The sequence below is a fragment of the Vanellus vanellus genome, assembly GCF_965231255.1.
Source record: "Vanellus vanellus genome assembly, chromosome: 3".
In the NCBI taxonomy this organism is placed as follows: Eukaryota; Metazoa; Chordata; class Aves; order Charadriiformes; family Charadriidae; genus Vanellus; species Vanellus vanellus.
The window spans coordinates 47,823,246-47,894,289 of record NC_138907.1 but is presented as its reverse complement, the minus strand read 5'-3'; the positions used below and the strand labels follow the sequence as shown (position 1 = coordinate 47,894,289).

Below are 71,044 nucleotides of genomic sequence, written 5' to 3'. Positions count from 1 at the left end.
CCTTTATAAGGCCAAAGGGAGTTTTGGCTTCTGACTCGGCAGCACTGCTGGTCTGAAATACAGGGGAAAAAATGTGGAATCTCTCTCTTTGGAGTGAGATCACAAGTGGTGCCACCTGGTCCCTTCTAAGCATCATGTGGGAGGTCAGTGGCTAACAAGTACTATTGACTTTCTGCTTGATGCAACAGTGAGGGTGCAATGGTGCCCTTTGAGGAAAAGAAAGGATTTAATTTTTTTTTTAGCATTGTTCACTCAGAGGGAAAATAAGGTGATTCCAGGCTGAAATAACTTCCCTACCCCCGTGATTTTGTATCAAAATCATTTACATTTCTAGGATCTCAATCTAAACTCCCATTCAAATGTAGTTTGTATCAGTTTAAGGAATGGGAAAAGGTGCCCTCAGACTGAGATCAGATGTTAATATGGTCTCATTTCTTGTAAAAAGACGTTGATGGAGCAGTGATGGCAGTGAAGTGTCCCATCAGCCAGCTGAGTATCACACTCTCTCTCTAGTTTAATAAATAATTAATCTTTGCAAGCAGCAAAGACTCTCTCTCTTTATCAGGAGGGAAAGGGAAACTCAAATCAGAAAAAAATGAACCCCAAAGTTGAGGGCACAGTCTTGAATTAAAGAGAGAGCTTGTGGGAAAGCCCTGCTTTCAGTCAGTCAGGCAATGGGTTTGAGACAACAGGTCTCCCTCAGCCTGGCCAAATGTTCAACAATGAAGCTCTTGGGCAGAGGAAAAATGAAAGCCTCCCTCCTTCTACCCCAACCTTTTTCTCCAGCTGCTCATTCTGGTGGAGAAGCCTGGCACACATTTGTTCCTGAACCACCTTTCCTGCTGAGCACAGCGAGCAAGGAACAGAACGGGGCTTTCACTCTTGCTGTTGAGCAGCTCAGGCACTATTCACCAGAAAGTCAAGGACACATGGGCGACTCCTTTTACCCTGGGTCAGACACACTGGCAGAGCAGTGTAAGTAACCTACTACTACACAGTAACTAAACTACACAGGTGTCACCCACCAGCCACCTTTTATCTGTGAAAGCTGGAGGTTTCAGTGTCTGGAGAGATAAACCTGACATACCCTAAACTCCAGGCCCTGTTTACAAAAAAAACACACTGATCCTGAAAATTGTCGTGAGTCCCCCAACTCCCCACAGGTGTTGTTACAGAATTCAGGGCTGAAGAAAACCCAATTTTGTAATCTCTAGAACCAGTAAGTCCTCAAAAAGCTATGGCCAATTTTAATGTTGAGTGACAAAATATGTCAGCAAATAAGGTTCACTCTCACTAAGTGCTCCTACTTGTGTCATTATTGCCTTAATTACAGTGGCCATCACCTGTTGAAAAGTGATGAATCTTTTCTTTTAAACAACTGCACTAAGGACTATGATAATATTACATATCTATCAGCTCACAGCTGTTATTTGCAGAGTTAATTGCATATCTGTCTACTTGTCATTGATTCAATCGTCTTTAAAAAGTAGGTTTTTTTAACCACAAAATTAAACTGAGAAATTCAGACCCCATTTCCTACTTACATCGATAGAGCAGCCCACCATTGAACATCTTCTCAGAGCTTTCTCTAGGATTTCATAGAAATTGTCAGGAGCCTTTTTAACCTCATACATTTCTCCTACACCCCCAGTGAAATCCTCCATGGCTTCTATTGTACTGCCTCCTTTCAGAGCCTCGTAGCTGCCGTTCAGCCTGGAAAACACATGCTGACTGTGAGACACGCTTTCAAAATTTTGAAGACAGATAGCCATGTTTAAGAGCTTTCTCACATGCATATAAAATTACATCTATGGCACTGAAGCCAAAAGAATTACCCCAGAATGTACCCAGGTTATATGGGAGGAGTATTGGGATCATTCTGCTTTCCTTCTTAATTGCATCAAGTCATTAGTTTCTCCATATCCTTAAAGCCTGGGGCTTTTCTTTCTTTAGTGCCAGTTGTCAGGTCGGCAAGGACTGAATATCCCTGTGAGTCAGTGGCCTACCACCTGCCAAGTCATTTAAAAATACAGGCTTAGCCAGAACTATCAACGTAAGTCTCGGCAGAGACACAAATGGCAGTGGGCAGTGGTGTCCAGTGACAGGAAAAGAGGTTAACGGGCACAAACTTGAGCATAGGAAGTTCCATCTAAACATGAGGAGGAACTTCTTTCCTTTGAGGGTGGCAGAGCATTGGAACAGGCTGCCCAGAGAGGTTGTGGAGTCTCCAACTCTGGAGACATTCAAAACCCGCCTGGATGCCGTCCTGTGCAACCTGCTGTAGGTGACCCTGCTCAGGCAGGGGGGTTGGACTACATGATCTCCAGAGGTCACTTCCAACCCCTATCATTCTGTGATTCTGGGATTCTGGGATTCAGGCTTCCATCCAACTCTACTAGTATCAGCTGGGGTTCTATCTAGTGATGTGCTGGAAGCTGGACCAGCTCACAAGAGATAGTCTTCAGATCAGGACAGCAGCAAATGCAAAAAACTACACCACTGCCAACAAAAAATACTGGCTAGAAGCTGTTCACTTGAGTTGTGAATAATGTATGTGCAAATTGTGAATAATGTATGTACAAATAGCAAGTCATGTATGCGCAGTGTGACTTACTTGGCATAGGCTTTCTCTAGTAAGGCACTCCAAAATTCATTGTGTTCAGCTGAGTGCAGGAAAACCAACCGGTCTTTGAAGGTGGGTAATCGGTCATCAATCACTACGTCCAGCCACTCGTTGTGCTGCCAAAACTATTTAGAAAGGATGGGGCGTGAGTTTACTGACAGCATGTCATTTCCTCAGTTTAGGACTCTGTTGTCCCAGTGCTTCTAATTGTAAGTTAGTGACAATCATAGGCTTGATTAGAAGTCATAGGTATATCGTTCGTTCCTACTATACCATGTTAGGCTGCTCTGCAAGAAGGGTAATCTATCTTAAGAAAAGACTAAAACTAGAAGTGTAGAGCTGTACTGTAGCTCCTTGTCTGGGTAATGTCACCCATGTAGCTACACAAGTGGTCACCACATGATCCAAGGAACCTTTAAGGCACACACGTATTACAGATCCCAGTCCAACTCCTTTAAGGCTTTATATCCTAAGTGGGGTTTGTGTGGTCAGGAAAATGTGAAATCATTTTTAAAGCCATACATCTCTTCAAAGAGCAGAAGTGGCTCTGCATGTGCCTGTGGGAGGCTGACATAGCCCTCTAGGTTGTTCTTCAAAACATGAACAACAATGTAAACTCAGCAATCCCTGTTTTTTCAATGTCTCCTCTGCGATAACTGGCAACTCCACTGCAAAATAGACCATGTCATGTAATGACCAACTGCTCAGAAATCTGTTCATGCTATGCCAGGTGTTCATCTTACCTGGAAGTGAAATATTCCAGCATAGTCCGGCCCAAAATTTTGATCCAAAGGCACCACTCTTGCAAGCGTTTTTCATTCAGTGTGAGAGAAGCTATGGCTGCTAATAGCCAGCAGTCACCTGTGAATTGAGAAGGGGGGGAAAAACCCTAATTTTCTCCCCTTCAGGAAGAGAAGAAGGTGCTGCAGGGGCCAGAGGAGGTGTTATGGCAGTTAGCTGCCACCCCTCCTGAAATCCAAAGGACTGCTCGTGTGCCCCCAGGAAGTGTGTCCCTGCCCAGCTAGGGCAGAGACAGTGCTGCAGTTTGGAGGTGCTGGTGGACAAATGGCTCCCTTGGGCTCACAGTACCCTTCCGTGAGGATCCTGCCCTGACTTTGAATCCCACTGCAACGAGATGGTCCCCAGCATGGATGGGAGAGTGCTACCAAATAGGTGGCTGCACACAAGGTGAGCATGGGCAGTACCTCCAGCTTCACTGCTCCTGACAATTCAAGAGGGACAACATCCCCTCATGTGTGAGGCTTTTCCTGCCTCTCACGGGGTGTAAGCTGCGACCACCCAGGGGGAATCACTCACCAAGATCCCCTTGGCAAATGTCAGTTCTTGTGGCTCCTCCAAGGATAAACTTGGGTTCTTTGACAATGTCCTGAGAAAGTGGGAGAGACAAACAGAAATTACTTAGAACATGGCAGGAAAATATCACCACCACTTTGAGCCCAGATGTGCAGCACAGTCTGTGCCACATCAGCTGTATTATCCTGCAGCAGTGTAGCCACCACAAAAAACTAGGTGGGGAATCTTTGCTAATTAATTGTAATGTAGAGCAATTAAAGAATCAAATATCCTATTATATTTTTTGTAATTAGTTGGCTGCTAAAAGAACCTGGCATTCATTATTCATCTGTAGGCAGTTGTTAAAGTATCATAGCACATCCTGGTCCAGAATCTCAATGTTAGGATACAACCCTGGCTAAAGGTTTGTTGGTTTGTTTGTTTGTTTTCCCACAACGGCTGGAAAAATTGGAAACTTACCTTTAAATGCACTATTAAGCCCTTCATTTATCTGCAGGTAATACCTGGAACACACAGTGTCTGACAACCGTGAGACCATTTCCTCCTCAAATAAGCAAACAACAAAGGTAGATTCCAGCCTTGTTTGTTTTACCAAGTTAACTTTCAGGAGGAGCTAACAGTACCCACCCTTGTGTGCTCAGAGGGACTGGTGCTCATGGTGGTATTCTCAAGCATTCATTTGATTGTTTTAGTTCAATTACTAGTACCACAGCTGGATAGAAAAAGTACAGTGGTAAACCAATAAATGTTGCAGGAATTCCCATCTTTTCTCCCCTTTCCCATGAACTGTAAATTGAATTTAAATGATCGAGCTGAATAGAAAAGGGAGGAGGAGGGTATCTAATATATTACTAGAGGAATACATCTGTAATCAGTCTGCTCTGGTATGTTACGGCAGACCCTATGGCATGAAGCAGATTCTTCTGCCTAAGTGGCAGAAACTTGCAAAAAGAAAAAAAAAAAATAAAGAGGGGGGGGAAACAGAAGAACACATTCAGTCATTTAACCCTTGCATTTGCCTACAAGGAAAATGAGTTGTTTCTGGTTCATAGCACCGCATTTTGTGAGGCCGCCGGGGCAGGGTATCAGTAGTTTTGTTCAGATTTCTGCACTTATTGCTGAAGCATCTGGTGCTGGCCACCGCTGGGGCCAGGACATGGTCCCCAGTGAACCAGCACCGATCCTGCGAAGCTCACCCTGCAGAGGTGATATTCAGGGGGAAACTGGTTTACATATTTTTGGTTTGCGGGAGGAGGTGACAGCCAGGTTGTGCCTCAGCCACGGGTGCTCTGTAGTACATCGTGTCCCCAGTGTGTCGAACAAAGGGAAATCAAAGAGCAGCTCCTCCTTACCTGGCCCACCTGCTTGTTAAATACAATCAGTCTTGTGGGGATTGGACATGAACAATAAAAAATGCAGATCATTGTCTTTAGAACTAAATATAACAACAGCTGATAAGGTAGCTGAATTAAAAACATGCCTTGTTTTAGCACTATTGCTCCTGGGAAACATGATTCTCGTGGCAAGAACTGTATTTTGCTATTACCAAGAAACTCTGTGCGCTATCAAGGGACGAGATAAAAAACCTTTCCACTGACATGGGTCTGAACATCAGATTCATGGCTCATTGCTTATTACACAGCTCTACAACTGACATACAGAAAAATATTTTCAATATTTATGTGTAAAGCAAACAAAAAAAAATAATTTAAAAAATCAATAGAAAGAAATTGAAAGGATTTTGACTGGACCTGTGCCACATTCTCTGCTAGGCAAAAGAAAACCACAGTCTTCAGTTTTTGAGTGGGTATTGCAAAAATAATGTTAATTTTAAAGGGATTTTCAGACTGAATGGTATAATAATGTGTGTCAGGGCTTTCAGCATGTTAACGAACAAAACCCAGAGGTGGATCTTGCATTCACACACAGCATACAGTAATTCAAGGATTCGCCTGCACAAGGATATTGCCTAGAAGTAGGGACATGCAATCCTCAGACAGATGAAACAAGGCGACCCATGACTCTCCTGATGCTACCTCAAATCTGTGTTTCTTTAGACTCAAAGGAAAATGAAGTGCATCCCCATGGCCTCTGACTCGCATTGGTAGGTGGAGTACTCGCATATGTACATGGAGCCCTAAGAAAGGCTGAGGGTGAGGCTGTTTAGGTGTTTCTGTGATTACATTTCTGTGCCTGGTTCCAGTATACAGTACCTGTCCTACTGGTTGCCAGTGGCCATTCATATTAGGAGAATTTCCTTCTTACTTCCTCCTGTGGACCACAGACTCATTTGGTATTGGTAAAACACATTTGTCTTTCATTTTTGCCTTTTTTTTTTTTTTTCATTTTTCAATCTATATGTCTAACTTCCCTAGATGCTGAGCTGTTGAATTTATCCCAGCATTTGAATGTAGATATACATCAAGAAGAAAACAGGGAGGGGAGGGGAGGGGAGGGGAGGGGAGGGGAGGGGAGGGGAAGGGAAGGGAAGGGAAGGGAAGGGAAGGGAAGGGAAGGGAAGGGAAGGGAAGGGAAGGGAAGGGAAGGGAAGGGAAGGGAAGGGAAGGGAAGGGAAGGGAAGGGAAGGGAAGGGAAGGGAAGGGAAGGGAAGGGAAGGGAAGGGAAGGGAAGGGAAGGGAAGGGAAGGGAAGGGAAGGGAAGGGAAGGGAAGGGAAGGGAAGGGAAGGGAAGGGAAGGGAAGGGAAGGGAAGGGAAGGGAAGGGAAGGGAAGGGAAGGGAAGGGAAGGGAAGGGAAGGGAAGGGAAGGGAAGGGAAGGGAAGGGAAGGGAAGGGAAGGGAAGGGAAGGGAAGGGAAGGGAAGGGAAGGGAGAAGGGAAAAGGGAAAATACAATGAGAAGACGGTCTTCAGATTATTCTAAAATTTTGATAAGGTATGGTTTCAAAGGTTTAATTTGTCATGAAAAGGGATTGCTACACAAAATCACAAAATATCTTTCTGAATCTTAGAGAACTTAAGATTTATGTAGAAAGTGAGATATTCAGCTGGTGGAGATCCTTGTAGCTCACTGATTGCAGTGGGAGGTTTACAAATTAGAGCTAGCCGAGGGTCTTGTTCACACTGTGTACAAATGTATATACATGCATGTCAAAATAATGAAAAAGCCTTCTCTGCTCTCATTACTAAAGATTAAACTCTAACAGGGTGTAAATCTAAAGACAAACTTTATCAGACATGCAATCAGCTGCATGTATTTTGCTACACTTCATCCACGCTACTGTAAAATACTGATAGGAGAGGCCGTAAAAACCAGTCACCGTGAAAAGCAGTTTGAACACAGATACCCTACAGAGAGGCTGTGCTCTTGTGCTTACTCTCTCCAGCACCACAGCTTCACTAGCTGCGCTGTGGCAACTGACCTGGCACATGCTCCAGGCCTATGTCCCACTTGCAAAGTAAAACATGTTAACTTCAAATGGTGTTACGGTGCCTCTATTTTGCTGCAGTTCCTGAGGGATAATAGAGATGAAACTGGTTTAGCTCAAATTCTGAGGAGCCAGAGAACATAACTAAAACCTTGCCCTTACATATCCTCTCAGCCTCCCCTGAGCTTTATTTCTCTCTGTGCAGCTCACAAAAATTCACCTTTTTGCATGATGGGAATTGGAGCATAAAGGCAGATCCTGTTTCAGGTAACTTACTCATTCTGGAAATGTTTCCAGTTCAGTGTACAAAGATCCTGAAGAAGAGAGTGACAACTACAACAGGCAGTGGGTACCACACACAAGGACACACAAGCTCTCTCCTGGTCACATTTTATAGCAGAGTTTAACTCTTGTGAAACCCCAAATGGAAAAAAAATGCCAAACTAGCACCTAATGGCTGGCCAAAGGAAAACTGTTCTTTCTGATTTAGTGTCACAGGCACTTGCATTTTTGATGCCGCACAGCACTCCAGAGCCACTACACCAAAAAGCACCTCAGCCCCACATCCCTGTCCTGTGCTGGGGGGCAGCCCCACAGCCCACCTGGCTTTTGGGGCACAGGTAGGCAAGCCAGGTAGCAGTGCCTGCAGGGCTGCACTTACCGTGTGTAGGAAACTCCATTTTTTTCATAGCTGAAACTTATCCAGGAGTAATAGCTTTAATTCTGCTCTGTAGTGGCACTATGTGTTAACTATCAGATACTGAGGCATTTGAATGCCTATCTGTGGATTAAGTTAAGCCAAAATTTAAACCCTTCTTTAAGCTTATTTTGTTCTTTTTCTCCCATGGTATCAGTGTCACCAAAGGAAAGTTTTCTACTAAGGGAGAAGCTTTCAGACTATTAAGAAAAAGAGAATAAACGTCAGTCATTAGCAAAGAAATGAAATGTAGCCACAAATTTTCTGTGGCTATTAGTTACAGTTAAATGGGGAGAAGAAACCCGGAGTGATGTTTGGTTTGTGATCTGAGAGCATGTGACTAGTGAAGCTTCAGGCTCTCGCTGTGTTATTAATGATTGCTCTTCAAGATGCATTAAGAGATACTCATCAAGCCCTTGGCTACTGCTGAATGGCTCAGTAACCATGGCAAGTATTTGTAATCTCTCAGTGTTTCATGATGCAAGTGAGCAAGCATAAAAGTCTCATACTCTAAAAGTTAAAAAGTCTGAATTTTTTAAGTTTAACCTTAATTAAGAATTTCCTACATTAATAACTCTTGATTTTTACATAGTTAAAACATCACCATAATGTATTTTACCCTTAATTACTTGCATGTCCTCTTATTTTGGTCTTAATATTGCTTTTATTTGGCAATAATGTGAGAGAAGTCTGATTACAAGTTGTTTATGCATGTACACAAATATACACACATAAAGTGTGGCTATACAAAGAGCTACACCTAAAAAATGGGGTGAAGCCTTCAAAGCCCTCTTGTCCCACAGCTTGAGCTCTTTGTGGGTGACATCCTGACCCCACACCACTGCTCCTGAGGTGGCAAAGGTTTCCCCCTGTGCTTCACCTCCACATCTCCCTGAACATGCCACACATTAGGTGCGGTCCCAAAGTACAACAATGTCGGACTCTTGGCAGAATGAAGGGAGAGGAAGTCTTACCCTCCTCTGCCCAACAGCATACTCACCCCAGGCCTCTTCCAGATGAAGGGAATAGGTGGCTTTTCACTGAAGAAGAGAGAGGAGTTGCAGGCGGGGAAGTCGGGGTCCTCGAAGAGGACGCCCCTGCGCAGGCAGTCCTGCTTCAGCTCCTCATAGGTCTTCCCCGAGCCGACGGTGGCACGCGCGGCCCCGGGCAGCCCAGGTAGCCTTGGCTTTGAGTCCTGGTGCAGGTAGGGCATGGCTCCTTCCCGCCTGCCTGAGGGAAATCCCAGGGAGCTGAGGCTTAGCAGGTGGTGGGAGGCAGAAGCAGGGGGGAAGGGAGCAGCAGGAAGAAGAAGAGGGAGCAAAAATAACCTCTAGTGCCTTGTGAAGGAAAAGAGGGAGGAGAGCAGTGTGCTGTGGGGAAGCCAGTGACGTCCTCCAGCCCTCCTCCGTTGCACCTCCTTGAACTGCAGGGCGAGACTGACCTCCTGGCGGCTCCGAACAGCAGCAGAGACAAACACCCTGAAAACAAACAGGGAAGGAAAGCGGCCGGCCCTGGCCACGACAGGACTGGGAACGCCCAGGTGGTGCCCCATCCTCCCCCAGGGCAGAGCTGCCGTGCCAGCCAGGTGCGAAGGACGTGCGCAGAGCCTGGTGTCACTGCCCAGCAGGCACAGGCCGGGCAGGAGGTTAGCGTTGGGCTGGGGATGACTTCAAGGTGTGCGGCAGCCAGCCAGAGCCCTTCATCATGCAGCGGCGGCAAGGCCCCCAGGGAGAAACCAGAACCACACAATGGGGTGCGAATGCTGTTCCTCACAGGTGGGAGGGCAGCCCTTCATCATGTGGCGGCAGGGACGTCTCAGCAGGCAGGTCTTGCCCACGTCAGATGACATGTAGGAGGGACACCAGGGCACCCAGGTGGGCATGGCCAGGGCTGCCCTGCCAGTGGGGATCCGGACATGTGCCAAAGGCTGAGTGTGTGCAGGAGGGCTGTCCCTGGTTGTGGGGTGGTGGTAGCTGGTGGGGAGGGCTCAGAGCAGGATGTGCACTGGTGAGGCCCCACCTCAAATACTGTGTTCAGTTTTGGACCCCTCACTACAAGAAAGACACTGAGATGTTGGAGCGTGTCCAGAGAAGGGCAACGAAGCTGGTGAGGGATCTGGAGCACAAGTCTTATGAGGAGTGGTTGAGGGAACTGGGGTTGTTTAGCCTGGAGAAAAGGAAGCTGAGGTGAGACCTTATTGCTCTCTACAGCTACCTGAAAGGAGGTTGTGGCGAGGTGGGGGTTGGTCTCTTCTCCCAAGTCAAAGTGATAGAACAAGAGGAAATGGCTTCAAATTGTGCCAGAGGAGGTTTAGATTGGATATTAAGAAAACTTTTCCTCAAAAGGGTTATCAAACATTGGAACAGGCTGCTCAGGGAAGTGGTGGAATTACCACCCCTGGAGGTATTTAAAAGATGTGTAAACGTGGCACTTAGGGACATGGTTTAGTGGTGGTTTTGGCGGTGTTAGGTTGATGGTTGGACTTGATGATCTTAAAGGTTCCTTCCAACCTAGATGATTCTATGATTCTATGCGTACCCAGCAGCAGGGAAAACCCAGGGAAAGTGTCAGAAAATGTTACCCTGAGGAGAAAGTTTAATAGACTATGCATTGAAGGAGTTATGTTTGCACTCTAACATGGGATTTTAAAATCAAATATGTACATACTTGCTGCTGATTTCCAGGTTTCATGGCTATGTTCAGCTGTCTCTGCGCTTCTTCTGCTGCCCAGCTTTTACGTACAACATCCTATCTTACATTGGACAGTAAAAGACTGTGCTGGAGGGGACGCCAGTCAATGCACTGTGGATGCTCTGAAAGAGTAAGGGCAAGGCTGAGAGCCAAAAAGGCATGGATATTCCTCTCTGCTTGGAAAGGCAAGAGATGCCACCCTCTTGGAACAAATTGCAGTTCCTGTAATACAAAACACAGCCCTGAGTCCAAACAGCGCTGATCCTCCCTTTGCTTTAATTGGCCCTTTGGCGGACCAGTTGAGCTTGCTGCCAAGAGATGATTTATGGAGAGCAATTATGTGAAACAGAATTAGTTCCTTTCTGTTCTGCTGTTTTTCACAGTGGTGCTGTAAGGAAAGCTTTCTTTTTCAGAGCATATATTCCCATATTTATTCCCCATAATTTCATCCATTGTTGATGTCTGCTGGCTCCCTGCTGAGAGCAAGTTCTCATTGTCCAAATGTATGGATGCTGTCCAAATGTGTGAGAAGAGGCAGGCCTGGTGCTCCGAACATGGCCATCATTTGACTGAAATTTAGGTCTGCAGAAAAGAGTCCAAGCTACTCACCTCAGCTTTTTCCACAGTCAGTGCAGGAGATCGGTAACTCCAGAAAGTGATTCATCGTGTCCTCATCCATAAGACTGCTCTGGAGATGACCGTGCCTTTCATTTGCCTGTAGACAGACCCTCGTGGACTAACTTAGGGTTGATGCCCAGCTATTAAATGTGTACAGTCAAGAGAGATGGACCCCAGCCAGGGAGCTAAGGCATACAAAGGGCATTTAAGTGCCAACACAAGCCCATGGACGTGAAGTACCTAATGTCCCACATTCACCCAGTGGCAAAACCAGGAATGCACTCTATCCACAACACATCTGTGTGGGCCAAGGAATGTTCTCATGCACCAGACTAACGTGCTGACTGGGGAAGGAGACGTTTGGCATCCTGGACATGTGGCCTCCACACCTGGTACAGCCCAAAGAGAGTGACTTCAGGGAGTTTCTGCTTTTCAGAGTTCAGTTGCATACTGTGGGCTAAGTTCTACAGGTGTAGGGGAATTCATGCGGTTCCTCTCCTTTGTGAACACTCTGGTGTATAATAAGGGATGTTTTCACGCTGCAGCCCTTTTCCCAGAGGGCAAGGACAGTATTTCCCTCTCCTCAACCTGCTGCTTCATGTCGTGGCACTTCACATCTCTGAGATCTCAGCCTTGATGTCAAACGTGGCTGAAAGTGCCTAGCAGAGGTGATGCCTGGGGAGGGCAGGTGGAAAAAAGAGGAAAAAGCAGAAAATGGCAATAAAATGTCTCAGTTCTCGTTAAAATACAACACTTTGCCAGTCACATGTTAAGAATCATGGGGTCATCCCCAAGGCTTTCTGGTCTGGAAGGGCAGAAACATACAGACATGTTTATCACTTATGTACCTCCCCCACTCAAGCGTTTTACAAGGAAAGGGGCTTCAAGCACTTTTGCTCTTTTACCATGAAATCCCCTTTTAAAAAAGCGAGAATTGCATTTCTCCCCTAAGACAACTTGTTAGTACTGGTACTTGGTGCTGCCAGTGGACACTCAGAGACTGTTGTAGGTGAGAAGAAAGTGAAACAGAGCTCTTGTGATACTCCGTTATGGACAGACACCGACAACACGTTGCTGCTGGCTCAGGAGAGTGGTGGGTAGGATTTGAACCACTGACCTAGAATCCTTTGCTCCTTAGTCATGCTCCCAAGATTTTAACACTCCCTGAATGGTAGGTGAACACAGACGATAAGAGGCTGACACCAGGCTGCGTATATTTTCAATTGGCACACTGATGCAACAACTGTATTGTGACATTAAAGCAATACAGGACAGTCCTGAGTAATAAAGTCCCCCTTCCACAATTACACTGTCTCAGGAACAGTAGGTTTTCCAGCTCACTGGCCCTCTCCCAGCAGGGGCGATAGGGCAGGTCTGTTCTTGGTCTGCAAAGTGAGTGCCTGCCAGGGTGTGAAGGCCCTGCCAGCTGACAGATAGATGTCAGGTCAAATGCAATTAATTCCCAACAGACCACCCCTGGAAACCATTAGGCTCCTGCAGTCTGCAGAGATCTCTTTACGAGTCACATCACCAGGCAAGATTTCAAGGTGACAGCGTAGCGGCAGGAGTGACGCACAGGCTGGCAACTTATTATAAAGCTGAACAGTTTTCTTCCAGGTACCATCATTAAATGCCTGCTCCTGAAACACCAGGAGTTTTATCTGTTACCTTCAGCCATGGCTCCCAAGCACACAGAAAGTGTGAACACCAGTGTAATTGCAGCTGCCCGCAGGCATCGCCCTCCTGCCTAGCCACACTACTCATCCCATGACATCCACAGAGGGGTCCAGGTGGGTGTTGCACTGAAGAAGTGCTCTGGTGGAGGGTGAGCATCCTCTGCCGAGAGCAGAGCCTCAGGCACACTTATTGCTGATAGGAACAGAGGCAGAGTAATTTCTGCCATTTCTTTTTCTATCATCAATGCTATTGGGTCAGACTTCCTTGGATCTTCTCATTTTAATCAAGAAGGCAGAAAGTCTGATTTGGTTTTCTCTGGTTTAAACAGTGTTTCATCTAAGGGAGACTCTTACTCTCTCTCTCTCTAGCTGTAACTCACGGAGTAGAAGGTGACATAAAGGGAACCTAAAACGCCTGATGTAGGAAACGATGTTTTCCACTTCTCCTTGGCCTCCTGCTTAGTATCATGCTACAGCTCTGACTTTCAGCCCCCACTGTTCAGCATGTGGCGTGTGCTTTTCTGAGTCTCACTTATGCAATTCCTTCCCCATCAACATCAGGTGGGCCCTGGTCATTCAGGATTTAGAGGTGGTTATTCAAATGACAGCAAACTGATTAAGTCTTTCATAACCCTGTTGTCATGAAACCTAATGCTCTGACATCAGTTTAACATTGGAGGGTTTATCCATAGCCTTTGACCTGACTGATCCCACGTTCACCAGCGCCTGTTGCCTGCTGGCTAAGCCCCTTCAGTGTCATCTGACCTTCTCTAAGGGACTGTTTTAGGCTAGATATTTTCATTTTGTGCTCTTTTTCCAGGGGTTTGAGAGACATGACTGGTTTTGTCTTGATTCGTTTATGGCTCCTTTATATTTGCAAAGATTTAAGGGTGGATGTCATTGTGTGGACTGAGGTACTATCTGTGAAGCTCAACAGCTCCCTGTCCTTCCTTCCTCCTCTGAATTTGCATGAAGTTATATAAAACTTCTTTGTTCTCTCTCTGAGATTAGTCTCATTTCATACTGCTTGGTGCCCTCTGAACCTTGCATTGATTTGAATCCAAATGCCACAGTCTCGGTCACACGAAACCACGCTGTTTCTTATACTTTCCATTACTTTGGCTCAATGCAGAGCATGGACTTTTGCCCAGTAGCTTGCAGCCTGGCAGGGTTTGCACATGCTCCTGCACACGTCTTTGCTAACAGGGGATGTGTTATATTGCTCTAACAACAGCTGAGACCAGATGAAATTGAGCCCAGCTTGGGGCTTTTTTTTAAGGACTTTTCCTTCAGCTTCCAGCAATAAGGTAATACACACTTTTTCTGGCGTTTCCAGGGTTCGCTACAGAGGGAGTGGAGCATCCTTCTCTCCCTCATTTCCAGAGGCAGAAGTAAGGCGGAGGGAGGGGAGGTGAGAAAGGTCATGCAGATCTTTAGGGGTTGTGCAGGGACTGCAAGCCAGGCCTGAGGACTGGACTGCCCTCCAGAATGTCGTGGACAGCCTAGTGAAAAGTGCTGGAGAGCAAGGGCTGAGAAAAAGGGTACCAAAAATCAAGGGGAGGGGTTTTAAAAAGTGCCCTTTGAAAATTCTGCCCTGAGATTATTAAAGAAAAAAAAACAGTATCTTCGAGGAATTGCAGGATATCAAAATCTCATTCAAAGGAGGATCCTAAATTTACAGTGAATGTTCATTACCACTTTGCACAGTGGTGAAATGCCAGAAGCCACAGCCTGGCTGCTTTCACTGTGCCGTGTAATAGCAAAAGGTCCTTCTCCTAAAGAAGTGTCAATCCCAAATGTGGTTTTAGGACTAATCTGTGCTCACAACACCTGCAGCTTTGCCATCACTGCCGTGCCTGGCTATGAAACACTGACATGGGCTAGACATGCTGCAGGACCAAGGGGAGGTGGGTGTCGAGCTGTCACCCCAAGTCGGGGTGAACCCCTGGGGCAGCTCCCCCACCGTAGCCCACCTTGCCCAGGTTACCCCGATGCTTACAGCACCCCAGGGCCAGAAGGCAGCTCTGCTCTGCCTGTCCCCTTTCTTCACAGCATCACCTGATGGGCTACTCCCCTTTTTGTATACCCAGAAAGAAATATGAAACATGTCTTCTTGTGTGCTTTGGTAAGTAATGACAACATTATCTGTGCTGGCAGCTGAAATATTATCGTTAGACAGCCATCTAAGTGCTTTACTCAGACAAATAGGCACAGCTTTCCGAGCTGTTGTTCCAGGCTTTTGTCAGATCTAAGCATGCACCGCTGCATTAATTCATTACTTTGGAGGAGGGGCCGTTTTACAAACAAAAGAGGGCTTTTAAGATTATTTTTCTTTCTTTTCCTTAGACTGTGAAACACCAAGTGGCAGTGTGGGAGAGGAGCCAAGTTGTAGCATGTCTTCAGCCCTCTGAGTCAGGGGCAATCCCTACAGGAGCTCAGCTTCTCCTGGGAGAATATCTGTAAGAGCACCCACTGATCTTTTTTGGGGGAGCTTATGGTTTTCAAAGGCTTTCATCAGGGTGTGTTTCAGCATCCTGACCAGGAGGCAATCTTAATTCTTTTCTCACTAGGAATATCCTGGGCTGAATTTACTGCTCCTCAGCTTTATCCCTTAAGCATTAAGCTAAAATGTTATTTCATGTTTTTACACTTAACATTGAAAAGGTGGAAAAATAAAGCAGAGTAAAACCAAAATGAACCCAAAACCGCAGCAAACACTTAAGCCTTTGCTTAAAAATCATCCAGTAAAAACAAAAGAGCAGGAAATTCTGATCTGCAAGGAGACTGATTTTTGCCACTTATTGAAACCTCAGAAACTTCAGTTACAAGCTCTTTCATTATTTCCTGTAAAAAACCACCACTGAGTATAAATTTAACTTTTCCCTCCTCTTGCTTTCAGAATTATTGGTTTAACAAAGTGCAGTAAGGTAATAACATTTCCAAATGTTACTGGCACTGCAGCCATGACGCCGAGCGTTCAGCACAGCCTCTGCCAAGCTGGGAGCGGCGATGCGGAGGCACTCCGCACGGAGGCAGCTTTGGCTAAGGAGAGGGATCTGCCGCAATCCCTGCTGTTCTACAACTGCCTGGATTACCGCCTGTCTTCACCGCGTTCAGCTTCTTTTCCAGACTTTAGACTAGCTGAATAGTTCCACAATGGCACTGGCATGGGAAGTCGGTTCTCACTTCTGCGTGGGTTGGCTGGAGCTGGTCCTGGAGGAGGTGATGGGTCTGCACCGCGGTCCCGGGGAGAGAGACCCTGTGAGGCTGTAGAAACCTGGGCAGCCTTAATATAATGCTGTCTGGCTCAGTCTCTCTCTCTGCTTTCTACCTTTCCATCTTTATATCAGGATCTGAAGGTGGGAGGGAGTCCAGTGTGGCCAACAATTTTGCTGTCATCAGTTGGGCACCCCTCAAATTAAAGAGAATCTGAAAGCCACACCCCTATCTTGGGTCACAAATGGGTCTGTGCTTTTTTATATTATATATTACATTTGGAGCAGTGAAAATTGCTGCTGGTGGCCCAAGAGGGTTGCAGTTTTGCCTCTGTAGCTGGCTGGCTGTGTGGGAGCTGCCTTTCAGTGGCTATGACTGGAAAATTGAAGAGTCCCTTAACCCCACAGTGGGGAAGGAGCCAGTCTGTTTCTCACTAATGAACTGCATAAACTGTGTGTGATTAAAACTACTCCTTGACTGAGGCAGGAGACCACCACAGAGAGTTTTATCAGAGGAATAGCAGCCAAAATAGCAGAGTCCTGCTGCTTGCAACTATTTGCCCACCCGGGGCAAGAAGCTGTGGGCAGAGGAGTGGAAGGAGGGGTGGAGGTGGCTTGAAGGAGGCTGGGGAGAAGATGAAGGGGAACCTGAGTTTGCACAGGGAATCGGGGTATCCCAGCTTCCAAAGGTCTTTCTATAGCTTTGCTTTGATTTTCCGTGCTAGGAGACATCAACTATTGTGCATGGTGGCCTGGGGACAATTTGGCTTGGGACCAAATAGTGCAATGAGAGTTTCAAAAGTAGTGCCAGCAAGAGCTAGCCTCCCAAGGTCTCACTTAGAAAATCCCCAGGGAGTAAATCTTCAGTGAGCTTTATGCAGCAACCTTGCAATACTGAGGGGAGCATACTGTTTGGTGGTGGAGACTTTTGGAGCTGAACATTGCGGCATCTCCCAGACAGTAGTCACCTGACTGCTTCCTTCGCTCATCTTGGGGAACAGCCTGAAGTGGCTGACCCAGCTGGGAAATGTTGGGACAGTGCAAAATCCCTCCCTGATACAAAGGCATTCAGCAGGAGAGGATCATAAAAAGCACATCAACCAACTGTGATAACAAAGCTAGCTCCAGCTTTCTGAGGCAGGCACCTCACTGTGCAGGCACTGCCCTCCATGCTCCTCTGCCCTCCATGCTCCTCTGCCTTCCAGCTCTCACCAGAGGGGTGCAGATACAGTGTGATCAAACAGGTAACACATTGGGCTGGGCATCAAGAAACCTGGATGCTTGTCCTTGAGATGTTACCAACCTGCTGCGTGACTGAAGGTGAATCACATCACCTCTTCGTGTTCGCTTCACCTCTTTGGACAGGCTTGCTCTGTCCTGGCTGCTTCCATCCGGGATTGCCTCTCACTCCTCACAGGCACAGCACCTGCCACAGGGAAGGACCCAAAATCAATTATCAATCACCAAAGTAACTGTTACATTGCAAAGTATTTTGAGGTCCTCAGGGTAGGAGGTTCCCCTTGGCCCCACACACAGTGTGCACACGGTCGTGCCCGTGTGTGCATGTGCAGGCTGCGCATGGACTGTTCTTAACACTATTAAAAACTGCATCTTCCTCTGGGAGAGGAAAAAAACAGGTTACAAAAATTCAAAGTAATCTATATTCAAGTCCTGCAACCAGAAGCCATAACAAACCAAATGTAATTATAAGCTGGAACAACATGTGCTAGTGTTAATATAAGCTCATTAGGGTATTAGATCACTAGAAAAGCTCCACAGATAGGGGATCTTCAGCGCACAGACCTCTCTAAAGAGGATCGTTCCTTGAGGAGCGGAAAGAGATACTGAGATGGCGATGCTCCCTTTTCCATCATGGAGGGTTTGCAGCACTGCCAGGGTGGTGGCCGATGGGGCAGCCAGCACAGCCAGGGCACCTTTTCTCCTGCGAGGAGGGAGTGTTGTGCCACACGTGTGCTTTTGGGGAAGCCCCAGCTACCTGAGTCAGCTCTCTGGCCACATGCTCACCATGTGCATTTTGGCATCATCCAGGCTAGCACACCGCGTCCCTCTGTCCCAGCACAGGGGTGGCACACGTGGTCTTTGGGGTTTGTAGCAGCCACATTACCAATTTTTCCATTGCTCCTCACTGTGAGAATCTACAGCAGAAGTGGGATAATCTCTGTCTTTCATCATCTGTACTTTGAATGCTATTATTGAAAAGCATTTTTGCAATCCTCTTTACACAAAAAATTGGGCAAGCTGAGCACATCACCTGTGCTCACCAGCTGCTTTCACAGAAAAGTGATTCCAGCCAACAAGGGCAGAGGTCATGTGTACAGAGAAAACATGGGAAAAATCACATGCAAACCTATTCATAGAATCACAGAATCATAGAATTTTTTAGGTTGGAAAAGACCTTCAAGACCATTGAGTACAACCATTAACCTAACACTGCCAAAACCACCACAAAACCATGTCCCTAAGTGCCACGTTTACACATCTTTTAAATACCGCCAGGGATAGCCATTCTACCACTTCCTTGGGCAGCCTGTTCCAATGTTTCATAACACTTTGGTGAATAAATTTTTCCTAATAACGAATCTAAACCTCCCCTGGCGCAACTTGAGGCCATTTCCTCTCATCCTATTGCCTGTTAATTGGGAGAAGAGACTGACCCCCACCTCACTACAACCTCCTTGAAGGTAGTTATAGAGTGATAAGGTCTCCCCTCAGCCTCCTTTTCTCCAGGTTAAACATCCCCAGTTCCCTCAGCCACTCCTCATAAGACTTGTGTTCCAGACCCCTCACCAGCTTCATTGCCCTTCTCTGGACATGCTCCAGCACCTCAATGTCTTTCTTGTAGTGAGAGGCCCAAAACTGAACACAGTACTTGAGGTGTGGCCTCACCAGTGCTGAGTACAGGGGGTGATCACTTCTCTAGTCCGGTTGGGCACACTGCTTCTGATACAAGCCAGGATACTGTTGGCTGCCTTGGCCACCTGGGCACACTGCCAGCTCGTATTCACCTGGTTGCTGACCAACACTCCCAGGTCCTTTTTTGATGGGCAGCTTTCCAGCCACTCTTCCCCAAGCCTGTAGCGCCGCATGGGGTTGTTGTGACCCAAGTGCAGGACCTGGTACTTGGCCTTGTTGAACCTCATACCATTGGCCTTGGCCCATCGATCCAGCCTGTCCAGATCCCTCTGTAGAGCCTTCCTACCCTCAAGCAGGTCAACACTCCCTCACAACTAAGCGTTGTCTGCAGACTTATTGAGAGGCCACTCGATCACCTCGTACAGATCATTGATAAAGTTATTAAAGAGATCTGGCCCCAATACTGAGCCCTGGGGTTCATATAAGATACTCCTTATCAATGTTTTATTAAAACAGTTAAAAAAAGATTACTTTGCACATCCTTTCCCCACCAGATATAGTAAAAATAATCAAAGAAAATCAGGACTATGGCAGCTTGCCACAATTTTCACAGAATGGGGGGAAAATTAGTTTACTGCCTGACGCGTTGCCAGAGCTTTACCCCTTCTTCCCTATTTATTGACTTTGGAAAAAGGCACTGACTACTTTGTGTGTAGCTGAAGTGAGAACAGATCCCAGCCTAGTAACTCTGCCACTGGTTAGTACACGTACCCGGGTTAAGAGAGAAAAAAACCTGAAAAGTAACTAACTAATATTAAGAGCCTACCCACAATTTTTGAAAATTGTTCATATTCTTCAGGGCTTTGAAGAGACTTTAAAGACATAGCAGTAGGTTCCCAAATGCTGCGTGCACAGGAGCACAGCCCAGCGATGCCGGGGCTGAAGGTCAGGCTTGCTGGGTGTGACGTTTCACTGGCATAGCTCTACTGACAGAGCATTTCCAATCTGTGCTGCAAGATGAGCCAGCATAAGCTGGCCTCAGCTCAGACATCTCTATTTCTATTGCAAGTTGAAGACAAGCCCTTAGAGAGGAGTGTGAGAGCTGTTCGTGGACCAAACTAAAATTCAGACAGCCGTCTGTCTGGGGATTTCCTGAGTTAGCAATTGCACCTGGGCCATCATGTTCTGCAGCCTCCAGTGGTCGTGCCCTCTGTGATTTCATTTAATCTCTTTTTGTACCAGCTCAGACTTTTGGTCTCTGCAGCATCCTATGGCAGTACTTCCTGCAGCTTATATACGTGAAAGGGCCCTTCCTTTCATTTACATTTGCTGCCTGATAATTTCACTGGGAAGCTGCTGATTCTGGCATCGTTACAAAACAGTGACTTAGGACTTTCTGTTTGCCTTCATCATTTTATGTTTCTACTCCCCATACCAGTGGTCGTTCTTCCAAACTGAAGCGTCTTGATCTCTGCACGCACTTGGCAGCTCTACAAAGTTTTTGCTGGATGTCTCACAAACAGCGGTCCTTCCACCATCACAACTGCCTGCCGCACCTGGGGCAGCCACTGCATCAGCCGATGAAACAATATTCCCTGTGTTCCTTTTGTCAGATCCTCCCACATGGGCATCCTCTTTTTCCTTTCCTTCCTGTGTTTTTCCTAGTGTCTTTTTGCCCTGTCCTTTGGGTGCCTTGTCCAGACCCCACGCTCTCTTCCTTTACCAAATCAGAAGAGAGAGAGAACATTATGAATACCGATGGGGCGTAGAGATTTACGATTACTGACAGCAACACACAGGTTGTATAAACAAGCTCTTTGCGGCCTACTTCTCACTCAAGGTACTTTTAGTCTTAAAAAAGGAAACCCTCAAATTTAGTAATGAATATATGACTATGCACACGTTAGTATGGCTGAGTTAGCTGCATATTAATTCATAATCTTTGTAGGTTAGGCATGCCAACTCAACCTAGGAAGGGCCCGTGTGAAGGTCTGTGGTCCAAGGCTGTGAACAGAGTAATTTATTATCACTCCTCCATGACTCCCACCATAACCTCGCAGGAGACAAGAACATTGTCACAGAGGTACATCTGGCCCCTTTGAATTCAGCTCTCTGAGCAAAATTTGGGAAGGCTGGAAAACAAACTGAACAAACCAGAATAAAATATTTACCATTGTCTCTTCACAAAGTGCTGAATTTTATACTGCCTTTCCCAGAATGATCTGGATCAATGAAAACACTTTTCAGCAGCATGGAGACACAATGTTCTTCAGCAAAAGAATAGCCGCCTGGCCGATCAATTGAAATTCTCACTTGGAAAGAATCATTTTCCCACTCAAGACCGAATTACTTGCTTCCAGCTGTAGGGTTAATGTTCCTCTGCCAGGGTTAAAATTTCCGAAGCCTATTTGATGGTATTTACACAAAGTAGCACTAGCGGCACCATCACTGACAAATTTTCACGGGGCAGGGGAGCGCTTTCATGTTAGCACTTCTCAGGAGAGACCTCAATAGAGGAGACGAGGAGCAGGGCTGCGAGGGAACCCGTAACCACAGCACCAGTGTTTTTCCACCCCTCTTCGCTCCCTCTCAGCAGCGACCATGAATAACAAGCAGGAAAAACAGAGGCAGGTTTTGAAGAGAAATGAGGGCAGTGGGGGGGAGGAGGGAGGGTTCCTCTTATGCAAGAGTGGGTATAAAAGGGGGAGTCGAGTGCCCCTCCAAAATTGGGAAGAGCGGGGCAAAAAGGGAGCGTGAACCTCTTCGCTGAAGGGCAGGTTTGAGAGATCTGTGTTTCTTTGTACCTTTACTGGGGCTCTTGCAGGGCAAGATTTGTTAGGAAACCAGCGCGGGCGCTGGGCTTGTTTTGCACAGGGGATGCCTTTAGGAACAGCCTTGCTTTGACCTTTGGTTCCTAGTTACTAAAAAGCTTTTTGCCCAAGTTTGGCCTGACACAGGTTTTCTGGCACACCTCTCTTTGGGGAGGCAAATCCTCGGACGCTGGAGCCGAAGGGCAGGATAGAGACTCTCTTCTTTCCGAAGTCAAAGCTCTATCTTTAAGTACATGCTTGTTCCTAAAACCATGGCAACCCAACAAAAAAAGCAGCCCAACAAAAGGGTCCGCATATAGTAATTGGAATAATCATTGTGCACTCTTGCTAAAAATGGCTCAGTAGTATAACAAAAACTAACTGTAATTAAGTCCAACAAGGATAAAATAATGTTCCAGGTGCAGCAGCCTGTGTTCTTCATAGTCTGAAAGCTTCTCCTTTGGTAGGAACTCGAGAAGATAAAAGACAAAATCTAAGAAGTGTGCTAGTGCATGATGCATCTTAATAGGGGTATATTAATTGAGTGAGCCTAAGTGACCGGCAAATTAGGGGGGTTTTGTGTCTGAGCTTTGTAGTAGAGTATGAAAATAAGATGAATCAAAGGTTCTCCCTCATTACTGAGGCCAGCCAAATTCCCAGTGGTCCAAAGCAGGACTATCACTGTGGTAAAAGTGGGTCATTGAACACTTTCTGTTGAAACTTTTTTTTTGGAGAAAGCTGGATATTTTAATTAATTGACTTTATTGATTGAGTTGGGAGGAAAAAAAAAAAAAAAGACAGGGTCCTGTGGTCCCCAAAGATACTGACAATTTTTTGTCAACAGAAAAAAGTAGAACTGCGTGCATGAACAGTAGAAGAGCCCTAAAGTTTGACCTGGCTGAAAACCCTGAGAACTTTCAACTGAACACTGAACTTATGTGACAGAGCCAGCAGCGAACCACATGAGAGTATCATTCAGCTGCCTCCTGCCCCCACTTTTCTGCAGGGCAGCATCCCTTGGGGTTGGTGGCCATAGCAAAAGGAAACCACCAGGAGCTGCAGCATGACTTGGTCATGAACTGCAGGGGAGATGGAAGCAGGAGATATCTAAACAACAACGCTTCAGGTGCTAGAGCAGTGTTTCTGAATCATACATATGGGCATAATGATTTAAGGAAAAAAAAATACAGTGGCTATGGGTTATGTGAATTCCCCTTCCAGTGTTTGTTGTCCACAGTAAACACCTAAGTCTGGCAGCTGTTGTATATGGTATTAACATCACTTGTAGCTTATTAGCCGAAGTCAATAATTTTCAATAGGGGTATTTTTCAGAGTTTTACAGAACACAAGGTGTCCTTCACTGAAATAGTCTTAGTGGTGACGTGGTGACTTTGATACCGAGAGTATCAGTCTGGGTTTGGTTTTTCCCTGTGTTCAGTCTTTGCATAGGAGGATGTAGCAGCCCAGCTATAGCTCACAGGCATGGTGTGGTGTGGCCACCCATACGCATTGCTGGTGCCTAATGCCTCACACAGACCCGCATGGGTGGAGGTGCGTGAGACACAGATTTGGGCTGTGCTGTCACAGGTCCCACCCACACCCCCACCGGCCTCTAAGGGACCAGCTTTCTTCCCCAGCCTACCTGCGGGAAGGACTCTCCAGGGGAGAGGGGAAAGAAGGGGGATTGCAACCTGAAACCTAGCTCATTCTCTTAGCATTTAGTTGAACAAGATGCATTTTTAATGGAGGAACTACTTTTCCCGTTGCCTGGCTCTGTGGCTGGGCTGCATGCATTTTATAGCCTCCTGAAGATGGTACAAATGCTCGGGGACTGTTCTGTTGCTAGATGCTTCCTTGAGCGAGACGCTCAGGCAGCAAGAGGACAAAACACCTGAAATATTTCAAGCTGTTTGTTCAAGCCTTGTGCACATGCTAGCATTTTATGCGGGCCTGTGCTCAAAATCGCTTTCTAACCTCATTACAGCTGAGGTAATCAGATTGTTTAAATGAAAAGCAGGGCTGCAGAGACAGAAATTTCCCATCCCTTCGCTGTTAGGCACCCGGCACACAGCGCTCGGGTTGGCAGGGCTCGGCTGTCCCTGCCTCCACCTTCCACTCCACCAGCTCTGACTTCCCCCATGCACTGAAAACATCCCGCGCTCTCTGCTCTCTCCTTGGAGCCAACATGTAACTGGGCACCGCAGTACAAACCATGCCTGACTGGCCCTCTGAAATCAGGGCATGGATGTTAAATCAGCCTTGCTTCCATTAAAGCCGTGGGATTTTCATTACTAACTATAACAGGGGCGCTGAACGAGACCCAGTCTAACTCAAATGCATTGTCCCCAGTTTGATTCACTGTTTATTTGCTTAAAGAAAAAGAAGGGACATGACAAACTGGAGGACCATTTCAGTAGAAGTAGAAAAGTAGCAGAAAGATGTCCAAATAGTACTTGGAAAGCTGAGACTGAGAGGAATGACATCTCAGTGATCTGGCTCTGGCAACCTAATCCATCTTGCTTTCATCCTCTCCTTTTCACACACATTTTGTTTTGAAGAGGAAAAGCAACAAACTTTTGATCTTCTGGATAGGTCAAGAGGGAAAGAAAGGCTAAAAACTGAGAGTTTAATCATTTTACTCTGCAGTTGCGTACATATCCCACTCGCTGGTGGGTACCCAAGCTGCTAGGTAGAGATTAAAGGCAATTTATCCGAGAAGAAAAAAATCTGGTCCGCTTGTACAACAAATACAGGAACAAAGAAATCTCCATTTCTTTGAGTCTGGCACAAAATGAGCTGAGTTATTTTCAGCTCCTGTAATCAGTTCTTCTGCATAGTAAAACGTCTGTGTCTGCCTTAGTAAATGTGTAACTGCAGGCTACGCTGATGTGCGGGGCCCGGTTAAAGGTTGTGTATCCATCCCTAGAACTTTCTATGCCGCTGGTGTTAAGCCGTGCTCAGGTTTCATCGAGTCCTATCTGGCCTGAGCTAAATTTTTTCAGTCCTGTCCCCCCCCAGGGCCAGCCTGTGATGTAAAGTAGCTTTGCGCAATGCCACTGCAGACATGTAGAAAGGGCCCTCCTCTGGAAAGGGCATAAATCCACCCACGCCGCACTGCTCCAGGGGGAAGAGGTGTCGGAGGAGCCTGCCCAAGGGGGGACAGCATCCGAGAGGCGGCACACACCAGGACAAGTAAGCACACTTACAGGATTTGCTTTGAATGCCGGTTTTTCAACTCGAGTTTTCATGTTGTTCTGAAAGGCTCCAGGCTGACTTCTTTAGGGAAATAAACCACGTTTGCTTTCCACAGATCAGGCTTATTCTAAGTGCTGCTCCTCTTGCTTCTGCTCATGAGAAAAGAGATGACATGATGGCTCCGGCAGCTGTAGAAAAGTAACCACCTAGCACCAGGGGTGCCTAATGGCACAGCCTGACCGGGTGGCAGAGAGTCATCCTCCCTGCTGCTACAGGAAGGATTAAGAAATGCTTCAAAAGAACTGTATGATGGGGAGAACTGGGTGGGAAGGCAGTGCCTCTAGTTTGTGGCTTTCTGGTTTGTTTTCCTGAGCTGTCCCAATGTGGGAAATGCAGAGACTAGACTAGAAATGCACTAGCATGGTGGCTGGGCTAACTGAAGATGAAGTTGGGAAGGCACCTGCCGTAAGGAATGAAGAAGCCCTGCAGTGTTGCACGTTGCTGCTGCCAGCAGGGCTGGGGAGCTGAAGACATGTCAGGGAGCAGAGGGGACAGCAGCACCGGCTGCCGCTGCCTACACACTTATTTAGAGGATGGGGTGGGAGTTACTGGGGAAGAGCAATCCTTGGATGAAGGCACAGGGCTGGACATCCTCCCCTGCATGCTCCTAGGGAGCAAATAGTTTCAGGCCTGATACGCAGGCATCTGCTGGGAAGATGCTCAGACATCCTGAGGGGCCATCATAACAGCAGAAACTCCATTTGCAAACCAAGCTGTTAGATAGGAGCCTACAGCCTAGGAAAGTAGATGTGCACCTTAACAGGCATGTGTACTTAGCAAGATACAGATAATTACCAAGCATCTGTGCATCTCGGGTTTTGTATTTGCAAGAGAGTGGTAATGTGCAAACTGGAGTATTATTAGGCATGAAACACTTGGGGTCCCTCAGTGAAGTGAATAAGGTCATACATTGTAAATCAGGCTGGGAAGGTGACAGGTCTTGAATGGTTGGATTTAAACCCAGACACTTCCACCCTGTGTAAATTAAAGTTTGGGTGAGATGGACATTGCACTGTGTCCTCTTCAAAAAGCTCAGGCTACCAGACATAATACCTGAAAGACTCAAAAAATCTTGGAGAAAGAAGGTAGAGAGCAGAACTCTGTTACTGGCAAGGCTGTTAGCATTTTGCCCGTTCAATGAGCTCTGCAGAGCTTGGAAAGTGCAAAAGAGGGTGAACAGAGCTACAATAAGCAAAAAAACGACTAGTGGAATGAAAATACAGCTCTGAATAACAGGGTTTTGGCCAATTATAAGCGTTACAGATGCATAATTTCCAATGCATTAGAATTTCAAATACACAAATACAAAGTCATATATTAGAGCCCCAGGGAAGGTACAGCAGAGCTGTATCCTATTCCTATCAGATATAGGAGAAGTAGTAATTATAAAAATGCAAAATTTGTCAGTGTGTTTGCACACATGCATGTATGTATGCGTGTGTATGTGTGCCCATGACTGTCTCTGCCAATATGCACCAGATCCTTTGTGCCCAAACACCAGTGACATCCACATCCAGTAAAATTCTCTACTTCTTGTCAAGAAAAACAAGAGCATTGTGTGGTCTTTTCCTGCAGCAGACTGCCTGTACCGTAGAGTAAAGCTCAGCTTACTCCTTCTAACTCTGTATTCAGATAAAGAAGGTGCTATGAAAATGGTTTCAGTGTTAGCACATTTGTATGACGAAGACTTGAACGTGTTTACCTAGAAGCTAGAATGAATGTTTGCACTGGGCTATGAAAACACGAAATGCTCTGCTAGTGCCAAGTATTGTGCTGACTAGACATACAAAGCGGGATAGCTCAGTGGTCAGACCTTAAGAGTCCTGGTTTCCAAACCCACTTCCCGCATAACAGCAGGCAAATTGCTTAGCCCGTCTACGTGTCAGCAAGATTTAGTGCAGCAGTCTGCATAGAGAGCTCTGACCAGGTCCCAGGAGCAATATCCTTGCATCATTATAATGTTTTGCCAGAACTAGAGCACTCTCGTTTGCAAGCCTCACTAGTCGGCATGCACAGCCATGTTTCTTCCCGTGCTAAATCGTTAGGGTACTGCAGCAAGTAACGGAGTCAAATCTGTGCTCAGAATTTCCCCACCTGCCACCATTGAAACTGGTGGCCATCTCACCCTGGGCTTTTCAGCGGGCAGTCAGACCAGCCGGCACCACGCACTGAAATTCCTGCCTTTGTAACTCCAACACAGCACTAGCACCGCACCATGCGAGTAAGACAAACTGTATTTACAACAGGCTGATCAGTCTCCTTTCCTCCCCTCTTTTTCTTTCAGCAGACACTGTGGAAGCAACTTTTCAACATGAACCTGGGAGCAGATCTTCTCTGTTTGTTGGCATGCCTCACCGCAGTGACTTGCGACCGGGTCTACGTCCACCCTTTCAATTTGTTTTCTCTCAACAAGAGCACCTGTGAGGAGCTGGAAAGCCTGGTCCAGGAGGGAAAGAAAACTTTTGTCCCTGTCTCCATCGAGTCCCAAACTACACCCGCCTACGAAGATGACCTGAATGACAGGGACAAGCTGGAAGCCCCGAGCCTGAGTGGCCGGGAGAGGCAGAAACTGAGCCATGTGAAGGCCTTTGTGTACATCCTGGGCATGCGGTTTTACAGCAAGCTGCAGGAAGCACGGCGGGGCCAAAATGTGCTCCTGTCCCCAACCAGTCTTTATGGCTCCTTGGTGTCTTTCTACCTGGGCGCCTCAAACCAGACAGCAGCTGATCTGCAGGGTTTGCTGGGATTTGTTCCCCCGTCTGGAGACCCTGACTGCACCTCTAGGGTGGATGGGCACAAAGTCCTTTCCAGCCTGAGGATGATTGAAAACCTCGTCAAGAGCAGGGATGAGGAGCTGCTCTTTTCCAAGACGCTTTGCCTGTTCTCTGCCCGCGACGTACCCCTATCCCAACTGTTCGTGCAGGACTTGCTCCCCTCCGCTGATGCTCTCTACGTTCGAGCGGTTGACTTTACAAACCCAAGTGAGGCAGCAAAGCAAATAAACACCTTTGTGGAGGCCAAAAGCGAGGGCCAAACCAAGTGCTTACTGACAGGCATCGATCCATCCGCCGACCTGCTGTTTGCTGTGGACATCCACTTGGCAGGTACGAGGCAGAACTGCTCGTTTCAGGGGCAGGTTGGGTGAAGGACACGCAGTGGGCCTGCTCTTGGGAAGGAAGCAAGGTCTCCCGCGGCAAGAGAGAAGGGGTCAGATGAAAGGCTGGACTGCTGCTCCCTGTACAGTGCCCTGCTCCCCAGTGCTGTGCCGGGGGTCCTGCCTGCATTCTGCCACGAGCCAACAAGGGCAACGGGTAGGAGGTGGAGGGAGATGGCATCCAAGAAAATTTCCTTGTCCAGGAAGCTAAGGATTAGGAAAGGTGTGGGAAGGGGAATAAGAGAGGATTGTGCAGCATTTCTGACTGCAAAGGAACTAAAAGTCATGAGGGGCCTCCACCAAAAATGATCAGGAAGTAGATTTAAAGCAAGGCAGAGAAATACCTTTCCTCAGAACCTGCATTTCCCCAGGGGAGCTGGGGCTCACAGGTCAGAGGTGCAGATGCAAGAAAAGCTAAAAAAATATGGACATAACTCCTTTAGTGGCTATTAAACAAAGAAGTCTGGAGGCAACTTCTGGCTCAGGAAGCAACCAAACAAGATACAAGTTATGGAAGCAGGGAGCATATACAAAACTAGAAGAATTAAGGCAATGCCTTATTTACCTAGGGTTGTTCCATGCTGCTGCCCCAGAAATCCCCCTGTATCACAATTAAGCCTCCTCTTCTGACTGTAGCTGCTTTTCAACTTTCTTGCCACAGAATGCTGGAGATCACACGCTTTAAGACAGCTTGCCTACCAGTCACTGTATTTCAGAAAACTTGCAGCAAGCTCTAAGTTTCTAAGCAGGCCTCTGCTGATAAAAGTGGAGCTCTGGTGCCCATGAAATGCTTTTGTGCCTTTAACTTCCCACCTGTAAACTGGGTATTTTTCTTTTGCCTTCCATGGGTGCTGTCATTACCTGATCTCTGCTCCTCAGGGTGCTGTGAGCATCACCTTTCTCTTCGGTGTAAGGTCTAGCATAGAGATGATACTGCAAAAATAATTCTCACATTACAGACTTGGGCATGTCACAAGAGCAGAGTTTTCCTTTAGCAGAAGAATTTTTTCCTCTTCTTACGTATTGGAAACTTATGATTTTATTATCTTCTCAATTCTTATGATTTTATTATCTTCTCAATTCTTTTTTTTTTCCATTTATTTAACTCTGTTACCATCTTGACTTTTGCTATTCTGTGAGAATAAATTCTGCAGGTTATACAGATCCTGTGAAAATGGTTCCTTTCTGCTTTCTGCTTGCACCCCTTGTTCTTATAAAATAAGAAAAAAAAAAAAAAAGGACAGATCTACTTCCTTATTCTTTGTTTTGCTTACACCTTTCACATCTCCTACCTGCTGCTTCTTTTTGGTGAAGTTACAGTAGATGAAAGTGGCTAAATGCTCTTTATATGCAAAGTCATTTAAGAGGCACGCGTTCCTATGCAAAACCACTTACTATATATTAAATATGTTGGGCCCCAGCATTTATCTGGATTTATTGGAGAATAGACTAGTTAACGGTACAGCTAGACCAGCTCCTATTTATACCAATACCTATTACTTTAATGCAGGGAGGTCTGTTCTTTGCCACAACATATACATCTGTTATTCCCCAAGTCCACCCAATGGCAATTTCGAGATTTCTGATCTTTGCCCTTCTCACTGATGGCAGTAGTTTCTTTAATGCCAACAGGACTATGTACCTAACTGGGCAGCAGGACTTATCTCTGGGGCAGTGAGCAGAGAACATGCTGAAATGCAAAGCTGCACAGAAGCAGCGGGAGGTGAGAGCAAGGCTTTCCAAACTTGTGAACTGGGTAAGAAATTTATATTAAGGCTTAGCAAGCATTCAGGTATGTCCTTTTCAACCTCCTTGGCTCAGTCAACACTTTGGTGTTATGCTTACTGCCTTCCCCGTTGCTTTGGTTCATAAGGTGGCCAGGGGTGAGCCCTCAGCCCCAGCTTGTGGTAGCCTCCCTCTCCCGAGCCCACCCGGTTGCCTGAGAGCGCTCCTGTGGCCAGAGCTGGCCCTGATGGACGTGCTCCCAAACGTGCCATCGCAGCTGCTCAGGAGACGGAGAGGAAACCCAAGCACAGCCTCCACACAGGCCTACGAGCCAGCCGGGAGCCACGCGGCAGCCTGTGAAGAAACAGGCAACCAGGCAAGCAGGAATACTGTGGCCAGGAAAGGCCACAAAGCCAGCAGCACTACAGCAGATTTGGCCACAGTCTTGGTGGTCGCGGTCCCTGTGCCCTGAGTCAGCACCAGCCTCTGACTGACGCTACCGGCAGGCACATTAAAGGCAGGATACAAATATTTACAGTAGCTAAACATGATCTTATATACAGAGCCCTTGCCTAATGCACAGTGCACTGTTTCTAAACAAACATATATACCCACTGAGGGGCAGAGGGGAGGAGTGAAGGAAGAGAAGAATCCATTCCTCCCTTCTCAATCTGTTTTTCAGTGAACGTTAAGCAAGCCTCCCGCCTCAAAGAGCCTCAGGAGTTCCAGGTGGATTCAAACACGAAGGTCTTGGTCCCTATGCTGTCACTCACAGGGACATTCAAGTACAAAACTGACGCCAGCGGGACTTTTTCTGTGGTGGAAGTCCCCATCAGCCAGACGGCGCTGCTGGTGCTGCTGCAGCCCATCAACGGCAGCGACCTGCAGCACGTGGAGTCCGAGCTGCCGTTGCAGTCCTCGGCCTGGTTTCAGCAGCTGTCCCCAAGGTAGGGCTGGGGCACACGCAACACCCCCACAGGGACAAAGGAGACGGGGTGCACCACGCATGCCCGCCTGCTCGCTGGCCGGGGTCGGATCCTGCCAGGGCGGGTTTAACACCGAGCACAAACACCTGCAAATCCGGGGAGCCTCACTCCGAGGGAGCTCGACCTCAGCGGGATCGGCTCTTGATCTGGGGGAATTTCAAGGGAACAAGCAAGTGCCTTCCCATAGCTGACAAGACAGGACAAATGAATTGGGATGATCTGGGGATCAATAGTGTACACAGGGCAGATTCAGGGTGACTTCCCACTTGGAAACAGTAACATGATGCCTATCGGCCCTGTCCCCACATACTGAGCAATTCTTGTGGCTGTTTTCACGTGCCCCTTCCCCAGGACCGCCCAACCACCATGCTTTCATAGGGGAGAGCACGCACACACTCACCTCTCTCTCTCTCTCTCTCTTTTCTGCAGAGAAATTAAATTAACACTGCCGGAGTTAACAATAGAAGGCAGCTCCGATCTACAGCAGCTTCTTGCAGATATGGAACTGCCTGCGCTGCTGGGGAAGGGGGCAGATCTCAGTAAAATAAGCGACGCCAATCTAACAGTTGGAAAGGTACAGTACACATCACTGGCATCTAAAAAAAGTGCCTCCTGCTCGGTTTCAGCCTCTTTAACTGTATGAATTTACCTAGAACGAATCAGTCGGAGCCACGGGGGCCACATGCTAGTAGGAGACTTTCCAGATGACTGAATGATAGTGAATACTTTTTAGATTAACCCAGCAGCAGGAACAGGTTTGCTTTAACCTATTCAAACGTCATCACTGCAGCAAACATAACGTGCAACAGAGATGAAGTTTGAGGTCTGAGCGTGCTAGGTACTTTAGGTACAAATTAGACTGCATTCGTTACCACCTCCAGCTCAAACGCCTCCAGGTACCGCAGCTGGAGCAAGTGGTAGAGACTGCAGGCACTGGGCTGTTGAGGATAATCCTCCATCACTTTGGGACTACTCCCAGAAATCGCAAATGCAGGTGCGTGCAGCACACGCCCTTACCTGAAGGCAGGCTCCAGCATTCAAGTCCCAAGGGGAAGATGGAAGAGCTTGAAGGAGAGGGCTGTCTTTCATAAAAAGGCAGCAAACTCTGTTCCAGAAGTATAATTCAGGTGTCTTTAATTTTATTTTTAGAAGGCGTCCTGCCTTGAAAGTTCTGTCAGGGGCTGCAAGGGTACCAGGATTTCATCCAGCCCAAGTGTCCAAGAAGCTGTAGAGTTTTTTCACATTATGGTACAAGTACTCCAAGGTCTTTTTAAACATCCATGGAGTCCATCCTGTTCTGCTTACAGCTGATATAAGTTACTGATTACTTCATATGCATTTAAACCCTCATTTGTCTCTTCACTATCATGCTCTGATGACACTGGATTTACTCATGTGTTTCGCCTTACAGGTAATAAATACAGCCTTTTTCAAACTGACCAGTGATGGAACAGATCAGCCAGAGTACCCCGCAGCACAAAAGGAAGATTTGGTGTTCCTGGAAGTAACACTGAACAAGCCGTTCCTTTTAGCTGTTTTTGAAGAGAAGTCAAGGGCGATGCTTCTCCTTGGCAGAGTGACAAACCCACTGCACGGGGCTTAAATGCAAGCGTGGGGGATGGGGAGGGAGGGGAATGACACACATTTCCCATCACCTTTTTCTTATTCATCAGCTCTTTTTATGATCTTGTTGAGTGCTCTACTCAACTTTGAGATGAAGCAGGTAGTGTTTGAAATACAGCTTTTTGAAAGCTAAAACATTGCAGTATTTCATCCTTGTTCAGATGTTTCACAGGAGGCGACTCAAACTCTTCCTCCAGCTTCTTTTCTTTCCTTAGTCCCGCTTGGTCTCCCCCCTTCTGCCCCCAGCTCCCTTTTTTGATGCAGTGGGGACAAAGTAGTAGCCAGCACGGCACTGACTTAAAAAAAAATAGTTTTAGAAGCACAAGCAGCATTTACCATGGAAAGGTGTAGAAAAGGACCTCTTCATTCCTTAAGAGGTCACTTTTGAATTTTTAGTTTGGTCAGTTTTGCAAGAGAGACCCCCTTTTTTACAGTTTTACAGTTATCCACAGTGATTTCTAGCTTCATCAGCAACATTTTCCTTTAAAATGCTGCCAACAGCATGGGCAGGCTTCACTTGTCCCACTGAGACAAGATTTTTTGCCTTGGAAGCAAAAACACATTTAGAGGAAGTTTCTTCTTTCTGCAGCCCAGATGGATACATTCATTTCTTAACTCTAAGGAAAAGCTAAAAATAGGGTTTGGTAGCATTAATGAACTGTGATGGATAAATTCTTGTAGCCTGACAGAATTATATCCTATTTCTTTTAGGGGTGGAAAAAAAGGCCTATTATTCCAATACAATTCCATTCCTTGGATTACTTTCGAACCTGAGCGGCATTTATTACGGCCTTATAGTGAAAGAGACCATTGCTGGTTAGAGCCCAGATCCATAAACTTTAACATATCCAAACCATATGTTCTTAAAAAAAGAGTATTAATGGCAATAATCTATACTAGTATAAATGGTGTATGTGCTGCTACACATGAATAAAAAGGTTTCAATCCAACTCTTAACAGAGCCACGTAAAGGTTTGAATCTGTTGTTCCAGTTTAATGTTTATGAGGCGACACTTGAATTAGGAAGTGAGGAACTGGGAGTGAAATCTTGGTACTAAGGAAAGCCTCTCAGTGGAACAAGGATACTCCACCTCTCATCTCTAGATTTGTCTTTAGCACTGATGGCGTTTAGGAAATAACTGCAAACCTCTGGTACATGATGCCAGATGTATCCTAGACAGCATGGTAGCTCAGTGGCCCAAATGTCGACCTATTCCAAACCCACTAATGCCAGTGGCTTGCTATCGGTGATGTAGATACGCGACAGATCCTTCTAGCTTAATGGAAAAGACTAATAAATAACACAACTCACTCTCGAGAATACTAGGGTTTCCAGTGCTATGATATAGCATGCACGTATTTATCTGATTACACTGTATGTATTCCAGATGCTCTAACATCTAAATACTGTACTTTTATTATATACAGATGCAATTAAGTATAAATGTGTAGAGATGGAAAGATGCAAATAAAACCACTTCCAAGTTGCTTTGCCACAGTTCAGCTGGGTTTATGTCCATAACTACTTCCCTTGTTCTGAAATTTGCTCGAAGTCAGATTTATGTTTTTTAAGACAGTAAGTTGCAAATTATCATGCAATACAGCCAATGATACAGCTGTAAGCATGAAAGAGGCAGCTTCCAAGTGTTCATACTAATTTAAAAGTTATCCCATTTACTCATTAAAGTCAGAAGGCAGAATTGGCCACAAATAAAATTTCAGACCACAAAATCTTCCATTTCTATGTTGAAGATGGAGCATAACAAAAGGGAGCCCCTGGCCACGCTGTCAGGAAGTTCTGGGACAAAATGCCATTATTCACAGGTGGGGGCTGCACGCTGTTGGAGGGCTCCATACCCTCTTCAGCGATTACAGGCAGAAAAACAAACAAACAAAACCCACCACCCATGAAACCAAACACTTCTCAGAAGAGAAACTTTGTGGTGAAGAGCACCTCTCCACTGACTGTCTGGAGAAGAAAAGGAAGGAAGAAAGGGCCGAGACAGGGAAGCAAAAGTATACTGACCAGAGCAAGGAACTGGAAGAGAGAAGTGCTGGACCAAGTGCTGCAGTACCAAAAAGATAAGCTATGTGCACATGTACCCAATCTCCTAGATATTAAAATGGTAAAAAAAAAAAAAAAAAAAACACCAAACAGAACCACAAAAAACCCCACCCCAAACTCCCCCAACTAAATATACTCTCCTGAGACTTGCTTCTGACATTAATTTTACATCTAAAATTTTTACAGTATGTTATACTCTTCACTCTCCTCCAGTGGTCTCCTCCAGTTCCACCAAATTCCTCCACCAGGCACACAATGATGCACACTCCAAGCATCCAAAGCATCATTCACACCCTGAGCTCTCAGCTGCAGTCTACAGCTCGAGTCTAGAGAGTGAAGCACCTAAAATCATGCTCTAACAGACAGAAGATTTGGAGAAAGAAAACAAAGAGAAGGACGGGTTTTTTAAGGTTCATCAAAACAACACAGTTTATCCCTGAGTATAGCCTACAATTATGCTGATAAGCTTAAAAAAAAAAAAAAAAAAAAAACCTAGGCAGTTTGCTTCCTCATCCCTCCAGTTCAAGCACAAAAATACAACTGCTAATAGAAAAAGGAGAGTAAATATTCCTCACTATTGAGTGGTCTAGCCAAATACACATATTGCTAGTTATCTTTAGGTGATGATCCACTTCTGGTATAACCCACAAACTTGAGAATCCAATTACCATTTTAGAGAAAAACATGCCACCAACTCTTTCCCTCCTCAGTGCTATTATACAAAACCTCTTCCAGCTAAATTCCTTCCAGACTTAGAAAGGCATAGCATGTTTTCTAGAAATCCTAGAAGGGAAGAAGAAAAAGGCACAAAATTTGCATTACTGTCATGAAGTGAAGTGCACTTAAAAAAATCTGAGGAAGAGAAGAGGATTAGTAGCAGAAGACATCTCTATCAGAACACACTTACTTACATGGTAGATCCTCTCCTCCTGACTGATCCACAGTATTTGAAAATGCTAAAATTCATTTTACAAAAGACAAAGCCAATTCACACCTCTCATTTCTTTCAACAGGGGTCTCACAGAAATTTTTAACTAATGTGTATTCCACTGAAAGAAAATTAAATGCTATTCAAGTGAATAAAAGATGGGGAACTGACATAAAACCAGTGATGTAGACATTTACAGCAATCATAGGGTCATTCAATAATTTTGATTTGCTATACAATGTTATTTCCTGCCCTGAAATTAAAGCTGGTCTTCAATGGAAAAGAACAGAATTCAGCCCTTACACTCAGCAAGCTGATGACAAGTAGGAAGTGTTGTTATTGCAGGAAGGTGTGGGAAATCACGTGCAACAAAAGGGCAAGTAAGCTTTTCGTGTCTTTTTGGTTTGGTACACAGATTGCATCTTTCTCCCTGATTTTAGAGGATACAAAGCAAGCTGTTCCATCTTCAATCACTAGTATGTAGAGATCTCAGAATCCGCTACTTTTATGAAAGCTATTATAGAAATTTAGATTTATAGAGCTACACACCTTCCAAAATAAGAAGTTGCACAATGCACTTACAATACTACAAACACAGTCTCAGATTACAACTTACACATCCATTTTATAATAAGAAAACGTCGAAACCAACAGCAGCTAGTGGTAGCAAGACGTCTGTACTTCTGACACTTAATAAAAGCAAACAAAGAGGTGCAAGGAGATCAAGCTTTCTAGGTTCATCAATTAGAAGCCCAGAAGAATATAATATAGAATCATAGAACAGTTTAGGTTGGAAGGGACCTTAAAGATCATCCAGTTCCAACCCCCCTGCCATGGGCAGGGACACCTCCCACTAAACCAGGTTGCTCAAAGCCCCATCCAGCCTGGCCTTGAACACTTCCAGGGATGGGGTACCCACAACTTCCCTGGGCAATTTGTTCCAGTTTCTCACCACCCTCCTTATAGACACAAGGCTTCTTGCTTATAAGCAGCAAGAGTTATGTTCATTCAGTAGTGTGTCCCTAAGCCCTTGGCTGGCTGAGGATCTCCTGTCACTGAACAAAACCAATAATCTGACACCCAGCAAGTTGGTTCACTTCGCCGTTTTTCTTCAGCAATAAATTTGAATGCTCTCTCAATGTGTATGTTGCCATGAACAGAGAGATGCTAAGCAAGTTAGAAGAGCCAAATCCTGCTCTTCATTATTCAGACTGAATCCAAGAACAACCAACATAATTTTAAGCAGTAGTACTTTCCCCACCGCCCCGTTCATAAAATTAATTTTAGAAAAGTCATAATAATCACCTATGCTAATCACTTCAGAAGCACAGTGAGAACATAGTTGTCTCTTCTCAACTAAAATATGGTCAATTCTCCAACAGTGAGGAATAAAAACCTTGCTGCTGTGAAAGGTTTGCTCATGACAACTTCAATGCTACATAATAGCCATGTGCTACGAACTCTGTATCTCTAAGAATCTGGAAGACTTGCATCATCTTTGGCTCCCCATTAAGACCCAAGCTCTCTAAATACTTTAGGGGAGAAATAGGCATTTTTAATTAATAAATATGAACTAGAATTCCAGTGTTAAATTTTCACAGGGTAAAAAAACCCAAACAAACCACAAAACCACAAACAAAACCTTCTTTCACTCACACAGGGCATTCTCCCATCTGACTGTGTCATCTGTCCCTCACATATAAAAGAGAAGTGTCAATAGGCAAATCAATCTAGGTTCAAGAGGCGTCTTTGTTAATCTTTCTACCATTTAAAACCCTAATAACACTTTCAAACTTCCTGCTATATAAAGATGCACCTTGTCTGAAGTTACAAGAATTCTACATGTATTCAGTTACAATATTCCCCGAATTCTAATAAACAATATAATACAAATCAGGAATATGCCAACTCTGAATAAGTTCTAGCTCAGCGAATCAAGTTTTAGTTTGAAGGCAAACGGGTAGCCTGAATGTAACAGACAGTAAGTTAGATACTGATACTAGAAATTATTTTTGAAATTTTAAGTACTTTAAGAGCTTTCTTTATGCACCACTTCTCACCGACAAGGTCCATGAAAAAAACAAATCAATAAAATGAAAACATTCAAAACCCAAACAAGAGCTAACCATATCCCATGATGAGGAAAGCAGGGAAGTACAAAACAGTAACAAGAAATATCAGGTTCCTATTCCTGCAAGCACTTTCTTTATTCCAGAAGAGCTGGAATAAAGGCACTTTGAAAGCTTTTGACAGCCATCAATGAATACATTTGATTCAAAAACATACGGGACATCAAAAGTTTGGAAGACAATTTATTACATATTATTTTCATCATATAAGTTCATTCTTCTACATTTTAAGATGTACAACAAAAATAAAAAAAAATTTCTTCCACTTTTATTCTATAGTAGAAATTTTAGAACTTTTGATTGCTTTCCATATAATGGAAACCTATGGTAAATTCTCAGTCTTTCGGTGAAACAAGCCTGTCTTGACAGAAGATGCACTGATTTGTTGCTCACGACGCATTAGGAAGCACTTAATTGCTACTCATTTGGTAAAATAAAGAAGAGTTAAATTCTCTCTCTTTCTTCTGAGGGCATTGTTTATCTTCAGTCACATGCTTTCAAAAATATCTAGCATTGCTCTGCTGTAGCCTGATCCTTGGCAGTTAGAACCAGCTCTGTAAGGGCTGTAAAGCTTTTTATGCTGCTTGTTTCCAGTCCCATCTTTCGTATCTAAAAAGACACAGAAGAAACATTCATTTTCTTTAAAACATCAAAAGCTTATTAATTATTCTACTGAAAACATTTAGGAAAAGCATATGTTTTGTCCTGCATCGACATGCAGCATAAAACCACAACTGCATATACAGCACACTACAAAAAATAAAAAAGTGTATCCAGCTTTGCTCAGTTAAGTTTTTCCAGTTAATGCAGTGTCTTGCATGAAAATATTTGACCATCTTCTAGGCAACTTGTAACAAAAGCCAGTTGGAAGTTTTCCAAAGAAACAGTCAGAAAGAGAAACTTGGCTGGAAGTTTATTTTTAATGCATTGATTTCATTTGAAATTTTTTCAAACCCCAAATGAGGTTTCTGGGCAAAACTTGCAAGATAAACATGAATACATCCAAGAGCAGCCAACAGCATGATGATGAAGGCATTTCAATAGGCTGCAAGAGCCTATGGTCCTAGTCTCAAACTTCCTGCGGGATGAAAACAACTCTACAAATAGAGAGGTTGCTACGAGTCTTTTCTTACCCAGGAAATCTACTGCTCTGACAATTAGAAAAATATGGCCGTGAGAAAACTAACAGTGCACTGAAAAAGCGAAATCTGGATATAAATAAAACCATAATGAAATGATTCGGAAAAGGTGTTTGATGCTGGAACTCTCCGTAATGTTCACATGTACCAAAAGAGCTCCTAAATGATTATGAATAATCTATCCCAGTTCAGCTTAAATTCACACTGCAGTGATGTTAGTGCACATAATAAAAGAACAAAAGCCCAACCCAGCCAAAACCTGCAAAAATAGTTTTTGTTAGTAAGATTTCCATACTTCCACCCAAATCATCTTCCTTTGTGATAATTCTCAGATAGGAGAAAAGCATCTGCTCACACACAGACAGATTTTATCTACCTGTTATAAAGCAACAGCATATGCTTATAAACAAGACTGATGACAACTGCTAGGCAACTAATGATACGGACTTGCACTTGGAAGTTTGTTTATTTCTATGTATAATTTTTAGAAATAAATGAGTACAAATCAGTATGCTTATACAATTTGATGTAGCTACTGCACACATTTCCTGGAATATTTTCTTCTTTTATTTGTTTTGTTATTTAAGATTCACATCTGGCACTGAAAGAAACTTACAGAGCACAACAAATAAGGCTAACATCTTCAAAGGTCTTGGGAACAGACCCCTGAATATGCAGTAAGCCAAGGCTGGAACTACCCAGAGAGAAGGCAAACAAAAGCAGGGCCATAAATATGTTTCCATCAGAGCTAAGGAAGGTCCCTGCCCTCTGATCTGTCCACACAGTTTCTGCTTTGTGCTTCTAAGTGCTAAGCAGCACTTGAATTTTGAATAGTAAGAAATAAAAGTTTTGCATTTTTATTAGAAAGGACAGGAAAGCTCGCATTGCTGCAGTCGTATCTACAACCACCAAGGTCTCAAGTCACTTCCATTATGCAGATAGGAAAAAAATAAAGCAAAACCCCAAAAAACCAAAACCACACCAACAAAGCTTTCAAAATGAAAAAAATAAGCCAAACTTCCCTTTCCTCCTCTATATTACTCCTTTCCAAAACCAGTACACAAACTTATTTCTCATAACTTACTTGTTCTCCAAAATACTCAACATCTAGGGCCAGCTGCAGTCGGATTTTGTTATCATCACTCATGCCCCCATTTGTACCAACAGGGTTTGAAGCTACATTTCTTCTGGCTTGCTTCAATCTTTTAAGGCTCTCTTCCATTTTCTTAACAGAACTTAGCACATCAGATACAGTTTCATAATACCTAAATTAAAGAAGATTAATGAGAAAGAAAAAAATTACACTTTTACAGAAAAGCCTACTTTGTATATCAGTACATCACTAGCCCTGAGAAAAATGCTGAGCAACACTGGGAGGAATAGTTTTCCTTGCAAGGAAGCTATTTATGTTTCCATCATTATCAGTTAGAAGCCTCCTTCTCATCACAACATTTTGGACCTGTTCAAGATGTTTAAACTCAATACAGACCAAGGAATGCAATCGCTCAATTTCAAACAGTCTGAATTAGCCTCTATTTAGAACCAGTAGAGCGCTAAGTAGAACTCCTTTTATAAACAGTACAAGAATAACTGCCTGACAGATGAAAAAATACATCATTTTAGACAAGTTCTAGAAGTGTCCATGTCTACAAGAGCATGCAAGTGCACACCAAAAGTCTACTTCTAAAATGAAGAAACTGATCTCAACAGGACTCTCAGAAAGTTGGCACGAAAAGCCAGAAGAACATTAATGCCAATTTAGAAATGGTATAGATGGAATAAAACATCGCTTCATAGATGGAATAAAACATTGCTTCCCACATGCTGGGATCCATATTAAAGAAAGGATAGAATCAAACAAGGTAACAAATCAACTAATCAAGAAAATTTTAAAAAGCCTTATGGACTGAAATCCCATGCCAAAATGGGAAGGGCGTAATACCATGTAAATTAACTAACAGATGCCCGGGACTGTGAGTTGTTAAGAATAGCTAAGAGGAGAAAATAGAGCAACAACAGGAAATTAAAGGATCCATATAGAGAAGTGACCAGACTGAGCTATGTTCTATGATTTGCAAAATACGTAACTTTCAAAGAGCCTCTCCATGACAGTGGTCAAACTATTACTGTAAGTATAAAGAAAGCTGAAAGAATCTTCCCAATGCTTACTTTTAAAGAGGGAGGCAACAGAAAGCAGTCAAGCTTTCTTAAGAGATAATTAGATAGGAACGGCTGGAGAAAAAGTGCTTGCCAGTGCCATGGAAACTGTTTCAAGATACCATTCTGCAAAAAGTAAAAGTATACCAATAAAATTCAACAATGCACTCTTTTCACATCTTGGTATTTCCCAGTCACTTGTGAAGGCTTCCTACTGCTGTACTTAGAAATTCATCTGCCATTAAGGAAGTTTAGTTCTCAGTGATTTTTAACAAGAGTTTATGCTCTTTTCTGTTGTTCTCATTTGGGTGCAAGAAAATATTGTCCCAGCAGGAAATTAAATTAGTTGTTTGCCTCTACATTGTCAGTGAAGAAACTACAAGACTACCCCATTTAATAAATTCAGTTTCTTTGTCTCTTCTCCTGTTCAGGGAGGATTAGACATTTTAAAACAAACTGATAAAAACAGAAACAATAAATTATGAAAAGAGGGTTGGGACAATCCCAAGCACAAATACAGGCTTGGCAGGCAATGGATTGAGAACAGCCCTGAGGAGAAGGAGCTGGATGTGCTGATTGATAAGAAGCTCAACATGAGCCAGCAGTGTGCAATCGCAGCCCAGAAGACCAACCTTATCCTGGGCTGCACCAGAGGAAGTGTGGCCAGCAGGTCGAGGGAGGTGATTCTGCCCCTCTACTCCACTCTCATGAGACCCCACCTGGAGTACTGCATCCAGCTCTGGAGCCTCCAACATAAGAAGGACATGGACCTGTTGGACCGAGTCCAGAGGAGGGCCACGAAGATGATCAGAGGGCTGGAGCACCTCTCCTATAAGGACAGGCTGAGAGTGTTGGCATTGTTCAGCCTGGAGAGGAGAAGGCTCCGGGGAGACCTTACTACAGCCTTTCAGTACCTAAAGAGGGCCTAGAGGAGAGCTAGGGAAGGACTTTTTACTTGGGCATGTAGTGATAAGAGGAGGGGGAATGGCTTTAAACTGGAAGAGGGTAGGTTTAGATTAAACATCAGGAAGAAGTTTTTCACTTTGAGGGTGGTAAGGCACTGGAACAATTTGCCCAGGGAAGTTGTGGGTGCCCCATCCCTGGAAGTGTTCAAGGCCAGGCTGGATGGGGCTTTGAGCAACCTGGTTTAGTGGGAGGTGTCCCTGCCCATGGCAGGGGCGTTGGAACTGGATGATCTTTAAGGTCCCTTCCAACCTAAAGCATTCTATGATTTAAGGAATTAAAAAACGAACCTGCCAAACTTACCCCTGTGTTTAACCACTACCACTGTGTGTCAGTTTGGTAATGCCTACATGGAAAGAGAGAAACTGCTTTTTGGGGAAAAAAGGCTCTGGATGGATCCAAGGAACTACAGAACAGCTATTTGCTTTGTGTGGTGTCACCAGATTTACTGAAGTTTTAAAAGCAAGTCTTAGTAGACACAGAGAGGTAAACAGACAGATCACTCTAAGATATTTTAGCTCTACAAGCATGTAACTTGACATTCCCAAAATCTTTGGAGTCCTTCAATGATGTTACTTAAAAAACATCTGCTATGGGTTAAGCGTAAGCTTCTTTTCATGGACTAATAACTGGTTGAAAGAAGAGACATCAAGCTTGAATAAGTAGTTTTTGTGCAAAATGGAAGTAACTAGTGGAACCCAGACCAATCTATGCTTGCCCTGTCCAAAACACTTAAGAATAATTTTAAGGACAGTTAATGAATATTTGAGTGTCAAACTGTCTTATAGTTTTAAGTTTATTCTGAATAAGCGAAAAAAAGTGACTGCGAAGTGCTGCTGATGCATTGGGCATTAATAAGTACCTGAGACATGCCAGTAGTGGAGCAGCAGGGAGGGATAAGGAGGCAAAGGGCAGGAAAGAACTCATGTTCTGACCACAGTTTAAATCTTCGGCATGATGTGGCTAATTCTGAGAAAACATCAATCCAATGCTCAGCAGCAGTCAACAGACAAGACAACTTGCTAAGAATTATTAGGAAAATCATGTAAGGACAGACAAAAATCACCAGCATCACACTTTAAGCTGTAGGGACTCTTCTGATCGTACCACCTATGACCAGAAAGGACAAAGGAAAACAGCAAGCAACAGCTATAAAGATGGGAAGAGGAAACATCAAAATAGGCTAAGGGAACTCTCTAGTCTGAAGCAAGATTACAGAGATACATAAAATTACAGCTGACACATGGAATAAATTGTCCGTAATGCAAGAAGTAGCGAGTATTCAGTGAAATTATTTGACAGAACTTCCAAACAAAAGCAAGTATTGCTTTCTCATGTTACATAGTTTAACTGGTTGAAGTCACAGAACACAATCCCATGGCAGTATGAATTTAAAATACAGCTAGACAAATGGATAGAAACAAAATCCATTAAGGAACTTAATACAGATGGATATTCATGCTCAAGAAGTCCTCAAGATGCTAACTAGGAAACAGAAGATCTATTAAAGAAAGCATTGCTTTATGACTGCCTTATTAAACTGTGAACAGTTAGCTCTTCAAGAGCTAAATGAATCCAAAGGTGTTTTTTTTAAACCCCTAAAGTTGGATAATCATTACTCCCATTAAAAGTCAAAGGAAAATAGAACTTTTCTTGAAAATTCAACCATTGTTCACTGAAAATAAGATGAGGCTGAGGTTTATGTCAATTCTGAGCCAAAATGCAAGTTTTTAGTTCACTGTTGCATTACTAGAGCTAAACAATTTTTCAAATGCCTATCCACAATGACACAGTTTGCACAGATCTGAGCAAAAGTCAAGTCTCTGGACTCCCTGCCCTGCTTTTCATCAGCTGAATACACAACACCAGAGTAAATCTGAAGAAATATACCCTGCCAAAAGAGGGGTATATTCTTGTTTTCTTTACAGTTGTGTTCATTCATAGTGTTCTGTTTTTTTCCTGTGCCCATTCAATGGACACTGGAATTTTTATTTAATCAAAAGAACGTTCTGTATAGCTCTCTTACTTCTTTGTGCTTTCAGAGAGGGCACCTTCCAACCATTGATGAATCACAGGCTGTTTCAGTATATCTTTGTATTCGTTCTGCAGTCGGTAGAAGGGCTTAAGAGCACTATCAACATAAGGTGAAGCTTTAGCTGGCACCTCCTGGTAGACAACAGAGAAACAAGGTGGGGAAAAAGAACCAGTAATTTACTTAGTGAAAACATCAACACTGAATTATAGCACATATATAAAATGCTAAGCCTGTACCTAAACAGATACATACTCCATTCAGAACATATCAATGAAGAGATCACCATACACTGGAAAGACATCATCACAAAATCATTCAGTAATGTTATAAATGTGATATAATATAGAACAAGGTTCAAAATGACCAAAGCTTTTTGAGAGATGCCACTCCTATTACAATGGCATGGTCCTGAATGCACTTTCTGCTCACACTGATTTCAGAGAAAGCTGAGGAGACTCAGCGTCCACAACAGCCTATTACATCTTTGTTAAAATACCTACTATTTTGTACTATACTTCACTAAACTGAAGACATTGTTCCTTCTGTTCTTATACCATCCTGATCCCTCAGTATATTTTCCAGAATAATACTTTTGGGACAACTAATATCCCCTCACTATCTTCTTCTCAGCTAGCTTTGATTGCAGAATGCTTCATCTCTCCAGGGACAATCCACACATAGCTTGGGTGAACCTCATGCATTGCAAAGCAACAGAACATATCCAGGGTACACACAATCCCTGACACCTGAAGTACCTCATTAACCTCTTAGAGTTCCAAATCTTAGAACTTGGTCAATCAAAAGAGCCTTTGCACAACTCTGAATCCTGCAAAGACTATCTTCAAGCCAAATTCTGAATTCTGCTGAAAAAAATCTAAGTATTAGAACACAGCAAAAACAAAGTTGCCAAAACTTAACATGACTGTAATAATGTACCTTCTCTACCCAAGTTGTTTTGCTCCTGTTTATCAGTTCAGGCTTTGCACCACTTAAAGCCAGTTAGACTGAGGGCCAAGACAGCGGTGCAGTGACACTCATATAGACCTCAAGCTAGTAACTCAACTGAACTGAAGGTGGCCAGGTCTTATGTCTCTGTTTTGGCACAGTTAGCACACCATCTGCTTTAACATCCCATGGACAACTGAGAGATGATGGCAGTCCACTAAATCACTATGCAGTGTTTGCTTTCAGACAACTGAGCTAAGCAGTGTAGGGTTGTTGGATTTTTCACCCTCCTTGGACTTACTTTGTTCTACTCTTTCCTGAACTTTAAGTAAAAATATTCTGTGTTAAAGACAGAACAATCTAGTCACTACATTGATGAATTTATTAGCCTTGAGGTTGTTTCCTCTTTTTAAATACAAGTTCTGATTAAGCATGTCCTTAAACCTAAGATAGTGAGAAAACCTAATAATAAAATGAAGTAAGAAACTACTCCCTTAGGAACAATTCTCTTCCAGCTTACCCTAAATGTTTACTACCCAAAGAAAATTTAATATCCTTGAAAGAAGTAGATTTAATAGCTCTAAATTTTTCCATTTAGCCACTGAAAAAGCACAGCACTGCTGGTGGCAATGTAGTTTCTTCATGATACCCAGGAAAGCCCCACTGCCAACCAAAACAACCCCAAAAACAGTGCCCATTTGAGCCTGCCTTCTGTGTTCAAATTAGGCAAGGATGTAGTAGTCTGTGGTCCCCGTTACTCAAATTTTTTTCAATTGCCTGAATGATACCAAGCTAACTACTAACACAACTGTGCAGACTGGCAAAGGCAAGTCACAGTAGTAGAGCAAGCGAAGATCAGACAATCATTTTTGGTATCATATTTCACCATTACTTTTTATTATCAACAAATTACTCTTTTTGGCCGTTCTCATCGTGCTCCTTCTCTGTAAGATACTTCTTTAATCAAATCCCAGCAGCTAGCTCACTGAGAGGTAGCTTCTTGACATAGCAGGCAAAAGTGTCATCCCCCCAGAAGAAGCCTGCCACTCATCAGCACTGCATCTTATGGTATACACTATGACACGAGGGAAACAAATCTATTCTCATTAATCCTTTTTCTTTTGTACATCAACAGTTCTTCTCCTTACCCTTGCTTCTATCTCAGGGCTGTGCCCTCATCACTACCTAAAATTTTGAAATGTTTTTTTTTAACTTTTCAATGAAGTAAACAGTAAGTCACTTATGTCAAGAGCTCTTGACTGTCAAGTAGATATGGACAGGCCTGAAAATCTCATAAATGTACTGCCTGGTTAACTTTTGTAGCATAGGCTTTTCTGAGATTTATTTTTTCATCTGCAACCAGCACTGACCTTATTAGTTCTCCTATATAATCTTGGAACTTCCAGTGCACTCTTCAGGTAAGCAAAGGAGGACTCACTGAGATCCTGGATAATCCTGTTATTCAAGGTAGGCATGCAGGCTGATAAAGATGTCTTTGAGTCTTCCAAGGCCCCTATTGAAGTAAAAATGCTAAAGTTTAAACTGAGCTACCCTGCCCAATCACTATATAAATTATGTGAACCCCCCCATCATCCCAGTCTCACTCACTACCCAAGATGGATGCTGGTATCAAATACAGGATGTTTACTAAATAAAAACACATCAGCAATTTAGAAAACACATCCAGTAACATCAACCATTCCTCAGCCAGAAAAACAGATAGAGGGAAGGAAAGAAAAAGGGGCAAAGTAACATTCTCCAGGTTCCCAGTTTTTTCAGTATTACCAATGTAGCAAGAGACTTGAATCAAAAGGCTCTGAGCTATCAAGGAAACCATAGTTGTGAAATTTTTTCTCATAGTACCTCAATTCCCTATGGAGTGACTGGAACATGCTCAACTCAAAGCTGTGGCTGACAACAGACCATCTACTGAGTGGGGGATGTGCACAATCTCCTACCTCTCTTATGGACAATAATCTTAATTTAGAGATTTAAACGGAATTCACAGCAGAACTTCTGGCTATACTTGAAGACAGGGACCAGTTTACTCACCCAGCTACTACAAATCTGGCATTAACTACTAAATTAAAATCAGGCACCATGTTTTATACAAAGAATGATAAAAAAACCCAACAAAACACCACAACCAGAAAAAAAGAGGTTAATATACTTAACTGCTTCTGTCTTCTGAAATTAAGGTATTTAACTATGAAACTTTGATAACTATCCTCCTTACGTGATTTAGCAGGCCAAACAGAAAAATCTTTTAAGAAAAATATTTTAGTTTGAATTGGATAATGGAAAGTGTCTTCTTACTTCTTCCCCATTTCCTTTACAAGTAGATGTTTAAAGATATGATACGAATCTCCTAGTCTAAGGTCCCCCACCTACTGGAAAGGCACCCTAATTACTGGACAATGACAAGTTACTCAAAAAAAAAAAAAAAAAAAAAAAAAAGAGAGAGGAGAAAAATAAAAAGAGCCCACCCCCAAAAAAACCCAAAGCACTTCAGACTCACTCAATTTTAATCAACCTTTTCCAGACTCAATGTGTCTGTTCAAGATAGTTTCTATTTAACAATCTACACCTAAAGCAGCTTCATTAAGTAAAAAAACATTGGTATTTTCTAATTTTTCATTGTAAATAATGAAACTGTGTGGAAAAGCTGATTTTGTTTGGTTGGCAGAGGGGATCTGGGAGAAAGGGGAAAGGAAGTGAATTCAGTGTTTCAGCTTTACCTGCAATACAAGATACATTCTTGAAGCCAATCATTTCAAGTTTTGGTTTAATCATTTCTAAGATGTCAGGAATCTGAACAAAAAACCCAAGAGATACAGTCATGTTATAAACATATTTTAATTACTCTTCCTACATTCTGTATGTTCCAGTGCATCAAAAGACACCTTCAATCTTTTCTACTTTTTTACTGCATTTATGGGAAACTGGTACTAGAAAAATACAATATTCACAGGAATTAAGGCCTACACAGTAAATCCCCTACCTTACTATTGTCCCCAGAGGAAATAATTTAGCATTAACAAAATATTATCAACCCAGATGCAACTTACAACTTCACAAATTACAGACATTTCAGCCTTATTGACCAAAAATATGCAGAAGTCATCCCCACTGAATGAAAATTAATACCATACAACTCTTTTCAAGATTCTGGATCATTAGTAAAGTATAATCATGATCATAAAATCTTTTCTCTACCTCAAAGACTAAAACTGGAAAGCATTTAAAAGAGAACATAATATTAAATCTGAATATTGCACCACACTCCAAGTGGCAACAGGGATTTTACCAGCAAAGGTAAGACTCTGGGACGGCAATGCTTTGCACCAAAAATGAGCAGAAATTATTATTTTAGGGTTTAAGTCCAGCAGCTACTGATAAAAAGAGTTTAAATACCTGAAGATGTTTCTCTGTAATCTGCCATTCTAAATAAGCATAGAGTAGACCATTTATTTCAGGTAATATTTTCTATATCAGACTACTCCACTTTTAGCATTTAAGATAAAAAAACAGCTTTACAGTACATTATTTTAAATAATTTATTGCCCTTAACAAGATGCCAAGCAATATTGGCACATAGATCAAGGAAGACTCTTTGTAAGTAAAGTCATAAGCACAAACCTGATCCTGGAGTTTGTCCAGATCTGCAGCAACATATACCAACTGAGTACTAGATATAGAAGGTAATGGCTGACTTTCTGGAGAAGACCCATTCCCTTGGTCCTCACCAGGGTTGAGGCTTACAGAAGACTCCTTTCTACCAACTGGCACAGATTTTTTGCTTTCCTTCGTGTTCTCACAGGAAATGGGCCTTAGAGAAACCTGAAACATCAAATTGAGATGCGAACCCTAGCAATAGTGAAGGCAGTTAAAGTTAGACAAACAGAAACAGTATATAAAGGATTTGTTTTCAGCAGCAGAACGGCACACCTAAAAGGCATATTAGCATTCCCACATTATGTTTAAAAAGATATCTTTAAAACAGTTTTTGGTGCACTAAGGAGTTGGATGATTTGGAGCAAATTCGTCACTATAGTAGAGGGCCGCCCAGTCCTACAGCAATTTTCACCTGTGTGGTGTTCAAATGAACTACTGCATTGGAGGAATGTGCAAGAGCAAAAATTTGATCATTACCTGCTTCACAGAAATACAGTTAACTTTCATATGCTGGAATACAAAAATCATAACCAAAGACTGCTGTCAAACAACCCCTTTCTCTCACCTCCTCAAGCCCTCTGCTATCAGGCATGTGCTTCACTCAAGTACTCTATTTTAACCCTGGTACTTATCAGTACTTTTCATGAGCCAATTTAGCTGAGAGAACAGAGTCATTCAGTCTTAAGAGAAGGATAAAGCTGTCTTCAACTGCCTAAGGGGCATGTACAGGGAAGATGGAACGAAACTTTTCCTTAAGGTACAGTGACAGAGTAAGAGGCAATGGACATGGACTGTAGCATAGGAAATTCTGATCAAATAAGAGGAAAAAGTGGTCAGTCGTTGGACTAAGGTTCCCAGAGAGGCGTGAAATTGCCAGCTCTGGATATACTCAAAATTCAATTCGAAAAGGCTCTGCATGCCCTTATCTTAGCTGGCCCTGTTCTGAGCAGGAATTTGGACCAGATGACCTCCAGAAGTCTCTTTAAATCCCAATTATTCCATCATGCTCTCTTTCTATGACACAAGAAACAGGGGGAAACTTGTATGGCTGGGAGCAGAAGAGCAAAGCGCAACCTCTCCTGCTCAGAAGCAGGGAATCATTGGTGTTGAGTCAGCTGCCCATGAAACTTGCAGTTCTACAGTCTCAACGTTGAACAACTGATCCAGATTAACTACCCCCCCCCCCCTTTTTTTTTTTTTTTTTTTTTTTTTTTTTTTTTACAGGGGTTATTTTTCACCTGGCTCAGTTTCACAATTTTGTTCACTGTATCAACGAGTGAACACACAAACAGAACAAAACCAATTACTTTTCAGTGACAGAGGCAGCCTTAAGCATACATTGAAGTACAGCCTTGGCAACCATCAGATAGTAACACCGCAGAAGTGGTATTTGTGGTTAATAACATATTTTGCAGTGATACTTTTTATAAAACAAACTCATGAACTGGTTGAAAGTGTTCTTGTTAAAGAATGTTAAGTTCAGAAAAAAGCGCTTAAAGAGGTCACATACTTTATTTTAAAACATCTCTTAGTGATGGACATACCCAAGCACCAAAACTGTAAGCACGCTGTTCTCTTACCTCACCAATGAACACAGAGTAGCGTGCCAAAATCTGCAGACTAAGTTTCCACAGACGGTGTGCTAATAACGGTAAAAACATTTGATCTGACCAGCACTTCAGAAGACTCATCCAGACCATGTGAGTGGCCAAAAGACAATATGAGCTGCCCGCTAGAAACAATCAGACAACAAAGGTCAACTTGAATCACATTTTTAAAAGATGTAACATCAGTGTAATTGCATTACCTGAGGGTTTTAAAAAAAAAAAAAAAAAAAAGTAAAAAAAAGTCTTCCAAAGAGACAGAGTCACAAACATAGCAAAGAGGATTTATTAAGCATTGTATGAAACAAACTCCTAAAATATTAGCTCCTCATTGCTTTAGATCTCAAATTCCACTAAGTCTTGCTGTAGCTGTGCATGCAAAAGCAACAAATGAGAATTTGCCTGCAACAAAGGCAGGAACAGCTTCGTGAAATAATCCACTTCAGGAGACAACACTTTCAGGATAATTTTTGGCTGTCTTACGAAGAAGTTATATTAGACATGCTTGCCAGCCTTAACTGTAATGTTCCCTTCGCACTAAACTACTGCTCCTGCCACAGTTATATCTGAGATACTTGCTAGAAATATTTATTTAAAACACAGTAGGAATATCCATACTGAAACAAAATACTTTTAAAGCAGTTCATGCACGAACATTTTCTAGCATACAACTCGAGAGCTAAAGGACGTGCTGTTCCAGGCAAACACCTTGAAGTGGCAGGATTTATGCATTTCGTCTCCCTTAGGACTTTTTTCTCCTTGCTCTCTTCAGAGAGCATTTGTGTATATATATACACACACACAGACACACATATTTATGTTGCTCTTAGCTGCCTTCTTCAAATGTATTTAGTCTGTTAACTGAAGTAAGCTTTTCTGGCTACAATCTACTTCTTAAGAATATACCAAGTTTTGCCTTCCACTCTAATCCTTCCTGCGCACACCTTCTCATCTGCCACTAAATTAATGCATGTTTTTGGAGCAGACACCAACACTATAAACCATAGCAACCCTAACTGCTGCCAACAGCCATTTTTTGCCTTTATGTAATACTAAAAAAATATGCCCCAATAACACAGCATAGCTTTTTGGTTGTCACTTAGAGGATGCCAAATCCCAATTTAGTTCCTTCTTGCGCCGAGGGAATAGTTCCACAAATATATTAATGGTTGCTGCCAAAAAGGCTGTTTTTAGTAACTAAAGTGATCACTGAACAGTACTCTCATATTGCCTTCTCTATAAAAATGTATTCTACTGTTTAATCAGTCCATCAGAAAACAGAAAGCTCATGTGAACCTGTAGGATGCATGTTACTAAATACTAAATAGACAAACGGTAATCACTGCAACTTACACCACTGATTCCTTCACAATAAAAAAAATCATTTTTTGCCATAAAAAGTTTACCTGGTGCTTCCTCTAGTGTATCTGAAAGTGCTTCTTCTAAGGCCCCTGCTATTTCTCTGAATCTAAGAGACAGAAAAGTTTTGAATATTACAATCCAACAATTGCTTAAATTGATGTCTAAACATTTTTTCAATGTTTATTTCAATATTATTCCAATGTGTTATCAATGCACATACACAGATTTTAAACGTGGGGTTATTTTTGCCCAGCGTACACTGGGATATAAACCAGACCAACATTCAAGAAAGAGAACCTTTGACATTTCACAGGCAGATACGAAGCTTATACTTTGGGGAAATGACTAAAGTCACAGTTATAAACACTATCAAAATGATAGCTCACAGTGTCAACTCCTCAGCTGTTTTGAGGAGTGAAGTTTTTTGTTTTGTTACTGTTTTTAAACTAAAAGTGAACACATTGTCTCATACTTGCTTTAGCTGACCTTCAGATATGTCATGTGACACTGGAGGCTTCAGCTTTCTACATGTTTGTCAATGAACAGTGGCATAAGGTTCTGCAAACAATTCTGTACCTGATAAAAATCAATAGTTCATAGAATCATAGAATGATTTAGGTTGGAAAGGACCTTGAAGATCATCTAGTTCCAACCTCCCTGCCATGGACACTTCCCACTAGACCAGGTTGCTCAAAGCCCTGTCCAGCCTTGAACACCTCCAGGGATGGAGATTCCACAACTTTTCTGGGCAACCTGTTCCAGTTCCTCACAGGATGCCTTGACTCCCTTTTTAAACATTCACCTTCAAAAAAGTAAAAAATCCCCCCTCACCCCCCCAATTATTTTGGTATAACAGCAAAGTTAATATTAAAACCTCTGATACTTTTCCATATTTAAAGCATATTGGCTAAACAACATAGCATTCCCCTGATCTAAAAATTGTCAAGCAAGAGCTGTAGAAAATTCTTCTTTAACCAGGTTGTCCCTCTAAATGCAGAAACAAAGCTATCATTTTAAGCTCCCCTATACAGAGTTCTACTGTCATTGTTTTCCCCTTTCTTGCTTTTATGTGCATCATAGTAATTCTGTGAGCTTTTCTATCAAACTTACTCATTACAAACCTGTAAGGCTCCTCTTAAAGCCTCTTAACTGTCATTTCCAGATCAGAACAGGGGCCCACCTATCTTTTCTTGTTCAAACTCCTTATGGATTAGATGCATGTTTAGCAATTAAACATATTTTAGAAATATTTGTGAAATGGCTTCAAACCCTTGCTCCTGCCTATGCACCACTTCCACTGACAGAGCAGTATCTTTAAGTCTTATGGTGAAAAGGATTAGGAATGGAATCAGATTTTTAACAGTGACATAATTTTTGCTGAATGTTTCTTACATAGGAAAATTTTCCCCAATGTGGGCTTCACTACAGTTCTAACAGCAAGGGAAAGAGTTACTGGGGCTGTTTGTACAGCACTGCTACAGAAGAAATGCCTGTACATCCATCTGTTCCTCAAAGCATTGTTTGTAAATGATTCAGTGAGGGCTGATTGTTCTGGGCAATTTCTGCAACTGAAAAAAGAAAAAACCTAGCAATCAGCTATAAATGCCATAGCGTGAGACAATACTTCAATAAAAATCCTCTATGACTTAAGGATATTAACTTACATCAAAGAGAAAGCTTCCCTGATATATATATATAATGAATACGCTGTATTATTTTCACAGTTGTGCACTTAAGAACTCCTGGGCACTTCCAAAAGTTATCAGGTTATTCCAATATATGGGAATTATATGGTGAAAGATGAACCAGCTGCTGTTATCCAATCATTTATCAAAATAGTGCACTATTTAGATTTACAGTAATCTTGGATTAAAGGAAAACGATTTTTTTAAAAGTTTTTTTAATCAATCAGAGTTCAAAATACCTAATGGGAAAGAACATTTTAGAACAGAAAGAATACGCTGAAGCTCCATTTCAATTTTATGAGCAAGAATATCAAAATTTGATCAAGTGGTCACTTATTAGAAAAGTTGCACTTTCAAACAAAAGACTTACAGACCTACTAATGACATAACTGTTAAAAGGTTTATAATGGCTACAGTTCCATGCACACTTGTAGTTGGTGCACTCAGCACTGCTACTGTAGTGAGTACTCCTGCCCTTTCCCTTGGGCCACCACGAATACTTGTACAGTTAAGTGGTTTGGAGAAATTGATTGGAGTTGAGAATCAGCCTTTTTTTTTTGCCAGAATAACAGATGCTCAAGTTCGTTCACTACACAGCTGCAGGAACAGTTACGCAAGCAAAAACCCAAAGACCATGCTCCCAGCCCCATGCTCCTGTCACTTATGTTAGCTCCAGCACTCCTAAGATACCTGGATGGAATTTTTCAGCAGCAGTATGGATTTATTCTGAATTAAAGAAACTACATAAATGTGGTTATGGTTCTACTGTTATTGCCAGTTACAGAATCATGCAATAAATAAGGCCACTAAAGTGACCCAGGTTAAAAATAAACATCTATTTCTCTTCCCTCTTTTTTGGATATTCCAACCACCACCACCCACCCCCCCCGTTTGGTTTTGGGTTGGGTTTTTTTTGACTCTCAGAAGGTTTTTGACCAAGAGACATCACACACTGCACACTTAGGTCATAGCAGACTTCATCAACTGTTCTCTTTCTTGCCTGGAAGCTTGCTATCCAACCCTAAAATCAGATGTGTAGACTACGCTTTCTAAAAATACAGGTTTACATTCTATTTTGTTCCTTTTATTAAAATCCTAGCATTACTAGAATTAAAACAGGGCTTTCTTGGGTCTCTTGGCTGTCTTCTAGTTGCAAGATGTGTAAAAGGTAATAGTACAGGTACATCAGAACTGCTGGAAAAGTAAGCTAAAACTTATTACTTAGCTTCTCATGAAAAGGGAATAGTAGGGCAATCATCTAGAAGGCAATGCTACAAGACCCGGCATTTTACAAAGTATGTCCCGTGAGACAAAAAGAATGTCAGAAACATGGATAGATCTGGAAAAGCTACAAGTTGCTAAGTCCTTGAATTCTATATTTGTAAGAAGTCTTAAAGACTTCTTCCCTCATAGTAAGTATTCCTCTGGATTTGCACACACAGCAACCTTCAACACACAGGTTAGTTCCAGGGACAGGGGAGAAAGAATTTGAAACAAGATTTCAAGACTTATCTAGATCTGTTCCTGAAAGTCTTATGAGTAACAGTGTAACAACAACACAGTACATACTGAAGAGCAGCTGGCTGTGGTTTTGCTAAATTGTTGAAAGACATAGAAAACAGTTACTTGTCTTGGTAATTAAATTCTTAGTTTGACTTCTACTATGATTTGTTGACAAGTGAAACTGAACAATGAGGAGATCTGGCCCTAAGCCAGATCATGTTCCTGTGATTTAACTATACTTTTGAAAGAGTGAACAAAAAACTTCATACTAACCGTATTTGAAAATATACAGGCAAATTCCATTTGTTGTTAAAGCTGTGGTAAGAGGGATGAGATCTTAACCGTTTCACGCTGGCCTGGGAGCCGCACTGCCGTTCAAATTTCCGTACAAAATCCATACTAGTAGTGTACTTCTGCAGAAAGAGAACGAGCATTCTGATCACACACAAGGTCCCAGCAACAAGGAAGACCACCAGCCATTCAGCAGAACTCTTGTATCACACTACAGTTAACCTCGAGGTTCAGAATGGGCTGACGCTGTGCTCCATCACCTAATCATAGAAGGCTAAAATTCCAGCTTGCAATGAAACCAAAACCAGTTAACTGGTTTTGAGATATTATTCTACGATAAGAAAAGCTAGTGGCAGAACACTTCAAAAAGTATAAAATTGTTCAAGTACCCTGAACAAGCAGAATTCATCAGAGATGCATCAGTATTTCTGAGCTGGATCACTGGGGTGAAACAACAGTGCCGCACAGTACTAAAAACAGTCTCAGTCACAGGAGATAAAGGGACATAACAAATATAAATAACCAGGAACAAAACCCAGAAGTACACATCACCAAACACACATGAGAATGAAAGCATGATATTTTTTTGTTATACAGGACCTGTATTATAGCAATTTCTAGAACTGTTTCCCTAAAAATATGCTTTGCAAACACCAAATATTTTTAGAACTTTAAACAATTTCAGATAAACTAAATTTATCCAGTGTATACTTCTAATAAGATGTTTGCAAATAATATTAAGTCAGTTGCAAGCAAAGAGAAATTACATTAATCCTCAAATGCACTGTGGGCTTACTCTCAACAGTAACTTACTGTTACTGAAAATAATGAAATAATAAACCATACACAAAGCAGAAATCCAAACACTTAAGCGAAAACCAGCAGCAAAACAGTGCATAAAAATGCTATTTCACACAAAACAAACATTGCTAACAGAACACAAAGGTTACACAAATCAATTTAAAATCAAAATACAGCTTCAGTTAAAATCTACCTCTTTGCATTGAAAAACAGTTTGTCTTATGTGCAAGTTTCTTCTATAAAAAAAATAAAAAACAGCCACAAAACCTATCACACATGCTCATTAAGCCACTGCTGAATTAAGGAAACAAGGCTGACTGAATCTCTCAGTGCTTCTGACTTCATTGCAATAAGAGCAGCAGTAGGGCTGTTGCAGCTAGGCTTTTACCACAATCCAGGGCACTACACAAGTGATGTTTTTGCCTCTTCTGAACGGTAAGACATACTCAGGAGAAGCCCCAAGTTGCTGCTTACAGGTTCTGCTCTCAGAAACTCTCCTGCGACCATAGGACGTGTGCTGGGAGGTGATTCGAGACAGCCAGCATGGGTTCACCAAGGGCAAGTCCGACCTGACCAACCTAGTGGCCTTCTATGATGAAGTGACTACATCAGTAGACAAGGGAAGAGCAACAGATCTCCTTTGACATGGTCCCCCACAACATCCTTCTCTCTGAACTGTAAAGGTATGAATTTGATGGGTGAACTGTTCAGTGGATGAGGAATTAGTTGGAGGGCCACATCCAGAGGGTAGTGGTCAATGGCTCAATGTCCAGATGGAGACTGGTGATAAGCAGTGTCCCCTCAGGGGTCCATACTGGGACCAGTATTGTTTAACATCTTCATCAACAACACAGACAGTGGGATCGAGTGCACCCTCAGCAAGTCTGCAGACGACACTGAGCCGAGTGGTGCAGCAGACACACCTAAGGGATGGGATGCCATCCAGAGGGACCTCGACAGGCTCAAAAAGTGGGGTCCTGCACCTGGCTCAGGGCAACCCCCAGCATCAATACAGGCTGGGGGATGAAGGGATTGAGAGCAGCCCTGCCAAGAAGGACTTGGGAGTACTGATGGATGAAAACCTGGACATGAGCCGACAATGTGTGCTCACAGGCCATAATTGACTGCACAAAGTTATTTAAAAGAAGCTCACGTAGGAAACAAAATGGACCAATTTTCAAACAGAGGTATCTAAACTTAACAGTCTCAAATGAGTGTTTAGGGATAAAAGGAGTACTCTCTTCAAATGCCTGTAAAGCTATAAATCTGGCTCAGAAATAAGGGCATGACAACTTGAAACCAGTTTTAAAAAAAATTCTGCACAAGTAAATAGTTGTTTTAACATACATGCTTAACACTGCCAGTCTGATTTTTACAGGATTTAAAAAAAATATTTTCCATTCCCCTTCTCTACATCTAAAAACCTCCTAACAGATAATATTGCATATTCAAACTTTTCAGCATGAAACCTATGCATATGCAAACAAACCTGGAGAAAAAGTCTTCTGCATTTCTATCAGCCTAGAAAACAGAGATAGATTACTGTCTAAAATCTGTGTTGCATTACTTGGATTGTCAGCAGTGCAGAAACAATTTAATCTCCCCCCCACCCCCACCCCTCCATTCGAAACTACCTCTATTAGTCTTCAGGTAGACATAATAGCATTTTTACACTTGGCATTTCAACTTCATATTGATTTTTAGATAAAATATTTAGTGATTTAGACTCTGAGTCACTTAAGTAGTCAAAAGCAGTCTGGAAAGTACTTTAGACTTACTACACGCTTTACTTGAAATTCATGGGGGGTGCTGGGTTTTTATGGTTTTGTTTGTGGGTTTTTTTTTAAATAAACACAATGTCACTGCTGGTCAGTATCAGCTTAATATAAGATGACAGCCTTTTAAAAATAATTCATTTAAAACAGCAAACTCAGTTCTTCTGAAAATAAAATATATTCTTGTGCAAACCAAGCTGCACAGACACAAAAGCCCAACATAGCTCACAATTTGCAGTATGCAAGGCATTAGGTGAAACCTTGAAGAGTGACTGAAACTCCATGGGAAACTAAGTATTCACCTGCCCGCCTGCCTTCCGTTATTCAATGTATCTGTATGAAAGAGATCTTAAATTCAAAGAAAAACAGAAGTATTTAGTAAAAGCAGTTTTGCATGAACACAGGAAGAATCATTTGCTGTGTAAATCTCCATCAGCAATCCAACATTTCCAAGTCATTTGTCCTGATCTGCCTACTATGCCTTCCTTCAGACAATTTATCACTGCATGCCATCTCCATCTTGAAAATAAAAGGTTTCACACTAATCATAAGTCAAGTTGCAAGGAAAAGAAAAATCCGAGTATGTCAGCCATCACGGTTGAATACAAGACAGGCAGGACATGAAGAAAAGCAGAAAGCTCTAGTGATATACTAACGAAGTACTGCCAGAGCCAATCTTCATACTAGACCAAGAAATCTGTTTCAACATTAGTAAGAGATGATGTTTCAGATGCAGAGCAGCACTGCCGATGATGAAAATAAAAGAGTTACAAGTACTGTAAATTAATTTTAGAATGCAAGCTTGCTTCATAATTGATTGTGATACCAGAGAAAATACTTCTTTTATGTTCTAAACCTTATCACACTGCCTTCAAGTATGTTTATTTCTCTTAGTTAACTTGTGTTTCTAATCACAACATAATCTGCAGCGCTGAAAGAGAGAAAAAACTAAAATAAGCAAGTGAACTAAAGAAATTTTTTTTACCTTCCCATAGTATAGGGCAAGTTGTAACCATGGTATTGAATTAATATGACAGCCCTTCCTATACGGAAGTCCCAGTCTTGGGTGAACATTGGAGTTGTCCGCTCCACCACCTTCATTTATGTTGCAATTCTACAACTAAGAAAGAACATCTACTCCTAAAACAAACACTAAGCCCAAATTCACATGACTAAATGGCTTCCAATAACTTCTGTACAAGCTTTCCTGACAAACTTGAGGGGAAAATTAATTACTATGAAAATTAAATCAAGTGATTTGAGATAACCTCCTCTTCTAAGCCATGCAACAACATGAATTTACACAAAAGCAGCAGGGAAAAAAGCTAGAGAACATAACTCATTTCAATTCTTGTGTGTGTCAAAGGAACCACAAATGGAAAAAATTAAAATTAATTACCTCATGAAACACATCTGGGTTTCCAGGGTTAAACAGTGATGGCAATTTCTCTTCTAAACCGTGTACTATTTCTGGCCACACTGAATTCACTAAGAAATCATATCCAGGTACAATATCTGCTTTTTCACTGAAATAAAATTGCAATTATTCCATGGTTATATTTTACCACCAGGCTTCTATTTGGAGGTAGGGATAACTAAAAAGAAATGCACTGCATTAAACAAAACACAATTTAAGTTTTTTTTTTTCACATAGGTATGTTGATTCCCTTAATCAATTCTTCTTTCACGGTTTCATATTTGATCCCACAGTCTCATCAAATGCAAGGTATTTTTATAACTCTCAAAGTATTTTAAAATTTTATCAGTTATATATTTTGCAAGTGTATTCTGGAAAATTAGTACATTTCAGCTGAGAACTCCTATTCTTACTTGCATATTTCAACTTTTAACAACTCTAAACTTCAGAGGAACCAAGTAGGAATAATGTGACTAATGCAATGAAAAGAAGCAAAACTTTCATAACTGTTCCAAGCCATATTTATACATGATACTGTGCTTCAAAGCAAAAGATTAAAAGCTACCTTGGTTATGAAAATTTATAAATTGAGAGCTGAAGAGACACAAGCATTTAATTCAAGTTCAGTACACCACAGTACAAAGCAGAAACATTCCATTATTAAGAAGAAAGATTAAAACTTGCTGAGGGATTAAAAGAATTGAAATGTTAGTAAAACTTAGAAGTCATAAAAAGCTCAGCAATGGATGAATAATTAGAAAAGTAATTCTGCAGTCCCTAGGGGCTACATCCATAGTTCTGCTAATTACAGCAGTCTACTATATTAACCAGCCTGCAAATAGATGAATAAATGGATACAATTCAGTAGACCTGAATTATTTAAACTTCAAAACAGGCAACTTAATTGCATAAGGAATTAAGCACTTTTGGAGAAGACAGAGGAAGCACTACACAAATCAATTAAACCTGTAGTTCCAGTACATGCAATAAATCAGTCAAACCTCTGGGGATCAACACCGCTTTTCTGATGTACGCTAACCCAACTTTTGAACTTATATTTTCAAATAGCTTTATTATGCCCTTCTCCTTGGATGAAGTGTACAATCATGTTTCATGGATTAAAGTGTTTTCTTTCCCTCCTCTGAAGGTCTGGGTCGCAGAAGCAAGAAAGTTTGTTCACAGTTTTGTTTTGAAAAATAGACATTAGGAAGAAATCAAATTTGGCTATGAATCTTCAGGAAAGGCGAGATAAATTGTTTGCACATGGAAGCTAAAGTATGCAATACATTTCAAATGTATATGATACTTCCTGTAACTTTAGTGCAACCAAAAGAAAACCCAAGATATTTACCTCGAAATAGCTCCTCCTGTTACTTCACGCAAGAGACGGCAATGATGAGGAACAAACTCCAACAGTTTATTGTACATAGCCTGAAGGCCATTAGGATGAGATTGAACGTACTGTTCCACAATAACCTGCCAGGAAGAGTTCAATGTTAAATGTCAGAAAAGTGAATATGACATACTGTAATGCAAGACTCAAAGCCTACTCACTCAAAACTCCTCTACCACTATACCCCTAAATATTGGGATATTTGCTATATTACTTTTTTACAATATAGTTTCCAAGTATAACTTGGCAGCTTCAATTATTATTTCCTTTAATGTTGCCCTCTAACTGGCAAGATTGGCTATAAGAATGGGAATGAGCTCCTTGCTTTTAAATGACTGGCTCCCCACCCACTGCACATATCGCTGTCCCCTGAAACAGTCTGTGAAGTTAAATGGGTGACTGGAGAAAGCTAAACAAACCTCAGAATAAAGTAGAAAAAAATTCTTCTAAATTTAGAAGCTTGTTGGTCCAATCCCAGAGGCAGTTAAGCCAATAGCCAAGAATCTTTTGTGACAATGCTAAGCCTTTAACACAGCTAGCAAAGCAGTTTGTCAGGACAGTACCTCATATCCAATAAAAAGGGATAATCTCTGGCACAAAGAGAAGGCAGACAGTAGTTGGACAATACAGGAAAAGAACAATAGCTTATATTTCTTGGCATTCTTCCACCTGTCTAAACACTTTTGCCTCTTGCTACATAAACAAGCGGAACGGTGCAGAAGTGGGGAAAGAAAAGATACTGAGAAAACTGAGAAGCAAAGACGACCTGACCCCCACTACAGCAGTTGCTACAGCATTAGCAAGCACCCAAAGGAAGTCTGTCCTTAAGGGGAGACACCACCACTGTTCGATTCCCCCTCCCACCCAAAAACTCAGGAGCTGACTTTGCTTTGTAAATCTGTATGCATACAAAGTAAAACCAGAATAATTTTAAATGTTTAACTTCCAACAGCAGAAAACATCCTACTGACAATGACATACAGCTCAGCTGTTGTCAGACATACTATTGTTTCACTAGGAAGGGAAAGTAACAATTACATCTCTTGGTTGCTGAAGACGTTACTGAGTGAAAAAAAAAACAAAACAAAACATAATTTCTTTTCCCTGTATTGATTTAGAAGAACAACTCCTTCATCAAAAGTTATACAGATTGACTTCACTTGCCTTGGTTGGGAACACCATGGCAAATGGCCACTAAATGGAAAAAGGAAGCAAATACCTTAAAGTCACTTCTGCATTTATGTTCAGAAAGGCACATCAGTGTAAGAAAAGGCAACTGTATTATTGCCTACAGGAATATATTCAATACTTTTAGAAACAACGTTCACATTGCTTTTATAGGTCTTAATAATGCTAGCTCCATACTATAAGTGGTTTCATTTTTTTTTTTTGGTAAAATACCAGTAGAGAACTAACTGTTTTAAATATCCTGAAAGCAGAGAAGAGTATCTCACATCATAACATACCTCTCATGTTTTACTGAGCAAAGAGGACGTGATAAAATATCTCAATTTAAAGAGTAATGGCAGTAAAAGAAAATCTTGACAGCAAAGGGAAAGATACATCAATAGCATAACTTGGAACTCAAAGTCACTGAAAAGTGCTATTTATTACAGAGGCAACAATGAGGGGAAGATCTATGCCGCTTTCTAGTAACATGCACAAATTCAAGCAAGCGTACATTTGCAATAGCTGAGGCAGCTCTTTTACTTTACAGTTTTTGGTCCCCATTTGGTCCCCATCAGTACTTTGCGATTGGTGCAACTTATTACTGTAAGCTGATGGCCTACTAAAATCAGGTTCTCATGCATTGAGAAATTGGCCACCTGACACATTTTTCCCCACCAGACAAGAGCAAGTGCTTCCCAAACAAACACTTGTTTCTGCTCCTGCTAATGTCCTGGTACAGATAGGAACTGCAGAAACTGCTTCTTCACACAATGGGAACAAAAGGACATTGCACCAAGAACTATTTCTGCTGCATTTGCCTACTACGGAGCCAGACATGAAGAAATGCAAACCCCATACCTGATCAGATTTCCACAGATGCACCCTGGTCCAGAAAAAATTTGATTTTACTCCATTCATGTGCTTGGTTTAAGGTTTGTTTTTCGGATTCCTCACCCCAAGAAAAATGTAGGTGAGAAAAAGTATTCCAACCAGATTTAACCTGAAATTGGTGGACAGAGAATTCCTCCATCTATTTCTATTAAATAGCAACAACAAACAAATAGACATTGTGCTGGGGCTCAGTTCTCCTGCTCTCTCCACAAAGGCATTTTGAAGCTGCTAAAGAAAGCTGGAGGTTAATAGGAAAAATAAACATGTTTGCAAATCAATTAATTTTCTTAGGATTCTTTATTTTTATCTTACCTCATCTATGTAAGGTTTTACAAGCACTTGACCAACTAATGCCTCCGCATCTCGCGTTTTGTCAATTGTTGCATAAGTGCGTAGACAGTGACGTATTATGTCAACATTTGAAGTTTGAAGGCCTTCCAAGAGCAGCCCTTCCAGAGACTGCTGCAACATAGCTGTTATTCCAGCTATACGCTATGAAGAGAAACAAAATACAGTAATAAAAAATCAAAAGCAAAGTGTCCTTGCCATCATTGCTGAAGAAAATTTTTCCAGGAACACGTAATTCAGCTTTTTGTTTTCATTTCAAAGGTGCACAAGTTTTGATAACTGTCAGCATTAAATGAACATTAACACAAGCTTAATGGGTTAATGATGCTATTTAACACAGTGTTTATTATAATAAGGTTAAAAGGCAGTTATTTTCCTCTATATGTTTTAGGTTATGTGGTAACTTATCTAAGGTCCCCTTTATCCTGAAGAAATAGGTCAATAACTGTTCCTTGTTCAACTTAACCACTATGTGTGATAATATACAAAAGCTTCACAATAAGTCACCAGAGGTAACAACTGTGGCATTTACCCCTCACTGTCAAAAACTAAAACAATAGTGAATTCCCAGCCCTACTTGTCAAATTACTGCAAACCAAAGACATTGAGTGACACTGGGGGGGAAAAAAAAAAAAAAGGACAAAAAAAAAAAAAAAGACAACATACCACTAGATTCCTCCTGGCTTCTGCCAAACAGCTGCTTCAATCAGCATACATTCTCCTGTTTGCTTACCATTTTTCCTCATCTCCTGCAACACCTCTTCCACTAGATCCAACTCATTCCTATATTACCTGCAGACACACTTCTGGGCCAAGACAGTCCCTTACAACTCTATATTTGAAGCAAGTTCAGCAATAGCCTTTCAGTGAAAGGCTGGGGGACTTGGGTCTTTTTAGTCCAGAGAAACGAAGACTGAGGGGGGGAACCTTATTAATCCTTATAAATACTTAAAGGGAGGGTGCCAGAGAAATGGGAACAGTCTTTTTTCAGTGGTGCCCAGTGATAGGACAAGAAGTAACGGGCACAAACTTGAGCATAGGAAGTTCCATCTAAACATGAGGAGGAACTTCTTTCCTTTGAGGGTGGCAGAGCACTGGCACAGGCTGTCCAGAGAGGTTGTGGAGTCTCCCACTCTGGAGATATTCAAAACCCGCCTGGATGCTGTCCTGTGCAACCTGCTGTAGGTGACCCTGCTCAGGCAGGGGGGTTGGACTACATGATCTCCAGAGGTCACTTCCAACCCTGACGATTCTGTGGATAGACATTAATTTAATCACAGCTGAACTACCAATTTAACGAGTAAATTTTTTTCTAGCCTTTTGCATGCTGTATTGTGTCCATTCATCCTAAAATGATTTTTTAAATAGCCAAGAATTTGTTCTGAACATGCAAAGCCCATAACCCAACTGCTGACTAGTCATGAAAACTATGACCTGATGACCCTTAGCAACAACAGGTATAGGACAGAAGCCTGGCAAGCATCTTTAAGGAACCACATGACAAAGTAACAAAGGTCTTCCCACCATAAATACTACCCTGTTGTTATCCATGTTTGACAACTCAGTGGCCAGAACAGTCTCATACACTGCCCATGAATCCACATGGTACCATGGAAATCTTGAGCTGAAACATGTTTATATTGCCAATAGACATACATAGTGAAAAAATGGAGCTATGAACTACCTCACAAGCCATCAAGAACGTCAGATCCATGCTAATCAGCTCAAAGCATTACCCCATCTCCATATTCACATTATTCATACTATCTACCATTAGGCACCAGTCTTCATTTGTTCCCGCTCTCCGATGAATAGACAGAAGAAAAAAAGTTAACTTCATTAATCTTTTACAGTAGGCAGTTATTACAAACAGGATATTAAGGAGATTAGCCTACCAGCCTGAACAGCCACAGTCAGGCAACAAATTTCACCAAAAGACAAAGTCGAATATATTCAAGCCAGACACTTTGTAGACACATTCCATTTATATTCTGGTCTCTACACTGCAGCTAACAAAACCAATATAAATCTCTAGAACTAGGCTTCAATATCAGCAAGCAGACAAACTGCAAGATACATTAGGCTGACAAAAACGTCTGTCATATTTCCTACTCTTATTCTTAGTAATTTATCCTAAAGAAATTAGCAAACAAAGCATAAACCCTCAGAAGAAGCAATACTTCTAGGCAACTGGTAAAATGACCTCTTGAAACTAATTTTCCTCCATAAATTAATTCAATAAAATTCTGTGGAAACAGGCATTTGTCTTCCAGTTATATTGGTTTTGCTTGACCCTACAGGTGTTAAGCTGGCTACCATGCAACACTTACTGGTCTCACTTTGTCCAAAAGGGGCATTCCTTTGCTTTGTACTGCGTGAAATTGTAGCTGATTAAATTCCGTGGCAATTCTCTCTAAAACCTGTCCAGTTAAGAGTGGGCTAGAAGAAAGACGATACAAAATGAGAATACAGTAAAACCCTTTCAAATCAACTCACTTTCATCTGCAGCAGATAGATAATGCTCTCCCCCCATTTTTGTGGTTTAATCTAAATATTTGGAATTATTACTACAATTATTGCAATCATGCAATAGTAATCTGGAACAGACTACATGATTAGAGTTGTTTTGGAGCTACTAAGATATGAAGTGGGTAAAGCAGAAGCTGAGAGGGACATAAGAAGCTGCCTGAGCAGTATGAAGCACTGCTTTCTATATGGTAGTGCTGCTTATCGTCACATGAAAAGGCAGCCTTACAGCTCATACTGCAGTAAGTGCTCTTCACTATCCATTGCTTCTTACTTCCCTTTTCTGTCATGTAGTAAAACTAGTGACAGCTATCTCTACAGAGACAGACCTACCCTTCTCAGGTCTGTATAATTAGCCAAATTTTCAGCATATAATCTTGCTTCAAAACATGATTCTGCAAAGTCCCTCACTCTGACTGAAAACATTCGCATGTGCTTTGTCCCTCTAGGTATCAACTTATTCTTCTACCTCCCCCAACTTATTACAATGTGATCCAGTGCACTAAACTGAAGAGACAGTCACACATTCAAAAAGGTTCACCAAATTGTCTTTTTCCTCCAGCATAATTCTCACTTGCATCCCAGTCAATTGTTTCAAGTGCATAGCTGGTACCTCAGTTCCAAAACTGGCTGAAAGACATCTTCTATCCCTCAGCAAAAGCAGAGGGAGAAGACACTTTCCATGAAGTTGTTAAAAAACAAAACTTGTGAGTCTGACTGGAATTTGTCACAAACTTTCCTTCTACCAGAAGTATTACATGTGTGGCTTGCCTGCCTCAGACTGTTCTTGCAGCAGCCTTTTCAGTTATACATATGCAGGGAAAACAAGAAAAACTATTTCTCATTTTACTTCCAAACAATATTAAAATAAACTGTACTGCAGAGAGTATTTCAGACATGACAGGACTGTGACTGCCAAGAAAAAAAAAATTACTGCATGTAAACTTCAAAAAGCACACATTTACTGAAAGCACTACAAATAATTCAGAACTTCAGAAGCTCAGCTACATATTCTGTGAATGACCAGTTTGCAGAACACTAAACCTGAGAAAATACGAAAATAAATCACTTATTCCAGCAGTTACATTTCTAAAGATATATCCTAACACTTGTAAATTCATCTACACCAATACCATGAAATTATGTTAGCATCACCAATTACAAACAAAACCAAACATTTACATATTTACCTGTTTCCCTCTAATGAGGACAATTCTTTAGTGCCTTGGGAATGTAGAATCTTCTCAATTTTCTCAACAGACTGAATAACATGAATAAGTCTCAGAACACACATCTGTAATGAAAAAAAGATTTTTTTATGACTGACCCCTATGCCAATTTATGTTACCTAACAACCCTGAAGATATTTTGGATGTTTTTTTCCCTTTTTTTTTTTTTTTCTGGTTTCTTTCCCTCCATCTTAATACTTGAGTCATGTCTCAGTTGAAGTATTCCTCACTTAAGTCCATAAAACCCCACAAATGATGTTTGTTCAGAAATGTAGAACTTATCCTATTTTTACCAAGTTAAGCACAAAGACAGATGTTATAGTTTCCCCCCTCATATAGAAATTAAACTGCTGTATTTTAATTATATTCATATATTCATAATAAGCACGTTTATATACTACTACAAGCAGAAACATGAGTAACTGTAATTGAAGCCAACCAAACCCAAACATAGATGTTTTTGGCAAATAAAGTAAAATAAAGATTTATGATCAACTAGACACTGTAAAAATGAAGTCTGTCAACAAAAATTTTAATCATTATTTTTACAAGTGCAAAATCCTGCATGTGTGAATCTAGACAGCCTAAAACTTTTACAATTTCATTTTCTTGAGGTTAATGGCAAAACAAAAAGTTGTCCTAATGAGGATCTTTCCAAGGTAATAGGGTGTCTGTTGTACCTTTTTTCTTCTAATATCTTCTTGTTTAGTCATTCGGTCATCTACTGCTTGAATTCCTTCACTGACACATGACTTAAGACTCTGTGAGAGAAAAAGTCAGTATGAAAAGTTGGCTTTTCACTTAAGTTTTAAAAAATCTTAACTCAAAAATCTGAACTTAAAGCAGGAGACAGATTAATAAGAATACAGGACAAAAAAAAGCTACAGTACATCAACTACCTTCCAAGTGGAAAAAAAAACCCAAACAGAAGTAAGACTGAATCACTGAAAGTATAACCTGCTCCTAAAGTACAGCCACCACAGGTATCATTATTTCAGCCAGAAGCATTCTTTTAGTACCTTACAAAGAACAAACCACCTTTCACCCAGAAATAAACAATAAAATCACTATGATTTTATGTCTTGAAACTGAAGTTATAAATCAGATTTAAGTAGCATTTTTCACATAATAAATATTTCTCTATGCTGTGAACCTATTTTCTGGTTTAGACATCAAGGCTAAAATTTTGGATAGACATTTACGCAGCAAACAACCAGCTGCCAAGATGAACAAAAACTGCCCTTCACTAAATACCAAATCACTGTGGAAGAGTCAGAATAAGACCAACCTTCAAGTGGGTGGTCTTTTATGGTTAAACCACCAGACTGAGCACAGAAGTCCTCAGTGGGACTGTGTTGCATCTGATTTATTTACTACCGTCTTTAAGTTATTCAAATATTAAAACAGTTCAATATTTTCACCTTATACTTGTCTTGCAAGAGTCCATTCATTTATCACAGTTAAGAAATCCTTTATCTCTTTGTTAAAAGGCACTATAAAAAATGTAAATTTACTGCTACTACAACTACTTGAAAATATGAAAGTGAGATGAATTTTACCAAGCTGTGTATAATGACTGTTTTGAGCATACCATAACTTCTTCCCTTAACTGTCCCAAGGGCACTGAAAGCTGATTAAGGGCCTTGTCCATGCCAACCTAAAGAAATTACCATAAAAACATTTAAAACTTTTTTGATTAAGTTCATATGAGAATTACTGACACAGCCTATCATTTTACAGATACTAAAAGAGAACTGAGAAATTATACCTCCCTTTATAGTCTCCAGTTTTAAGTGCAATGCAAAAACACATTACCTCAAATACAGGGATACAGATATCACTGTTTGTCACACAAAGCCAAAAATGAAAGAAAACTTTGACCTATGGAAGTTTTTGTTCCAATAAAAATGTTATATCTCATTCTTTGAACCTATATAATTGGAACCTGGATGAACTGGAGTAAAAGAGCAGGATACGCAGTGCACAAGACATTTTAATAAGAAAATTATTAAAATTCTCAGTCAAGTGGGTCAGGTTTTTTTTAAGATATACTGACTGTATAGTAAATTTAAAGATTCTGAAAAGAAGCCCTCAGAATGGCCAATTTTAATGATTTATTTCCTTCAATTTTACAACTACTAGCAGTTTTATAAAAAGTTTGCCTTTAGTCTAACTTCCTAATGAACTGATTTTTTTAAGACAAAAAGCATACCTCTAAAACATTTATTATGGGCCAATAGCAATTCTGTACAGTAGCTATATTCTCCAATAATGCTCTTTCAGTTTCTCTCAGTGCAAGGGGTCACAGTTTAAGATGTCTTAAATCTAATAACGCCAAAATACAAGCCACACACTTCTCACATGAAAAATAAAAATCGCATTAAAACATGTTAAGTCTGAACTACATAGTACAACTTAATAAGACTTACCAGATTTGTTGATAGATTAACAAAATCTGCGTAGTCCTTATTTATGAGTTCTACCATGGCAGTTTTAAGGAGTTTGTAATAGAGCTCCAGATCCTCTCTGAGCTCTTCCAACTGCACACGTTTCCTGCAGTCTGATACGAAGTGATCAACATCAAAATCCGGCTGAAAATGAAAGAGGAAAAGAGAAAGATGTAAGTTAAAAGTTCAAATCAGGAACACACTCCATCCCCCAAATAAAGTATTCCATATGCCAGTGAGCTGACCAAACTGAAGTACTGGGGGGCAAAAAAGGCGACTTAACAGAGTAGTTTCCAATGCTCCAAAGTCTTGGTCTTTAATCTCAAAAAGCACACAGTCTTGTGGGTCAGAGTACCAGAAGACTAGCTCTCCAAAATAGGTCGTATACTCCCTGCACACACTTAAAAAGACCAACCAACCAACCAAACAAAAAACCCCAAACAAAAATAGAAAATGCAGTTTTAAGATCTACTTTTAGCTCTCTAAGCAACGAGGCCTGAATGCTGGTTACCACTCTATCTGCAACTTGGCTTCAAGGCACAGGAGAGTGTGATTTGGAGGAAGCATGACCGGGGTCAGCCCCAGCCGCTGAGGAGCTGCAGCGCCCGGTCCCGGCCCGGGACAGAGCCCCTCGGATCACCCCGTTCCACACCTGCCGGCCCTCTCCTGGGGCAGCCCCACTCCCCCCCTCGCTGCTCCGGGCAAAAGGCCCGGATCCCCCTCCTAGTCACACACCCACCGCTCCTCCGGGGGCCTCAGCCCGGCGAAAGGGCCGTGGAAGCGGTAATAGGTCCCGACCAAGGCTCCCGGGCTCCTCTTACCCCACCGGGAACCCGCCGCCTCAGGAGGCCCGCCGCGGCACCACGGGCCCACGGCGCCCTTCCGCAGCCCGCCTGCCTCGCCAGCCCCGACCTACCTTCATGAACTCGTCCTTGTCAAAGCAGAGGTTCTCGGGGCCCCGCGGCAGGTTCATCTTCTTCGCCTCCATGCCCGCCCCCGGCCCGCCAAGGCCCAAGGCGGCGGCAGGACCCACCGCCACCACAACACCGCCCCCTCCGCCAGCACAGCACCGGCGGGCACCGGCGGGGCGGGGCAGAGCGTGCGGCAAGAGAGGCGCCGCGGCCGCCCGCCGCCGCGGCAGCGCCCCCTGGAGGGCTCCGATCGGCCCTGCAGGCGCCAGCGGACGGGGCAGTTGCGGGGGGTGGGCGGCAGGGATCTCAAAATGGCGGAGGTCGCGGTGCCTGTGGTGACGTGCGCGGCAGGGGACTGTACAGCTGGCCTACCCAGCCTCTTCGGAGCAAGTCCTCTGATTCCTGCCGCCCTGTGAAGTCAGGGGAGCTGGGCTGGGCTGGGCTGCTGATGTGGGTGCCTGGTGTCCCACAGTCAGCGTCTCCAGGACATAACACTGACCTGATCAAGTACAGTGGCAGGGGTCAGCTCTCAGGGCCATGGCACAAGCCATGGAGACCCAGGGCTATGGAGGTGGGAAGGGGGTCCAGGGGATGGTACAGTGCCACCCCCCCCACCCCCTAGCCTTGAGCAAGGTCACCCAGAGCTGGCAGCCCAGGGCCACATTGCCACAGGGTTTGGGTATCACCAGGGGTGGAGGCCCTGCAGCCTCCCTAGGCAAGCTGTACCAGGGTCTGACCACACTGAACAGCAGAAAAAGCTTTTCCTTATGTTTACATGTATTGCAGTTTGTGCCCGCGCATGGTCCTGAGTAACAGGAATCGAGTCAGAGCATGATTTACCTCCTCCATCCTTCTGCTTTCCAGCAGACTCTTCTGTTAGGGTCTTGCTTCCTTCAACATCTTTTGTTCAAGGTCAATTATGGCTTAGTGAAGACAAATTTAGCTCTAAAAAGCCTCCCTGCTGTCACTTGCGTTTCTGTTTGCCACCTCAGGATGGAAGACAGCAAACG

General features: G+C 42.5%; 3 protein-coding genes across 3 annotated transcripts in view; 1 reads left to right on the top strand and 2 right to left on the bottom strand.

Moving 5' to 3' along the window:
- Positions 1–9,231, bottom strand: part of CAPN9 (calpain 9) — a gene marked incomplete at both ends in the record, with an annotated part of 29,168 nt that extends 19,937 nt beyond the window's left edge. The window contains 7 exon segments of the mRNA XM_082481461.1: positions 1–52; positions 1,545–1,713; positions 2,615–2,748; positions 3,367–3,440; positions 3,443–3,484; positions 3,941–4,010; positions 9,019–9,231. The exon segment at positions 1–52 is cut by the window's left edge and continues 32 nt beyond it. Of these exon segments, the coding sequence (XP_082337587.1) occupies positions 1–52; positions 1,545–1,713; positions 2,615–2,748; positions 3,367–3,440; positions 3,443–3,484; positions 3,941–4,010; positions 9,019–9,231 (754 nt within the window).
- An 18,237-nt stretch (positions 9,232–27,468) lies between these two features.
- AGT (angiotensinogen) lies at positions 27,469–32,625 on the top strand (the record flags this gene model as incomplete). The annotated part of the gene is made up of 4 exons (XM_082480705.1): positions 27,469–28,261; positions 30,719–30,983; positions 31,452–31,596; positions 32,434–32,625. 4 exons carry the CDS (start codon positions 27,469–27,471, stop codon positions 32,623–32,625), a joined length of 1,395 nt encoding a protein of 464 aa, XP_082336831.1.
- A 5,318-nt stretch (positions 32,626–37,943) lies between these two features.
- Positions 37,944–70,120, bottom strand: COG2 (component of oligomeric golgi complex 2). Its single transcript, XM_082481612.1, has 18 exons — positions 70,040–70,120; positions 69,106–69,267; positions 68,268–68,333; positions 67,357–67,437; positions 66,638–66,741; positions 65,252–65,360; positions 62,886–63,065; positions 60,471–60,595; positions 59,102–59,228; positions 55,109–55,248; positions 51,692–51,753; positions 50,262–50,413; positions 48,646–48,846; positions 47,745–47,817; positions 46,377–46,519; positions 44,053–44,192; positions 39,991–40,171; positions 37,944–38,376 (listed from the first exon to the last, which is right to left on the bottom strand). Exons 1-18 carry the CDS (start codon positions 70,109–70,111, stop codon positions 38,275–38,277), a joined length of 2,220 nt encoding a protein of 739 aa, XP_082337738.1. The 5' UTR covers positions 70,112–70,120; the 3' UTR covers positions 37,944–38,274.
- Between the last annotated feature and the right edge of the window lie 924 nt (positions 70,121–71,044).

Bases quoted from the DNA above. Each gene is read 5' to 3' on its own strand.
- COG2 (XM_082481612.1), bottom strand. From the start codon at position 70,111: ATGGAGGCGAAGAAGATGAACCTGCCGCGGGGCCCCGAGAACCTCTGC. The intron at 68,334-69,105 runs GTAAGTCTTATT...TAATTTCTTTAG, and splicing joins TTAATCTATCAACAAATCTG to GTTGGCATGGACAAGGCCCT. The intron at 66,742-67,356 runs GTACAACAGACA...TTTTCATTACAG, and splicing joins AAGATATTAGAAGAAAAAAG to ATGTGTGTTCTGAGACTTAT.